This window comes from Notamacropus eugenii, chromosome 4 (assembly GCF_028372415.1).
Source record: "Notamacropus eugenii isolate mMacEug1 chromosome 4, mMacEug1.pri_v2, whole genome shotgun sequence".
NCBI classification, from domain to species: Eukaryota; Metazoa; Chordata; class Mammalia; order Diprotodontia; family Macropodidae; genus Notamacropus; species Notamacropus eugenii.
The window spans coordinates 173533900-173585734 of record NC_092875.1 but is presented as its reverse complement, the minus strand read 5'-3'; the positions used below and the strand labels follow the sequence as shown (position 1 = coordinate 173585734).

Below are 51835 nucleotides of genomic sequence, written 5' to 3'. Positions count from 1 at the left end.
TTTTGGATATCTTTTTGTCTCTTCTGTGCTTTGGCTTTGACAGACAGCTGGAGAGTTCAAGTGGTCAAAATATTTGAAAAAGGGTGAGGGAAGTTACTGCATGATGTCAGAAAAAAAAGAACTGCAGAAAGGCCAATTATAGCATAGCATCCCCTTTTCTCTCTCCCTTCAGGGCAAAAGCACTGTCCGTTTCTTTTGTTATGGACAAGAGATCTTACGTGTCACTCAAATATAACGTAAGGGACATTGTATTCCTTCAGTTTCTACTTTTAACCTGGCCATCCATCTTTGCTTTCCTCTCCTCCACCTAGCCAAACCTCACTTAGTTCATCATCCAGTCATCTTCATTTACACACTTCCTTCATCCTTGTTCTGACCACCCTATCCTACTTTTCCTTGCTAATATGCTTGACTATGTCATGCCTTTTTTCACTTTTTATCTCCCATAGCACTTAGAGTAGTTTTTGGTCTTAGGTGATGCTCAAAGCAATACTGAATTCTGTTCCTCCTCCCAAACTACAGCCTGGTTATTTCAAATGTTCCTCCCATTTATCTTGCTGCGCGTAAAACTCATCTCCCGGATCATATATGAATTTATGTTAAACCTTACCACTTAGATTTCAGCTTTTTCAATACTTGAAACTATCACATAGAACAGAGAGCAAATTTGTACTAGGTTGTTCCAACTATAAAAACTAAGACCCAAAGGGTACAAAGTATATAAGGAGACAGATTTGGGGGCAAGGCAAAATAGAATGACTTTAAAAATTACACAACCATGTCTCCAAAGGGGATGCCTTCAAAGGTATTATACTTATATATATAAAAAAAAAGTATATATGAGATTGAATGGCCATCCTTGATGCAAGAAGGATAATGTAGCAGGGCTTCTTGCCATATAAGAGGCTGGACTAGAGGCCTTCAAAGGTCTTTTCCCGTCTTAAAATGCTACGATCCAACAGAAGTGATGAGAAAAGCCCTTAACCTTGTACAAAGTGAGTTATTACCTTTTATAGTTCCTTCAGCTGGAATATCACATCAACTTCAAAAAAATTAATTTATAAAATAATTTAGCAATTGACATTCAAAATTGCCTTAAGCAACTTTAATTTGAAAAACTATGCTTTCTCTTGACTGTAAGAAGTATAGATACCATTATGCAATGCAATACAAGAGACAACTACACTGAATGAAATTTTGTAATTAAAAGAAAATCTTTCTGAAATTTTCTTGGTGAAGCAGATTTTCTAATGTAATTGTGTTATTACTTTACAGTAACTGGATAAAAACTGCACACATGGGACTTTCTATATTTCATACATGTAGAAAGGAGGGAAAGGTTTTCTAACAAAACATTTTGTAATGAAACATTTTCACCTATCATTTTCAAAAGCCAGAGGTATAAATGATTTGTACTACAGAGGCAAAGTTATTATTTTCATAATCTATTTTGCATTCTAAAACGTAACTGATATGCTGATACCTCCCTCAGTAGCACATGTTGTAGCTCCTCTATGTACCGTATTGGACCGTTAAGTTGCTCTGGCCAACGCTCTGATGATGAGACTTTAGAAACTCCAAGGCACTGTCAATTTATCTAGATCCATTCAGCCTTTCCAACGAGGCTGAGACATGTCAGAGCCTTCAAGAAACCAGGCTTACTTTTCATGCCACAATGAGATTTTAGAGGATTTTAGGTGGTCTTGACCTGTATCTTCATGGCTGCGAACTCCTCTTGTAGAATTCCCTCACCTAAAGCACATTAGCAGTTCACTTAAGTCTTAGTTGCATGGGGCAGGCTGAGGACAGTGGACTGCTCTCACACCTGGTAACAGCTGGGACAGGAACCCAGGTCTTCTGGGTTGCACTACCTCATGTTACCTTCCTTTATTTACACATGAAGATCAAGCAGGGCATGATGGTATATGCCTATAATCACTGCTACCAAGGAGTCTGAGGCTGGCAGATCTTTTGCAGTCTGAGATTCTGTGGGGCTTAATCCAATCAGTTGATTGGGTGTCCACACTTAAGGAAAGTATTAGTAATGGCAAGTCCCTAGAAGCAGGGTTCACCTAGGTTGCCTGGGGAGGGACAAATTGGCCCAGGTGAAAGGAATAGGTCCAAACTCCTATGGCAATCAATCAAAATGGGAATGGGTTCTGTTAGCAATAATATTTACATAGCCCTTTAATGTTTGCATCTGCTAAAAAAATGTAACTTTTTTAGATGGTAATAGTTTAGATTCATGTAAACAATATAAACATTAAGTAGGGCCTTCTCAGACCCTCCCCTGTGCAGTATTTGTAGTGTGGATGTAGTGTGGAAAAAATTCCAAGTATAAGCTCATCTGACAGTGGGACTGTTTTATCATTGTGTGACAAATAAGCACTTGATATTTAATTGAAATCCTCCTCACAAATAGATGCCTGTTGTCCTGTGCTTCAGGACTCTCTAAGAGATCTCATGGAAAAGAAACTTCAAATAGCTGCTTAGGTGATCAGTCTAATTATTTAAAATTCTGAAAACTATTCTACATTCAGCTCTCTTTCCTACATATTCTTCCAGCCCCACTATGCATAATTAGAAGTCAACAATGAAAAAGGGTAAAAGAGTGAAACTCAATAACAATGACTTCAGCCAAATGGATTCTATCTCAAAAAACAAACCCCAGCCTTCATCAACTCCCACCCCTTAAAAACAAACAAACCACATATTTCAAGGAGAAGCATATTTATTTAGAGTTGGATTCAGAAATTCTTACCATATTATACAGTTCAAACTGATATAAGCAGAAATCTCAAATTTGTACTGTCTGGTACCAAAGAGCTCACATTTCATGTCCTTCGAATTTTAAAATATTCAGTTATGCTTTTTTGGTGATACTCTTCCTTACAAATATAACATTTTGCTAAATGACAAAAAAACTGAAATATCCTTTCTTGAAAGCTAATTCCTTCCAATGCAAGCACAGCATATATAATGCTTTTACATTATGAGCTCCCCATAGGCCCTTCAGTTGATTAGAGCAAATAAGCACAATGACCCTAGAAAAACCAATAAGTGAATCAAAACCAAAAAATAAAGACTGAAAATCAATTTCAAAACAGTCAAGACTAAACAGAATCTTGGGTGGTTCCAATTATTGAGTCTTCATAAGTTTCCTGTCCCCACTCCTGTCTGATATTCTACACTATTTGCCTTTATATCTTACTGTATGTAAGCAGTTGCTTTTTTCCATTCATTTCAGTGGCATACAAACAAGACTAAAGATATAAAATATATCCTTCTGAAGCAGGTATCTTTGGACCTTAACTTTAAAACTTATAGGCTATAAAATATACAATATTAAATGCCTAAAAATACTTATGGCAAATGATATAGTACAGTAGTAATATGGCAAATTTGACAACCATAATGCAGTTTTACAGTAGCCCACTGCATTAAAATATTTGGAAAACAGAATAAATAATTCTAAATTAAGAGGCAATGAATTCTAACTTTGGTTGAGGATGTATATAAAAATCTCAGAAACATCTGTAAGAAATCTGTTCATTCTAGTTTTGGAGTGCAGGATAGGAAATAAACTGTGGATTAAGTTCCCTTTCCAATCCCTAAACTTTCATATAACAGGGCTTTTTGAGCAAGCATGGCAGGAGGTTGCCCATTTCTAATTTCTAAAGGAATAGGTACTACCATTTTCTCTGGCACTCCTAGTATTTAAAAGACTAGTCAGGAAAATAATAAACACATCAACCTCAAGATGTAAAAGCATGCTGAAGTCAATCTTCTTTCTCTTGCCAAATTTGAGCCCTTTAATGGAAGAAATATATTTGATTCAAATTTTGTATTTGAAATTTATACTATATTCTTCCTGTATGCTAAACCGGAATGATCCGATTTAGGTCTGTTAAAAAAAATGGTATATCTTTGCAAATTATTTTGGGACAGTAAAAGCTAAACGTAATAATTTTAATACCTAAATATTTTATTAATTACTAATTTTAATGTTACAGTATATGGTTTTGCTACTGTGGGAAATAAGTATTTTAACAGCATATCTAAAGGAATAAAACATACAACAAATACTTAAAAACAATGTCTTGCCTCACTTTGAAAATGTTGTTTTTTGAAGATGGAATAACAAACTTAAAGGAGGAAAAAAGATTATAAAGAGGCACATTTCATTAAAAAAGGGACCAATAGCTAAGCCAAGAAAATGTGTTCCTTAAATGCTTATTCCAGTTCAACATGTCATGAAATAGTTAGGATGTATCTTCAACACTGCAGAGAACAGGCTCCCATATCTTGATCATTTAAATGCAAAAGGTTCTTCTGAAGAATAGTCACTTACCCTATACACGGAGGGAAAAGAGACATTAATAAAGAGATAGCATGATGTTTTACCTACAAAGATGACTGCAGAGTACTTAGAAATCAACTTAAGAATACATTATGACACAGTAAACACAAATGAACTTGGTGACTATTCCAATAAAATAGTACATTTCATCCAGGAGTAGTTAAGTTTAAAAATCATGCCTTTGGTAAGTGGAGAGTAGGGTTAGGCACTTGGTATAATGTAGTTCTGTACATTATCTCTAATTTCATATGATATGCCTCAAAAAAGGAAGCAGTTATACCTCTTCACCAACAGTAAAAAGGACAATAGATTTCTTGTCCTAAATTTGCGTTATGCAAAGGATTGTTTTTACGACAGAAATTTCATTGTTAGCCTACACAGCCACAGTGCTTCTGATCAAGTACTCTGAAAATAAAGTACAGGTAAAGCAGAGTATGGAGAAAGCAAATGTTGGAATGAAACAGAACAAATTTTCTGTATTCTACATGACATTTCAACACGTTAATTTGTCAGTACTATAAAATGGCCCCAAGTTCAAAGACCATTTATGAAAATCATCAAGAATCTGAACTCTACTTAATTGTAAGGAACATGCTAAGTAATATGTATTATTACATCATTTTTCTAAAATCTGGGATTTTTAAAACTAGCCTGAAAAAATGGGTCATTAGGATAATGGGAAGTCAGCTTAGCCATAATCGAAGATATAAATTAAAGATAACTACAGGGATTGGCAGGAGCTTGAAATGGACAAGATCTTCATAAATGGAGGCTTCAATATTTTTTATTAATTTAAATACCTCTGCCAACACTAAGTTCGGGACCTGAGGGAAATAAAAAAAGCTTCAGATGCCCATTGTCTCCAAGCTCTTCACACCTAGGACTAATTTATACTTGTGAAGAAATAGAAATAATAACCCTTGAAAATCCTGTCTGTGTGAAAATTTCAAGACCATCAATAGAGTACTTTACTAGGAGGTAAAGTTGTCTCCTTGTCTGCTAATCTTCCTTGCACCTAGCTTAACTATTCAACAAAAGTTAAGACTGAAGAAAAGACTAGTTGAAGAAAAGAGATCCTGGTAACTGATCCTGCTTTCCCTCCTACCCTATAATTCTTAGAAAAAATTTTTTAAGTTGCTGTTTTAAAATATGCAATTTATACAAGTAATTTCATTGCTGGTTGCTTTTTAAAAGCAAAAAATGTTAAATGACTTTAAATGAAAAAATTCAAGTGACAGGATCATAGATTTAGAACTGGACCGTAGGGGTCACAATTCTGTTCCATTTCATGCTCTTCCTTCATTCCAAACAAAGAAAAAGCACAACCATCAAACAAGAACACCTTACAGATGAATGTCACAATAGTAGTACTATTCTAGGAACCATCAAGAATACAAACATGAAACCTAAATCGGAATGCTGAAAACTAAAAAATTAGACAAAACTAAATGGAGAGTATTTTTGGTATCTTTTATAGGACAGAAACCTTAGCTTATGTCTTCTGGGTGTCATCATCTTCCTTGAGCTGCACCTACAACACAAAGAACAAGTAAACAAGCAACTTTATGTTTTTAAGGAATAGCTAATATGCTTTGAAGGTATAAGGTGAAGTGTTTCTAGTGGATGTTAACACATTTCATTACTAAATAATGATGTAAAATGGTGCTATGAAATCAGCAGAAGCATCAAATTATATCTGTAGGGAATTGTTATGAAAGATTCAAACGTGCAGCATGTTATTACCTATGTAAAATAAAAGACACTGGAAAAACTACATCTAGTAGTCCATGATATAAAAGCTGCATTTCTGATTGTCTTAAAAAGACATATAAAAATTGATATTGTTTTTAAGGACTATGCTATTAAGAGACAGGCTGTAGGTTCAAATAGCTATGTTATATCACCCATCACCTGCCTGTTGTAGTTTCATGTCCTTAATGGGGCACAGCCCACCAGCAGAATGCCTGCTGTTCTGATTTTCCATCCTTGAATGCACTAAATGTGCATGTTTGTTGTAATTACGTGCCTAGGTGAACAAAAAAAAAAAAAAACCCATTTACTTTTTCTTAAACTATTTTAAACTCTAAAAAAGTTGATTTTTCCATACTTGTTAGGTAAACAAGTAATTATTTTTATTGCTCACCACATACAAGAGACTATACTTGATAGTTTTACTAAGTTCTTGTTTCTTGGTATTGAAAAGCCAAACTGGTTTAAATGATTTTCTTTTAACTTTTTGCTAATGTTTATCTACACATGCTGTCAGAAATAACCTTGTTAAGAAGGTGAAGTTGGAGTCTCAGCAAATCAGGCCCCCTGGAGAAGGCGTTGAATGGCCTGTGCCCCGCTTTCTTTTTTTCTCTTTCAGCACCATCAAAAGGAAAAGTGAGAAAACAGCAGAAACATTAGTTATATCCTGAATTAAACCCCAGCACCTACAGGAAAAAATGCACTACAATGAAAGCTCACAGTATTGGTAGGATTTTATGAAAATAATTAGGATTTTAATTATTTGCCTCACATGAACTTGGCAAGATTCACATCTTTACTAATCCCTTCAGATAAAGGATTTATAGAAAAATGGAAGGTTGCTTTCAACTTTTACAGATTATCTGACTTACCAGCAGTGAAGACAAAAACTTTTAAAAATGGCTACAAATGCCTTGTTCACAAAAGACTTTATTATCTAATGATGCATACTGAAAACATACAGAAATCTGCATGGTCCACTTTACATGCAGCAAAACAATCTTCACTTTACAATAAGTGAGTGTCAACTGTTTTATGTAATAGACAACACTTTAAAGTCACATTTCTTAAAGAAAAGCTTCATTTACAAAAGAAATAAAAGGTAAAGAAGCAATTACCGCTTTTAAAAAGCAGCTGCTTTGTTCAAGAGTGGAAGGTTTATGCCTGTATTGAAAGACAACATGATCACAAATAATGAAAACAATGAACAAATGAAACACTTTTACCATAAAGCAGTACACTTTCAAAATGACATACAAATAGTTAAAAATTTCATTATGTTGTCTATCTAACTTTTAAATGAGGACTTTCAGAATTAGACCCCAACATTTATAATTAGTAAATGAAAACTGTTAAGTATTGGTACTATGTCATTGGGAACTGTATTTAACAAAATGTATACAAAGTCTATAGCAAGTTGATTTATAAAATTAAAGTAATAAGAAACAGTACACTGAAGGCGCTGTACCCATCAAGCGCGCACTCTCCAAATTTTAAATGTGATGAACAGAACAGAAGTTGTAACTATGCCACAGTTGCGATGCCAAAAAATAAAACAAGATCAATTATTGAACATGCAGGGAATTCTGCCACAAAGCTACTGTCCCTCATTTGCCAGTTGTTCCAGTAAAATAACATCTTAAAAGACCAGTGATGTTGATGGTTTAGCTTACCTTCAGTGTACTGAAAGTTGTACACAACCTGCTTTAAAAGAGGAGACCATCCCTGCAGGCAGGCTCAAGAAGGAACAGACCCCTTTCGGCACTGACTACACCAAGGGCATGCTGCTGTGGCCTGCACACACACACCTAGGAAAACGTGAATATAAACAGCATTTATGCTGGCCTTTTTTTTTTTTTTAAAGACAAAAATGAAGCCAAGTCTGCTAAAAAACCAATCATCCACCCAGTATTACTGTTCATTTTATAACAGATTTTTTCTTTTTGATGTGAACTGCAACCATTTACATTAGCACTGTACTTGTGTGCAGTCTCAGCAATTAAAACAGTTCTACAGTGAAAATTTTCACATAAGACACAAACAGATTTACTCTAACATTTCTAAAAGAAATATCAGCCTTGGTATTAATTCAAATATATCATGCTTCCTCAATTTGCAGGGGAAATATTTATAAGTTTATATACATTAATAAACTGCTGTGAAATTTCTTCAGTCTTTGTATTTTAATTACTCAAACCCTTTGAGCTTCTTCATCTCATTTAAATTTTTTCCTGGATGAAGGCATGCTGTAGAGCCTGGTTGATGCTAATTCGTTTAGCTGGGTCCAACATTAAGATCTGGTCCAACAAGTCCTTTAGCTGATGTACTTTTTTGCGTTGGTCTTCCGGAAGTCGCTGGCACCCAATCAAATCAGCCAAGAGGTCCTTGGTAGGATTAATGGTGCTCATGACAGTAACTTTCTCCTAAAAATAGTGAAATTTATAATTACATCAAAATTACTGAAAAAATTCTGTACTGAAATTCAGAATATTTCAGTCAAAATGTTAAAAAAAAAAACTACTGTCCTTCATCTTACCCCATTCTCATTACTTACTCTTTTTAAAAGGCAGTATGAAGAATTAAAACTACTTAAATGGGAAAGTTTAAGCAAGTAGAGTTAATACTCCAAATGTACAACAGTAATAATTCTTTATCTTAAAAAAGTTTATTGTATAACCCCTAGATTTGTATATGGTGCTTGAGGGCACTTACCATGTCACTCATCTTTACATGTAACCCTAAGGCACCAGATCACTCACTCCAATTTTTCAATTATTATTTAATTATTTTCAATTATCTATTTGAAGAATTATTTCAATTTTTGAATTCAATTATTCAAATTATTATTTCAAATATTAGAACACCAAAGGAATGTTCTATAATGTCCCCTGACCAGAAAGATGCAAAAATCCAGTAAATATTATTTACTGTTGAATTATATGCTGTCAAAAGGTAGAGTTATGTTAGGACAGCCAATCTAATCATAATACTGACTATTAGCTTCAAAATGACTTAGCGTACACCTGTGACACTAGCTATACAATCATGGACAAATCGCTCACACTCTCAAAGTCAACTATTTCATCTGTAAAATGAGGACAATACGCACAATTATCACTCACATGGCTGTTTGTTGTGAAACAATGTATGTCAAGTACTCTGTAAATATTAAAACACTATATAAATGTCAGTAACTATATCAGGCCAGCTCCCTAGTGTTTTAGCACTATGGGTGTGTGTGTGTGTCTGTATTCACTTGGAATCAGGCCAACTACAAATATCACTATCCTATGTACACAAATGGAATTTTTCAGTTGCTTTTATTTATAATTCCTGGCATTCAGTTTCACATGCAACTAATAACATTTAGACATGGCTACTGCTTAGCATAGTACATACTTACCCTTTCTGTTACTTTATCTACTTCTATGTACATGAAGTTGAGATTTTGATCAAAGTGTTGATCTTTGAACACACCTTTTCTTATCATCTGAAAGAAAAATGACATTCGGACGATTATAAGATAAAGACCTACTATAACCTTTGACAAGTCGTTGACTGCCATTACTTCTGAGCTTATTCACTCATCTGTAAAAGGAGCAGAGTTGGATTATCAGTGCTTCTTAAACTGTGAAGCACTGAAAGGGTCACAAGCGGAAAAAGTTTAAGAAGCCTTGGATTAGATAATCTCTAAGGTTCTAAATTCTAATCTTTAGTTCTAAGATATATAAATATAACTTCTGAGAAACTAATTATAAACTCTATATCTAAAACAAATGGACAAATCCATTAACTTGATGCATATTTTCTTAGTTTCCCAAGATCAAGTTGGCTGCTACTTCTATTGTTATCATCTAATTGTTCAAAGAAAACATTATTTAATATCTTTATGTATTATAGCCTTGAATCTTTTAAAATTACTCTCTAAAATCTCTCAAGATATATGCTAAGTCTCACTGCACCAAACATCACTAAGGCTAGGCTACTTTCAGGATTAAAAATAGAAGGTCCATTCAGAGACTCATTTATTTCAAACAATCTCTGCTAAAACAGAAAAATAAGGATACTCTCTTAGAACAAGTTATAGCTCAGAGGATAGAAGAATGGGAAAGAACCATTTCAAAATGTTTTTGAATCAAGTTATTTTCATAATTAATGATTATTCACAGAACCTCAGAACTGGAATAAAATGCGCATCCATCTAAGTTCCACCTACACATGAATAGGAGGACTACCTGCTACAACACCATTGGCAACTAAATAGTTTTTATCCAGATGCTGCATGAAGACCTCTAGTGGTAGTGAACCATTACCTCCCAAGTCAGCCAAGTCCAGTTTTTTTTATTCTATCAAGGCAAAATCTGCCCTTCAGCATCATCTACCCATTCCTCCTTAACCAAAATTTTTTTGGTGTTACCTTTCAAAACTAAATAATTCCCATCCCCTGAATAAATTCATCATGTTCTTTCTAGATACATCCACCAATTCCTTTTTTTTAGCCACCCTCCTTACATTCTCACTGTATTATTAATACAAATCACCAAGCAACAATTTAAAGTAAATGGGAGAGACAAACAGGAAACAAATTTTGAAGTATTTTACCATTAGTAGTAGCCATACTCAGCTCCAAATACAACTATTGCTACCCTTTCTCCCCAAAGCCCACATCATTCCAAACCCTGGGTCAACATCCTTTCACTTCTTAGTACATGTGATCCCAGACTATCACATGTTTTGCCAGTTCTTTTATTTTCAGCTGAAATCCAGAAGAAGGGGACATATATATACCAGTTAAAAAGTAGACAGAAAATAAAGGTGCGGGGATAAATAAAAATAAACTGTTAACTGTACATAGCTACTCTGGCATTAACAGTCATCTCATCTAGACTAAAATTACTAATTAAAGATAATAAAGGTAAAACAGAGGAGGGGAAAGGAAGCAGCAGAAAAGAAATATGATTTAGTTTCTTAACTTATCCAACCTAAATTTTGATATAGCTACTATAGGTCTGCTCCATGAACAAGCTAAAGTTATTATTACTGAGGATTATTTAAGGAAGTAGGGGAGAAGAAAGAATACATCTGCTAACTTCTTACCTTATTTGGCATTTTTCCTTTGAGGTCCATAGCAAGTTTCAACATATGATTATTGGTTTTACCAGGAAATAATATTTTTCCAGTATAAAGTTCATATAATGTGCAGCCTACAGACCACATATCTATACCATAGTCATAGCTTTTTCCTATAACTGAAACAGAGAGAAATTTTAATAAAATTAAGTTTAAAAATTAATGAGATAGTGGTTGTAGTAATAATAATAATTATAATGAACTACAACTCAATCATTCATATTAATCAGGGGTTGAAGTTAGCCTGGGAAAATAAGACATAATTCCCAAAACTCATTTTAATAATTTGATTGAACTTCTTTCCCACCAAATCTTTTTTAACAGAGAACCTAAAAAAAAACAAAAACAAAAACAAAAAAACCCAGCAAAAATACGTTTTCACCTCCTTTTCCATTCCCACCTCTGGCAGAGGTGCTAATGAACAGTAAAGTCAGAATACAGGCCAACAGGAGGGAGGAGAAAAAGCAAAGGTCCCAGATAATCCACAAATTTGATAATCAGACCTTGAATAATCAAGAGCAGTCTTCTAAAGTCGAGGATTTTCCACAATTGTTTTGCTACTCTTGCCCGACATGATCAAGACTCCTGTCACAACTACCATCATTCCAACTGAGGAGGTTGAACTTGCTACGGTTCCCTTCCTCATGAATGAGCTCGAGCAGCTGCTGAAGTACGATGGAAAACAGTACTTAGAAATTAAATATGCTGTTTCCACAGCATGTGATGGCCCCAGAGCAAAAGGACATCTGGTGAAACTTACTAATTTCAGGAGCCCGATAAAATCTACTGACGAGATAGGGTGTAATATCATTATCTGCAACATGTGAAGCCGATCCAAAATCACAAAGTTTTAGAATAGTTTTTGATTCATTAACCTGCAAAACATTATCAAGAAATGTTGCTAGATCCATGGATAACTAAAACAAAACAAGACATATAAGCACTGAGTAGTCAGACTGACACACTCACAGAACTTCATTTTAAACTAAGTTTATATTTGCTGCTATAGAATACTCTAAAAAGAAACAAACATTTATAATGCTGATTACATTTCAGTAAGAGAAGATTTTTCAGTGATGATATGCTGGGCAAAGTTATTTAATTCCTTTTTTCTAAATACTGTAAAATACAAGAAAGAAGAAACCCATAGACTAATGTCTTTAAAATTTCCCTGAATTAGCAGTTGCTAACATATTAAATGGATAAGAAGTTAATTATTGATATAACTTCAATGAAGTAAAGGCAGAATCATTACACCATGTCAAAATGTATTCTTCATCCAAGGGTGCTGGAATATTCAAATTTATATAAATTACTTGGGAAAAGATGGAATAAATTTGAAAAACCATCCTCCCCCCATATATTAGTCAAGAAAATAGCAAACATTCAAGAATATAAATATGAATTTTATATTAGTCATTCGTTTTCTTCCCTTTTCAAATATTTCAACATACACAGTAACAGTGACATCTGCTGAGAAAGGCTGGAAGTTGCTCCCATGGCTGCTGCCACTCATGAGTCAGAAGCATGATCAGGATTAACAAGTGAAGATAATTCACATTCCAGAGTCCCTTCCCCCCTTTAAAAAAGACACACACAAATTCTGAGTTGGGACTTGAATTCAGGCTACTTTCCCCACCCCAAAGACATACAAATATAATGCCCAATTATTCACCAGCATATAATTGTTCAAGAAATGATGCCAGAGTAAACTCACTTAAAAGACTACCAATCTAATCAGTGGCAAAGTACAAATAATCCTTCTCAAACTGGAAGCCACTGAAAGCCAAAAGGTATTTTTGAGCATCATTTTATTTGATTTCTAGGAAATATTATAAGATGGCAATGTCAGTGGCTTAAAATGAATTTCTAAAGAGAATTTTCAAATCAATCTGTCATCAGCCAATTGCCTGGAATCACTAAGCCTTCTAAGGCCCAATTTCTTCCTTGGGAGCAATGAAGGGAAAATAAAGAAAGGAGATCACTCCAAATGAAGTCTCTATTTGGCATTATCCTATATAAAAGCTTGAAAGGTAGGATTCATGCTTATCTACCAAAACAGAGGAGCACAAAGAACAGGCTGCAAAACTGAAGATGTCTAAGCAGATCTCTTTAATCTAAGAAACACCTAGTACCTCAGCACTTTATTTGTATTTTAATATTTAAAGAAAAAGCCTTTCCTTTCTTAAACTGATGGTTAATAATACTTCTATCGAATTATATTTAATTATAAATGATTTTATTTTATTACTTTGACCTTTGTAAGATATAAGCAATGTCTTTTGATTTCAATTCTAAATAAAGAGTAAGGTGCCTACCAGCTTATTTTATCACAATCAAAACTGGTCACAAAACAATATGCTTTAAAATACTACTTCATAAATTTAATATAAAAAAAATTTAATATAAAATACTACTTCACTTAGGGTTCATGAAAATGGAATGTGATAGTAAGGTACATATTTAAAGACAAAGATGTAGGACGCAGAATTTGTACTGAGGACACAATGGCAAAACTTTTAAACAAAGACTAGAAATTAGGAAGCTACTACCCCAGGCCCTTGAGGAACAGGATTCTTTGATAAATCAATCTGTAGGGCAAATAGTAACATTAAGGCTACTAAATCAATACTGATACTGAAATTAAAAGAAAAAATCGGAAAGACAAATATTTACAGGCTAACAGATTTAATAGAGTTGAAAGAGGTTATGTACCCCTCACTTTACAGGTGAAAGCATAGGTAATTTAAATGATTTGCTCACAGGTCCAAAGGAACTGATCCCTTTCAAATGCAATGTTTAAAAAAAAAAAAAGTTTACTAGCAACAGTGGAGTTGCAAGGGACTACTCCTGGGAAACACTAACTTGATAACATAACAAATAAATAGTTTCTAGGTTCCCCTTGCTCAACTGAATTAAATTAAGTAACCCAGAGCAACTATGGTTTGGGAAAGAACTCATGGATAAGGATTTTGAGCTTATTTGTTCTACCTATGAGTCATGTCAGTTGAGCATTATCTATTACCTGAAAAAAAAAAAGGTCACAAAATGTAATTTGGGAAGCCTCATGTACGCAACAGCTATAATGTAGCCTAAGTACAGATGGTTAGAGGATGCAGTAGATAGAACACTGAGCCTGGAGTCAAGAAGATCTGAGTCAAACCCATCTTCAGAAAATTATTAGCTGTGACTCTGGGCAAATCACCTATGTGCTATTTGCCTCAGTTTTCTGAATTGTAAAATGGGGAGAATAATCTGCCTCCCAAGGAAGCTGTGAGAATCATATAAGAATTTTCCAAAGAACTCAGCACAGTCCCTGGCACATAGCAGTACTATTTCAATGCTTGAGGTCTGTCGCTAATTCCAGATACTTCATTACATCATCATGACTACTCCCTTCCACTCACAGCACCCCCCTTTACACATCTGCGGAGAGCCATCACAGCTACTTTTAGTGATGAGTTTCTTTGCATTTGGCTATGATGACACCTACTACAATAGCCTCTGGATCTGTAAGGAAGCTTTCCCAGTAGAATCTGCCAGGTGGATGTGTTACACAAGCACAGACTTTCTGAACTCATGATCCCTCCCATGCCAAGATGAGGCATAAGAAGTGCTACTTTAAATTCACAAACACAGGTTAAAAAGGGAAGGAACAACATCGCCATGTTCTTCTATCTCATTATTCAAATAGGATAGAGTACCTGTTCATTATAATTTAAAAGTTAATTTTGAATTTTCACTCCTCTGGAAAGTCCATTCTTACCAAGCAAGATTTTACTTTTATTCTTTCACATAATATACTTTTTGAGAATATTTGCATTGGTCAAAAAATATGATATGTATAAAACCCAAATGCAGCTTATAATCAGTATTATTCTGCAGTATTATACTTTTTTTCTTTCAAAAAGGGATAATTTTAGAGGCATAGTCTATATTTTGCTCAATACAATAAAGAATAATACGTCCAAAAGTAAGTTGTATTATGAAAATAGTAAATCCATTTTTGCTGAAATATGTTATTTTACTTACCAAGATATTGTCTGGCTTGATATCAGCATGTAGGATGTTGCACCTTTTAAGAAGTTTCAATGCCAAGAACAACTGCTGACTATAGGATCTTACAGCTTTAATATGGAGACCAACATCCTTTCCATACTTTTTCAATACCTCTCGTAAATTCATACTTTTTACAACAAAAGGGGAGAAAAAGCAGGTTATAAAATGTGTGATGTAAATATAAAATTAAAAGTAAGCATTTTCAAAATTTCAGTGGCAATAGTGGATTAAAAAGAAAATGCTTCTATTCAATGAATTTCATTCCATATCAGAAAAGAACTGAGTAATTAGCCCAACTAAAAGCTTGACTTTTGGGGATAACTGAACCATTTGTTTACAAAAATTTTGTTTCTGTCCATTCTGAAAAATATGCATTGGCTTCCTTTCACATATGTTTACCAAATCCTTTCCTAGTCAAAAGTATTACCCAACATCACAAAGGCTTTTTTTTTTTTTTAAAATCACTTCAGGTATGAAAGACTGCCTCCATAAATATACTAAGGCATAAGAGGGCAGGTTAATATGGAGAAACATTTTGCCCAGAACACAGAAACAAATGAACTCCTAAGTCTGACTGAGGAAGGTATTTGCATTTTATAAGTAATAACTGCTGAAAGGTTTTCATCAGGGGAGTGGCATGGTTAGACTTAGGCAAAAGACAGATGATGTTAGTAGCTTGTGAAAAGGATGAACTGGAGAGAGAGAAATCGAGGATATCCACTGGATTAGTTATATGACAGCAAAAGCAGTGTTAATAACCCTCCACAAGGCACGGCTAAGCAGAGAAGTCATGTACAAAAACTGTAAAGGACTAACAAATGCTTGGTAATAGACAACACAGAAAAGGGAAGGATGAGGCGAGAATTCCAAGCTAAAGCAAAAGAGAAGATCGTAGTTATCAACAAAAGTAGGAGTGACTCTGGGAGGAGGAGCAGGTTTAGAAGAAGACCTGGATTTGGTCTAAAATCTAAGTGGAAGTAAGAAAAAAATTAGTGGGTGATACAGACTGAAGCTAGAGCAGAAAGAGCAGGGATCTCCTTAAACATATCTGGCAGGCATATGCACAGACGGAAAACTAAGATTTTAACAAAAGAGACTGTCAAGGAAGGGCTTAAAGAACAAAGGTCTGGGTAAAGAACAACTTTGGGAAGGCAAGAGGATAACAAATCAGGGCAATGACAAGGTGGGAAAAAGCAGGCAAACCATTGGTGATGTAAAATGAGAGTATGAGCCATGGGACTTAGCAGTATTCAGGAGAAAGAGTGGGCAGTATGAAAAATGAAGACTGGCTGCTTTTCTGCAGCTCTGAGGCTCAACAAAGGGTTTTACTAGGAGATACAAAGACAGGGCAGGACAGAAACCCAAAATATGAGGAGTGAGCAAGTAGTAGGTGATGGTGATAGAGTCAAGAGAAAGTTATATTGTCACAGACTCTACAGTACACTGAAGCCTCTTAAATGAGTGCAATCATGGGAATTGATAGCCATTTTATTGGATTTTTTTTTTAAAGGTGACAGTGAAATGGAGATACTACTAGATCAGGAAGTAAATTACCCTGGCTCTCTTGTGTGAGTAGGGGCAAGTGACATTTGTTTTGAATTTCACCTCTCCTGAACATGACCATTTAGGGTATCCTAAAAGTCTTAAAAGTTTTAAGCTAAAACTTTTAGGACATCCTATATAAAGATCATCTCTTAACAAGTAGAGAAAATGGAAGTACCCCTACCATTTAAATCACAGATCCTTTGAAAAAGTGTATGAACTTCAGAATAACAAAAATCACATTTTAAAGATCTGATTCAGAAGAAAACATTTTCTAATCCTATTCCTAGCTCTTATTCTTTCTGGTTTAAATATTAAGATTTCAAAGGTTCACCTAACCAGATTGTGGGCTCTTATTAAGGAAAATTAAGGGCTGAACATAAATGTAAACTGCTTAGATTAAAAAGGGAAATTTCACTACTGTGTTCAGTATGCTTAAAAACAAAACAGAAGGTCCTGCTCAATAAAAGATGCTAACAAACATAAATTTCTATTTAATTTACATATTTTGACATTTTACCTTAGAGGCTCAAATACAAGGCAGAGATGTTGTTTGTGGTAAAAGTGTCGGAAGAGCCGTAAACAATGAAATTTGTCATCAGGATCAGCATCATTAAGCTTTTTCAAAAATTCCAGTTCTTTTAAACCTGTTTTTTGCCTAAAAACAAAATATAAAATAACATGTTTAGTGGAATGTATTTAGTGAACAAAAAAACTGTGCTGTTTTGACTTACAGATGTTATTTTTATGTATTTGAAGAAATTACTAAGGGTATCAGACTCGACAGGAAAGCAGAAAGCATTATTTACTTTGTAATTCTTTTAAGTTGGATTAGAAGATGAAAAGGCACAAAAAAACTTATTAGAAGAGAAAAATGTATTTCTGTCATCTTTTGAAAATCAGACTTCTTCCATAATACCAATTACAGCCACTCTTATAACTGTCCTACTCAGCTCTGATCTGTCACCGAATGTAAGCTTCAATGAGTACTCATAATTCGCCTAACACTTTGCTATTTTTATACACGTTACATTATTATACAGAGTAACAACAATATTTTGTCCTTGGAAGAAGTTCACCTAAAATGTCCACTCAAAATATTAGGGTAAGAAATTAGTTTTGCATACTTTCTATCTCAACGAAGTACAATTTTCTATTAAGTTACCTGTGCTTCCCTTTCCTCATGTGTTTCCTGCTACCAATTTTCTTTGTTTTCACTGTTGTTTGTACTATCTGTTAATAGCTCAGCTTATCATTTGCAGGTAATATATTAAAAGAGAGTAGCTAATTCAAACATTTGCAGTATTGGTGGAAAGGTTACATGTTAAAAAAAATACAATGAATTCTCCAAACTTTACCATATTAAACTTCAATGACACTGATAAAATCTTAGTTTTAATCAATGCCTTTTCTCAACACTACTGATTCTTAGGAATAGCAAAACAGGCAAAATATAGACAAAACCTACAAGTAGTAATTACGTAATCAAGGTGGATGTTTCTACCAGAATACGACTAAAGTATCAGGTCCAACCTTAGAATTTAGTAAGGTGTATATTCTCTTACATCATATTATCATTATTTGTATACTGTTTCTACTGTAGTTTACCAGACTAAGCTATGAAACCACAACTGATGTCTATACATCTCACACATCCCAAAATGCCAGGCATACAGCAGTTTCTTAATATATAAAATGAACCAATTCCTTGAGCCAGAAAAGGGTTTAACTGTGCAGCCAAATCCTATAAATTTAGCAGAATCGGAAATCAAAAGCTAAAACCGATTAAATGGAAGATAAGCAGTTTCCATCATAAGTATTTTTACTGTCACATGCCATAATGCAAATTTATAAAATAACTTACATAAGCTCATTGTTCCTGATGATTTTTACCGCGACTTCCTGGTTTGCTCTTGCCATGTCTCTGGCTCTTACTACATTACTGAAGACGCCTTGGCCAGTGTAGCCATACACATTGTAACGTTTATCAAGGACTTCACCTATATTAACACCTAAAAGGCAAATTGTTAAAATGGAATTGATCATAAGAGAGTACTCATAAATAAATAAAAATAACACTTTGTATAAAGCAGAAGGAAACACAGTTCTGTTACTTAAAAATTCTATCAGATCTCTGCTATGCACTACATTTTATGAGAAGCAAAAAGAACCAAAACTGCTACCACTGGTCGCATGCTCATAAATGACGTTAGATGTTGCCCACATCAATTCATTCCATGAAAAAGTTTTAACAACTATTGATGACTCTGAATACTGTGAGTAGTGAAGAAACGTTCTCCCTGAAGTGGTTACAAGGGTTGGCTTGCATAGCAAACACTGCATGACTGGCATCCAAGTTCCATGTACATTGTATTTCTTATTTTCAGATTAAGACAATCATTTGGATATACTCCTTCCAACTGAAGACAGATCTTATGGCTGAAAATATCTTTGGATAGTTCTTAAATTTCTCATTAAGTGTTTAGATTTATTTCGATTTGTGATACATCTCTGGGCAACTTAACTGAATACATAGTTTGGGTTCAGGAAGCTGTGGTTATACGACAGTTTTTAAGTGATGGCACTGTGGCACTGTTTTCACAGACTTGAAAATAAACACTTTTAGCATACAACAACACACATACTTTCAAAAGTTGCAACAACCTTACATACAACTCTAAAATAAAAAATATACACTTACGATAATAGCCTTCTGCATCAGTCCAATTGTCCCTGAGATTGGGATTCTCTTTGAAATCTTTTCCAATGCCAGCAGCCCGAAGACGAGCACTCTGAAAGAACAGGCAACAATGAGCTAACTCTTTTCTGAATAAGTAAAGAAAAGGAGTCATTGAAATCTTCCCAAATAAAACCATTTTAGCATTTTCATTAAGAAAGCCATGAAATAAGACAGACTTTGATTTTTTTTTTTTTTACTCTGTGACAGTTTTCAAAGTAATGCAAAATTAATTTGGCATTTGTGGGAGGTTTGGACCATGGACTAATACTGTGGATATTTACAGGAAAAACCTCCTCTAGCAAAACACTACAATTAAACTAAGGGACAATTTAAATATCTTCAAAAGCAATTAACAAATGACAACAGTAAAGGGGACTATACAGATAACTATGCTGTGTCATTAGTAGACTGCTTGATAGGCGTATGTGGCAGGTATATTAAAACTAAGTGATCTCAATTATCTTACTAGCTTTTTTACACTATTTATTAAGACTCTTCAAATAAAGGAATAGGTAAAACAATATTTATTAAATGCCTACTATGTGCCAGGCATCATGCTGGATAAAATAGTGTTGGTTAATGTAAATAAAGATTGGATATGAAGGGTATTCTCTCGACTTCAAATTTCATACTCTAAAGTATTTCTTGGGAAGCAATGTGGCAGAATGGAAAGTACACTGTATTTTGGTGTCTCAAGACTAGGGTTCAAGTGCTGGCCATGCTACTCGTGATCATGGGAAAGTATGTCATTTAACCTCAAAGTGCCCCAATTTCCTCATCTTTAAACAGAACTAATGCTTATTCTTCCTCCCTTAAAGAGAAATTGTGAAAATTAAATGAGATTAATGTATGGAAAGTACTTTGGAAATTATAGCATTATCTATTGCCCTTTGTTTCAACAATTCCCCTTCACATGTGTTATGAGCCACACTGATTCTATCTACCTTAGGGAAAAAGAAAAATGAGGATGTTGACTTTTTACTCTTTATCCACAGTCACCCAGCAACAACCATCTAAATTAATAATAGATGAGGGGCATTTGTTACCTGTATCATTTAACTTTATTCAACCTAAATTTATAGTATGTGGGTACCACTTTCAAAAAAATTTTACAGTGCCAAATTATTTCAGCTATTTACTGTTTGGGATTCCCTGAACAAATTAGGACATCTTGATTCCTTTTTGATTCCAAAACCTGATATTTTTCATATTTATCTTTTGTAAGGTATTCTTGCCTTACAGTTCCTGGTTTTATAACATATTTAAACATTTTAGTTTTTCTTTAAATTGTCATATCCTTCATCCAGGTAGTAGAAGCAAAAACTGAACACTTTTTAAAATAGAGGTCCAAGTCAAATGTTGGCCACTCTACAAACCTCTACTATAGACTTGTACTTTTTAATATTATTACTATTATACAATTAATTTTCATTCAGTGATAAGTCTTCCATAACATTTTCTTGCAGTCATATCAATCAATATTCAACAGTCTATATATCAACTATAAGCTGCATCAATCTATCTACATAAGCTGGAAAACAAATTAATTCTAAAATTACCTACATCAAAATATGCAGCAAACATATCATCTGATTCGGTGAACATGTCAGGAGCCAATAGCTTCTTCTGAGTTGAACCTTAATGGAAATTCATATCAATCATTTGGACTATCATAAACAAATAATCAAAAGAAAACATAGAACAATTCAATAGTAATTGGCCTAAAGACAATATAAAATGGATTCTATCTAGTAGAGGACTTCCACTATAAGCAATTCTGAGATTCTTTTAAATATTTATGAGTATATATAATCTTTACTTAAGTGTTTTATAAATGTACCTCACAAAAACCTAATGCATAGAAGGCCATTATATTCATAATCCAGGTTTCCTCTACCAAGTTCCCTCGAAAGTTCTCTACTTTCATCATTTTCTTGTTTAAAATAGCAAATATGCTAGATACTAAATATGCAACATTTTTAACTCAACTAAAGTTTCTTTTCTTAAAATTACATTGAATAAAAAGTGACTAAAATGTTCATACCCTTTGACCCAGAGATTCCACTGCTAGATACATGCCCTAAGGAGGTCAAAGACAAAAAGACAGTCCCATATATACCAAAATATCCATAGCAGTACTTTTTATGGAAACAAAGAAGATAGCCATTGACTGGGGAAAGGAATAAAAAAATGTGGCACATGATTATTATGCTTAAGATGAATACAACACAACATGAAGTAGTAGAACCAGGAAAATTATATGTTATATATAACAATAATGTAAATGGAAAGGACAAATGAAATTGAATACCATGTGATTATAATGATCAAGTTTGGCCCCTAAGAAGGAATGAGAAAATGCACCTCGCTCTCTGCAGAGATGAGGGATCTATGTGTGTGGAACACATTGTGACAGATTTGGTTGATGTGTTGATGAGCTGTGGTTAACTTCTTTTTTCCTTTTTAAAAATCTATGTTATAAGTGATGGCTCACAATAGATAACAGAGGGTGAAATGAAGGTGAATATAAATAAAATAAAAAGCTATCAATAACATTCTTTTTAAAAAAATATCCATAGTAATACAATGTAACATTTTATTGAGCAAGTAATGTCAACTTTTTTTTGCACACCCATAAGTCTTACAATGAATCTTTTTTAATGACTAAATTCTGGTATTTATAATCCAACTATATGATAAAAAATACCACTTTATTTACTTACCATTATTTTGTTCAACTGTCATAAGATTGTGTTTGGCTTTTACAGAAGCCTCAAATGTATCAACATTTTCCCTTTCATATTCTTTAACATCAGCAGCAACTCGTTCTAAAATGTCATCAGGGGAGGGCGAACGTGTTCGAGTGCTACTCTGAGGGCTGCTTGGCTCAGATGGCATAGACATATTGCTATCCTCAGTAAGATATTTATATTTCTGCAATAGGAATTCAATGTGTTATTTTCAGTTAAATGCATGCTTGCTATTGAACACACTGAGCTTGCTTTCTTACAACTCCATACCTAAAAAATTAGTTAAGCCAGTAAGTCTTACATTCTGTCTTTGCTGTTGTTTGTAGAGCTATAACTAAGGCTAATGCAGACAAAAAAAGATACCAGTTATCACAAATACTGTACCAGGTATTATGCTAGCAAACCAAGTTTCTCCCATGATTGTTGTTCCTGCCCTATGCAGACACATACCAGACTCCTGATTGTATGCGCTGTGTTATCAATCTTTCTTCCTTTGCCAATGTGTCCCTCTACCACAAATTCCCAGCAATACCTCCACCCCACCTCAATTTTAAATCAACAGCCCGATTCCAGCCTGGGTCAGGTGTGGGTGCCACTGCTACTCTGATCTTTCGTCTTTCAATTCTATTTTTTACTTCAGTGTAAGTCTTTTTAAAAAAGCTCACCCTTCTTCATCCACATGCCCTCTGTCATATCTGCTAGATACTACACACCAGCAGGCCTCAAGAAAAGGCATTTCCACACTCCAGAAGTCAGGATCAACAGGGAGATTCTCTAGAAGCCATGGCATTCTTTTGGGGATTACTATTCCATACTACCTATGATTAGGAATTTATTTCAATATAGTGCTTGGCAAAGTGTGAGTAATGAAGGCATCAAACCCTTCCTGGTCATAGCATAATTGTGAAATACAGAGACACACACAATTTTCTCAATAATATAAGGAATTAAAATGCTTTACTAGTCTGGTTATAGTCTATATTCTAAAAGATTGGCTCTCTCAGAAAGGAAGAACAACTGCATATTAATAATTACATTTAAATGTGGCTTTTAAAACATGCTCAGTTTTCTTTTTCATTACAAATAAGTAAATTTTATTAATTATCATGAAAACCTCTACCAATTTCGTTGTTATTTTCTTATCTTCCTCTGGCTATACTCAGCCTTTGTACATGCTAGATTAAGTGTGGTCTACAGTTGGACCAAAGTCCTAAAAGGTCTTGAGATATTCCACTTTGAAACAGCAAGGGTTGTAAGACTACTTAAACATTTCTAAATTTTTTTTAATGTAACTAAACTGCAAACCTTTCATAAACTTTTTCATTGTAGTAGGCAGACATTTTGTTTGTTAAATCACCAGTTCTGAGTAACTAGCATATTGTATTCCGTGAGACTTTTGAGGGGCAATTTAAAATACAATTTGAATACCTCCAGCTTATATGATTTACTAGGGGGAATCAGCTGTTTAAGTAACCCTTTGGGGGAAACATAGCCTAGATTAGAACTGTATAAATCTGAAGAAAAAAATTCCAACATTACATTTTAACTCTAACATATTTTAAAATGTCAGTTTCTCCACTCAAAGCCCTGTGCCCATACACTACTACTAGATTAGTGCTTTGTCAAAGTAAATATTTTCAGTTTCATAAAGTAGTGATGATTTCAAATATGTAGAGGCTTACATTTAAAAGATGGTAGGTACTTTAAAAAAGTTATTTACTTGAATTTCTGAAACTACCTGGGCTTCTTTATATTTTATCCATAAGCACATACCTGAACAATTGCCTGCCTTTGGATTCTTCTCTGCTCTATTAGGGCTTCTTCATCTTCCTCTTCAACATCAAAATCTTCTAGGCTGAAAGAATAAATTTTATAATTTTGTGTCTTATTAACTATTTTTAAAGTGTGGTCTTCACAAATCTTGGAAAAACTAATAAAGAGTTATATTTCTTTGGGGGTGAAGGAGGCAGATATAGAAAGAAGAGATATGTAACACAGACGTAAATAAGTAAATATACCATATTGGAGAAATTTTCCTAAGTTGGCATCCTAGCTGAGCTTTGAAAGAAACCAAATATTCTAAGAGATGGAGGTCAGGAAGGGAGAATGTGGGAAAGAATCAGGGCAAAGGCCCTGGCTTTGCACAGATGGGAGAGGAAAATATGTGCAAATGTGACAGTCTAGTTTTGGTAAGTGAAAAGTAAGTCTAGAAAGCTGGAGACAGATTGTGGAAGGCTTTAAATGCCAATGATTGAGTTTGTAGGCAAGAGGAAGCCACAGAATATTTCTTAGCAGAGAAGTGACATGGTCAGACCTATATCTTAAAATGTGTAAATGACAGACTATAATTGGAGACAGACTAGAACAAGAAGGTCATTCAGGAAGTTACTTCAATAGTCCAAGAGAGAGAGGCAGTGAGGGCCTGGACTAGGTTAAAGGATATGAGGAGAAAGAGTGGAAGATCTTAGGAGGTATTATGGAAATAGAAGGCCAACTCTTCTTCAAAGGAAACAAAGGATGAATGACTGGGGAATGACATGGGGATGAGATATAGAGTACAGAAGAGGAAGTTCATGACAAATAGCTTGCATTTTCTTATCACCAAAATGAGGTAATTACAAAACTAACTGAAAAAAGTTCCTATTCTTAGGACTTTTGTAGCTAGTAGGCTTCTTTGGCCTTTTGGTTTGGGATGGCTACAGAACCCAGGATGAGGCCCAATGGAAAAGGGGTACAGATGTCTTTTTAAATTTGCTTTACACTTAAGGGAGAAGTAAGGAGGAACCTTGAGATTTCCATCTTTAAATCCCTATCTTCTTTCCTACTCCAGTGACCTGGAATGAAGCGCCAGAGGTTTCTTACTCTCCTATTCCCTACACAGAAACTATTATTGCTTATTGTTGGTCTCATATACATGCTCAATTGTGTACACAGATAAGAAAAACAATGGAGTTAAAGTAACAAGACCTAGATTCAAATTCTTGTTCTGCAAATTACTACTGGGAAACCTAAGGGCAAGTCCTTTAACTTCTCTGAGCCTTCATTCACCTGTGAAAGTCAGGACTAGGTGACCTTCTAGATCTAAAGTCTACAATCCCATAAACATTTTAGGAAATGATTCTTAGGCATAACATTTTAATCTACAGCTTACATTATTTTGCTCATTTGAAAAGTTTCATTACATGTTGGTTTAAATCATTTTAACATAATTGGCAGTCAGTATTAACTTCACTTGGTTATAATTGGTTTTAATGTTAGCTAGTTTTCTAGTTAGGATTTAGCAAGTTCTATCAAAGAAAATGGTTTTTCTACAGGTTCATCTGATCACACACATTTTATTTAAAAACAAGAGAAAAAGACCTCATGTATTTCCCACCTTTGCTGTATGATCATTTAAATCTTTACCTATAGATTAAATAGAAGATGAAAGAAGAAAAGTGTCCAAAAATAGAAGTTTATCATCTTTATATAGTAAGAATAACTTTAGGAACTATCTAAATAGCACATTATTACTTTGCTATTCATATAAGGGACAGAATGTGTGGCCCTTCATCCAGCATGTCAAATTTAAATGAATTGTTTTCATAAACAGCAATCATAGTAGAAAGAATGCTAAAGAAAAGTGTCCCTAATAATATTTAGAACAGAAGGAACATACTAACCTGCTTAACCTCAGTTTACAGGCTAATTTCTTGCTCTAAGCACTTAAAATTAATGAACGTGCCCCACAAGTCACACAATTTACAGACTGTCTTGACTCTGAGGCCCTATCTCTAGTAATTATACCAGCATGCCTCTATGAAAAAAATGCAGTAGTACTAATAACTACAGAAATTCAAATTAAAGGAAACAAGTGTCACCTTACACCCACCACATTGACAAATTGGGGCGAAAGGAGAAGGGAAAATAAGAAATGTTAGAGCACCTACGGGAAAACGGGCACATTAATGTAATGTTGCTGGAGATGTGAACTGATCTAGCCATTCTATAAAGCAATTTGGAACTATGCCTCCCAAAGATACTAAACTGTGCATACCTTTTGGTCCAATAATACCACTAAGAAGAACACACAGATGCATATGTATATTTGCAGCAATAGCAAAGAACAAGCTAAGTGGGTGACCATCATTTGGGAACTAGCTGAATAAATTATGGTATATAAATGTAAACTGAATAGAACTGTGCCACAAAAAAATGATCAGATTTTTTCACATAAATCAGGGAAGATCTGTATGAACTGAGAAGTTATACAATAACAATGTTTTAAAAAGACATGGAATGACATAAGAATTCTAATCAATGTAATGACCAACCTCTAGACTGATGACGAAAAATGCTACCCACCACCTGACAGAGGACTCAAGCTGAAGAATGAGATGTACATTTTTGGGACATGATCAACACAGGAATTTTGCTCTACAATGTATGTTACAAGGGGGTGGGAGTGGAAGGGGGGGGGGTAGGCGAAGAAAAACTTTTTTGTTAACTAAGAAAAAACACAATCAAAATTTAATTAAAGGCAAACACCGCCCCCCCCCCCACTGTCACACTGACATTAACAGAGAAATAAAAAAGGCTATGCAATAAAAAATAAAAATGTTTAAAAGGCTAATCTTGAAGTTGAGCCAAAACAAAGCACCAAAAACAAAAACCTCATAGAATACGGTCAACAGATGTTCAGCTAGAAAAAATGATTGCTAATAAATTTGTGTACCAAGTAGTATTTCCTTTAAACTCTGATAAAAAGATAATTCCAGTAAAGTTCCATCCTTACTTATCATCAGATGATGACTCCTGTTCAACTTTCATTCCTTCAGAAAGGCTTCCTTTAAATTTATCTTCCTTTACTTTGCTTCTGCTTCTGCGCCTACGACCACCCCGAGATCGAGACCTCCGTCGAAGTCGAGATCTACTCCGCCTACCCCTATCTCTGTTAAGGAAAAAAAATAATTAAAGAAAATACAGGCAATTTATTCATTTGAAAATAAGTACAATGTGACACTTTATGATTCTGTTCTCTAGTTGTTTCAAGTGTGTCTCAACTTGACAGTAAACTCTTTGTGCTGAATAGTCTATCACACCTAAATTGTATAACAACATAGCTACTTAACAAATGCTGGTTAATTCATCAATGACTCTTTAATGACTGAAGATCTTGCAAAATCATAAGGTTTTCATTCTAAACATTGTTACTACAGTATTATAAATGTCAGTGATATTAAGTACTAACACTTAAATACTGCTTTAAAAGTTCATAAGGTTCTTTATAAATATCATCTCATCTGAACCTCAGCATTGCAAGCAAGACTATTAGTTCCCTCTGAGAGACGAGGAAACTAAGACTTAAAGAGCTAAAATGATTTGATAAGGGTGAGACAGGCATACTGCCTCAAGGCAGAATGAGTATGCAGAATGACTGACAATAATATATTCTACAAGTTTTCATTTCTGAATAAAGCCCTAAACCCCTAAAATAGAGTGAAGGGGAAAAAACTGCCTGTTTAAAGTTTTTAGTCAATCAAGCTTTGCTGCACAATTGAGTGAAGGATTAATTTAATTTTTTTCAAGACTAGGTCTCCCTATCGTGCCGTTGAGATTCTACTAGTGCATCTGATTCCATTAATGATGGGTCCCAGAGCTTTGACCTATTCTGCTTCAACTCTCTTTAGATATCCTGGAGGATCCCTGCTCCAGAGAACTCACCATATTAATAGTCAACATTGACAAAGTACTTTACAAATGTCCTTTTAATTCTAACAACAACCCTGGGAGGTAGTTGCTATTATTATCCCTATTTTGCATAAGAAACAACTGGTGGGGGGGGGGGGGGGGGAGGTTAAGTAATTTGCCCAAGGTCACACAGTTATAAGTGTATGAAGCCAAATTTGGACTGAGCTTTTCCTGGCTCTAGAGGTAGCATTCTATCCATAGGGCAACCAAGCTGCCTACAATAATACCAAACTTAGTGTACACCCAATCTACATAGCCACTGCAGCTCAGTACTCCCAAGCTCGAGACCCATCATCCTCAGTCTACCTAGCAGCTGGGATGTACTGTCATACCTAAGCACTCTGACAGAATTTTTAAAATTAACACAAAACAAGGAATACTCATGAAAAGAATGATTACAATATTTCGATACTCTACAAAGATTATATTTAAGTAAAACTTTATCCAGTTAGCATGCTACCATTTCCAGAGAAAGAAAATTATTCTGAACTGAATTTTTACCTTCTTCTTGGAGACCTGCTTCTCCTCCTTGGAGTTCTGCTTCGCCTGAGTGGTGAACGAGATCTCCTACGGATAGGAGACCTACTTGATCTTCTTCTAGTTGGAGACCATCTGCTAATAGGACTGACATCTTTTGATCTCTCTCGTCGGCTAAGGATATCATCTCTAGTACGCGTTCTTGAAAGGACAAAAGAAATTAAACTCATGTTATCTAACATACTGGGAAAAGAAAACGAAAAAATACTTAAGCATTAAAAAAGGTCATAATCCCTGCCCCCTCACCTACACACACATTTGCCCAATAACATATAATGACATAAAGGGAATACTGAAAAGCCATATACGTATTTACACACACACACACACACACACACACACACACACACACACACACACACACACACACACACACACACACACACACACACACACACATTCTCTCTCTCTCTCTCTCTCTTTAATGTTATGGTCCACTTGCAGAAGCCCAGACACCCCTGTACCCTGGCTTCACAGCTAAACAAACATTTTTAAAGTTTATTTTTAAAAAGGTACTTTATATTTGACTTGTTGGCTCTGACTTGATAAGCAGGATTGAAAAAAAAAAAAGCAATTCCCAAGTAAAAACCAGATTCTCTCCTCCTTTTTTGTTTATAAGTATCTGCATCTTTGGCATCCCCAGAGCCTAACATAGTGGCCTGGTACATAGTAAGTGCTTAATAAATAAGTGCTTGTGAATCAATTTATTATTTAAAGCCAAGATCTAATCATTTCTGGTGTTGATTTTTGTACCACTAATACCATTAATAAAACTTTAAAGAATGTATTTAAATCAACTAGAATTTTACATAAAATTCTCACAAGATTACAACCATAATTCAGAAAATAAAAATAAAACAGAAAATAATTCACCATAATCAAGATGGATTCATACCAGGGATTCACAGATAATTCCACATTAGGAAAATAATTACTATTCACTGATATTTAAAGTACTAAAATACACAGGCAGGAAGAGCCCTTATTTAATATGATAAACACAATATATTTAAAACCTAATAGCTAATAGCATTGCTTGCAATAGAGAAATACTGGAGACTTTCCCAGTACAAACAGTGATAAAGCAAGGAAGCACCCTCTTCCCACTATTATTTGACATAGTTCCTAGAATGCCAGCTATAGCAACAAGATAACAATATTAAAAGTATAAGCAACAACAAAAAGATATAAATATCCTTTATTTGCAAATGGCATGATGGTATACTTAGAAAATCAGCAAATAAACTAATTAAAATAATTTAAAGAATATATCATAATACAAATATAATAAAATTATTAAAAAAATAAAGTAACCGAATGAAAAACAAATCTGCAAAAAATCACCAGCATTTCTGCACAGTACTAATAAAACCAAGAAATAAGAGAAATTCCACTTAAAAAAAAACAGCTATAAAACATGAAATATCTAAGAAATAACCTTCCAAGAAAGATGCAAAAATTTACATAAACTGCAGCCAAAAAAACCCCCTACTTTATAGAAATTCAGGAAGACTTAAGTAATTTAAGAAAGACTGACTGATCAGAGTTGAACCACACTAGCATAATAAAATTAAATCAATCATCTAAATTGTTTTATAACTTTAGTGTATTCATATACCAAAGGGATAGATACTTCTGAGAACTTGACAATGAACAAAAGATCTAGAATCTCAAAGGAAATAATGAGAAAATTATAAAGCAGTAAAAAAGCAACAATAACCTAAAATTTCATTTACCCCAAAACATGAATTATTGAGGGAACTATTCCCATTCTGACAATAACTGGCAGAAAAAATTAGATAGCAGTTTGGTAGAAATTAGGTGTAGCCCAATATCTTATACTGACTGTTAACACAGCATGATCAATATGGATATTCAATATGAACACAAAAGGTCACACACAACCTAAAATTTCAAAGAGAGCAAGATTAGGTACACCTTGCACAACTACAGCAAAGTAGAGAACTCCTAAGAAAGGACGGGAAAGATCACAAGAGAAAAGATAACTGTAAAATTTTTTGCATAAATAAGATCAAGGAAAGTAAAATTAAAAGAGAAACTGTAGAATGAAAAACTCTTTGCACCAAACATCAACATTCAAATCTCCAAAACAAAAAGCACCAAGAACTATTCCCTAATACATAATCGGTCAAAGGATATGATCAGTTCTCAAAAGAATTGTAAACTGTAGCCCACACCAAAGAGGTCAAAGATAGAAAGAAAGGTCCCTTATATACCAACATTCATTCATAAGAACACTTTTTGTGGTAGTAAAGAAATGTTAACAAAGTAAATAAATACCTAGTTACTGGGAAGAATGCCTAAACACAATGTGGTACAGTGAAGGAACAGAATATTATTATGCTATAATAAACAACAAATACTAAGAATTCAGAGAAGCATTAGAAAATTGGTATGAACTAATGGACAGCAAAATAGAACTAAGAGAATTATATACACAATGATTACAATATAAATGAAGTTTTTTTAAAAAAGTATACCAAAATCATAGGACAAAATGGGTGTTCACTGATTAAGGAATGTTTAGAAAAACTATGGTGTATATATAAATGAAATGGACTATTATTCTTCAGAAATAAATGGTGAACATGAAAAATTCAGAAAAAGTTTTGTATAAAATGATGCAGAATGAAACATAGAAAGGAGAATGCAATATACATAATGACTACAAGTAAATGAAAAGTTCATAAAAAAAGCCATTCCCATAGAGCAGGTAATGAAACTTATCCTTGCCCATGGGATTATGAGGGCAAATATTAGATACACTGTCAAATGTGGTTACTGTTTTAAGATGTTTTTGTTTAAAACTGTTTTTCTTTGACACAACAGGAGTTATCAATCTGGAGGAGCAAGAATGGAAATGATTGACATAAAGGCAAATGACATCAGTTACACATATTTTCTTTTTAAAAGGAGGAATAAAAGGGAGGAGAAAATTTCAAAAAAATTTCCAGTCATTTTAGCAGATCTGCTTATACAATGAGATGAGTAACAGCCCCCAATATAAATTTTTAATAACAAACGATTTAGAATACAGCCTACCTTACAGTACTTTAAATGGAACTGATCCTTACTTAGGTAGGAGTCCCTATCTCAGGTCAAAGCTTAGGCAGGTAGGTGCTAGATCCACTCCCGTGCTGCCCTGATACCCTAGCTCTGCTGAAGATACTTCAAAACCTGGGTCTTCAGGAAATAGGAAGACAGTACTTAAAAATCAGTCAATAATTAAGTGCTTACTATATGTTGGGCACTGTGCTAATAGCAGAGGATATAAAAAAAAAAAGGTAAAAGAAAGTCCCTACTCTCAAGGAGCTGTCTAATGAGAGCATGCAAAAACAAAACAAAAACCCAACCCTATGTAAAACAAAAATTGGAGATGATAGAGGACTATACATTAACAGGGATCAAGAAAGGTTCCCAGAGAAGATGGGATTTTGTTGTTGTTGATTGTCCTTGATTTTTGCTCTCGTAGACATGGGATTTTAGCTGACACTTGAAGGCATGGCACCCAGGAAGCACAGTATTCCAGACATGGGATGTAGCCAGTGAAACCCCCAGACTCTGGAGATGGAACTGTCTTGTGCTAGAAGCAAGAGCAAGGAGGCTAGTGTCACTGGATCACAGAGTATACCTGAAGGAGAAAAAAAGTGCAAGAAGATTGAAGAGGTAGAAAAAAAAGTGCAAGAAGATTGAAGAGGTAGGAGGGTGCCAGCCTAGAGAACTGAATGTTGAAAAGGATTTTATTTTTGATCCTGAAGGTGAAAGTGTTGATCCATAGGAGTGTACTGAACAGGGGTCATAAAGGAATGGGGCAGTAGGAGAAGGTGGAAGGTTCTCAATGAAATTAATATTTGAAAACCCTGTTGAATATAGATTACAAATGTTTTATTCTTGCATTTTACAAACAGGCTATGGTGAGCTAGCTGACTAGTTAAAGCTATAAATGACAGCAAAGGAGGAGCTAAGATATAATTTGTTTAAAACTACAAAGTTAAGCTTCAGAAGACAAAGTTATAAAAGAGGAAAATGTTTTACTCATAATTTCATAGGAGAAAGGAACAGTGTTTCAGGTGATCAAATAAACTTTTGTAATTTTAAAAACTTTAAAGAGAATTGTCTTGAATTCTTAATCTTTTCAGTGACCTCTAGAATCTCTCTGAGTCTTGGTTTCTCCCAGTACACCACCCCTGCTCTGGTCTCCCTTCCCTGACTTAACAGTCTTGACTCTATTGTTGGCCAGTTCAACTGTACATCATCAGTTATCCCCCGAATGCCTTGTCTCCTTGTTCTACTAACAACCACAGCTTTTCAAATTCCAACCCTGGATAACCCCTACCACCTAACTTCTTTGTTCCCATTCAAGTGCTACTGAACATGGCTAAGGAAAGTATTATAACCAGGATCAATATACTCACTGAAAATTTAAGCATCTAACCTCAATTTATGCTATCTAATCTCATGGGCCCTCCATGCTGCACAGAAATCCTTTTATTCTTCTCTGCACCTTATTATCAAGGGCAGCTAGGCAGTTCAGTGGATCAAGTGCCAGGCCTGAAGTCAAGACTCATCTTCCTAAGGTCAAATCTGGCCTCAAGACATTTACTAGCTGTGTGACCCTGACCAAGTCACTTAACCCTGTTTGCCTCAGTTTCCTCAACTGTAAAATGATCTGGAGATGGAAATGGCAAACCACTCCAGTATCTGTGCCAAGAAAACCCCAAATGGGATCACAAAGAGTCAGACGCAACTGAAAAACAAACAGCACTTTAACATCCTCTTCATAATAGCTCTTTCAAGCATTCTTTCTATACATCCTACATGTCTTCAGATTTAACAGAGACCCTCACTCCTACTTTTGGTTAGAAGAGGCCCTTTTCTCTTTTCCCATTCAATACTTCAAAACCCTTCATTATCTCCCATTCCCTACTCCTTAGTCTCTGATTAAGGGCTGGGCCTCTTGATAAGGATGAAAGAAGAGAGTATAAAAGGTGATTTGAAGCTTAATATTAAAAAACTAAGATCTTGGCAACTGGTCCCATCACTTCCTGGCAAATAGAAGAAGAAATGGAAGCAGTATCAGATTTTATGTTCTTGGGCTCAAAGATCACTGCAGACAGTGACTGCAGCCATAAAATTCAAAGACTACACATAGGAGGAGCTAAGGGAAGGAAAGCAAATCTGGACAGTATACTAAAAAGCAGAGACAGCATTTGCTGACAAAGGTTCATATTGTCAAAGCTATGGTTTTTGCAGTAGCAATGTATGGCTGTAAGAGGTGAACTATAAGGAAAGCTGAGTACCACAGAACCAATGCTTTCAAATTATAGTGCAACAGAAGACTTGTGAGATTCCTTGGACAGCAAGGAGGTTAAATCAATCAATACATAAAGACATTAATTCAGGTTATTTACTGGAAGGTCAAATACTGAAGCTGAACCTTAAATATTTTGGTCACATAATGAGAAAACAGGACTCACTGAAAAAGACCCTAATGTTGGGGAAAATTGAAAGCAAAAGGAAAAGGGAATGACAGAAGATGAGATGGATAGATATGGAAACAAATATGAACTTGGACAGACTGCAAAAGATAGTGGAGGATAGCTACAAGGGCCTGGCATGTATGGTCTATTAGGTCATGAAGAATGGTATACTATAACTGGCTGAACAACTCCTCCCCAAGGCTGACCCCACACCTCATTCTCCTAAATCCATCCCCTTAGTTTCCTATGGTGACTTGCTTCCCTAATCATTCTATTTCTCCTGTTCCACTAAGTTTTCCACTACAGGTCTAGTTCTCCCCACCCCATTCTTTAAAAAAGCATAAAACCCAAAAAATAAAACAGCCTCATAACTCTAACCATTCCCTTATGTTATCATTTTAAAAACTATCTTCCCATTTTATAGCAAAATTCCTACCAAACAACAAAAATTTATCAAGGGCCTATGTACCAGACACTGTTTCAGGAGCTGGACACACAAAGACAAAAGCAAAACAGTTTATGTTCTCAACAAGTTTAAATTCTAATAAGGGAGAGGATATGGATGGACACACACACACAGAAAGTTTAAAAAAAAAAACCACAAAAAAACAAAAGGTGTACATATATCAAAATAATCACAACAAGACTTTTTGATAGTAAAGAACTAGAACAAAATGTGTCCACTGATTAGGGAATGAATGAAAAAAACATCTACGGTATATAAATGCAATGGAATTTATTATATTTCCACATTCCACACTAATACTCCAAACTTTAATTATCAAGATTTGTTACCTAATCCTTGAATCTTTCTCAACCTGCATTATCTAATCAGTTACCAAGTAACAAGCCTGGCATCCAACCTCTATTATAAAATCACAAGTCCTCATCATGTCAGCTGTATTATTACAATAGTCTCATAATTCTTCCCCTTGCCGCCAATCTCTCCTATTTTCAATCCATCTTCCACGTGGCTGCCAAAATGATGTTTCTAAAGAACATGTCCAATTATGTTGCTCCCCTGTTCAAACTCCCTACTGTCAACAAGAAAATGCAAACTCAAAATGGCATTTAAAGCCTTCCCTCAATTTGGCTCCTATCTTTCTGATTTTTATTTCACATTTTTCTCCTTTTTAAACTCTATATTACATTCAAATTAACCTGCTATCCTATTTCTTATACACAAGATTCCACCTCCCATATCTGTGGCATTGCATAAATGGTCTCCTGTGTCTGGAAGAGGCTCCTTTTTCATCTCATCTCAGCTGAATCCCAAGTACAGTTTTGATGTCACTTTCTACCTGAAGCCTTTCTTCAAATTCCCCCCCTGCCCCGAGGTTATCAGTACTCTCTGCTTCTTGAAATTACTTTGTACATACTTTGTATTACTTACTTTTGAACATGTTATAACCTGCTTTATAAAATATATACACCTTGAAGGAAACTACTGTTTCATTTCTGTCTTTGTATCTTCTATGCATAGGAGACATTAGCTTAATAAACTAAACTGTTTTACCATCTAAGGTCATCTATTAAGAGCCAACATGATATATATACTATACATACACTGGAAAATTGACAATTGCAATGTTCCTAATTTAGAATTATACCAAGGCAAACAGGCAACTTCATAAAAAGAATATGCAACCTGATATAAACTATCTCCAGGAAAATGCTTACCAACTCCAAAAGCTTTTTATTAAGCACCCACTAACTGCAATAATCTTCTTTTTACTCTCCTGGGAATATGTAACATGCAAAAAACTAAAAATATACATGATTATTTAAGAGGAGTACACTATCAACTAGAGCAGAGTTTCTCAAACTTTTTCTACTCCTGACCCCTCAGTGCTTCTTAAACTGTGGGTCAGACCCCATATTGGGTCTGACCCACAGTTTAAGAAATGCTGAACTAGAGGAATCTAGAAACACTTTCCATAGAAGATGGTATGAACCTGAAGAAAGTTGGGCATTTTAAGGGGTGGAGATGAGGATGAAAAGCATTTCAGATAGGGGTGCCAGTCTGTTCAAAGGCCAATACAAAGGAGAGAGATGGGATGTTGAATTCTGGGACCAGACAGTAAGTCAGTTTGGTAGAAACGTAGGATGCGTGGGAAATAAGTCAAAGAAGGTATGTTAAAAAGCTAGAAGGCAGAAGACTTTAAATGACCAACTGAGAAATTTGTGTTTTACCCTAGGGGCAACAGGGAGATGTGGAAAGTTCTTAAGAAAAGCAATGACAACATAGTTAGATTTAACCTTTAGAAATATTTCATAGGGAGGGAGGCTAAATTGGAAAGGGGAAAAATTAGAGGCAAGAAAACCATTAGAAGACTATTTCAATAGTCTAGGTAAGAGAGTTGTTGAAAGTCTGAAGTAGGTGATGGCTATGGAGATAGAATCTATGTGTTTGACTAGATGGGGAGAGATGTTAATGAGAAGAGTCATGAGTAATAGCAAAGTTAAAAGAACAGGTTGCTTTCAGGGACTTTTGAAGCACATTAATGCATACAATCTGTGTGTTCATCCTTCATTGCCGAAGAAGACCATGCCATCAGAGAAATGGTGACATGACTTGTACTTGACTTTGTTTTGAGTGAGTGAGGGCTGTGCAGGTCACCAGCCTCACTTCTCCTCCAGAGCCATCTGAATCCAGTGACCAGATATCCATCAGAATGACTGGAGATGACCCAGGATGAGGCAATTGGGGTTAAGTGATTTGCCCAAGGTCACACAGCTAGTGAGTGACAAGTGTCTGAGGTGAGATCTGAACTCAGGTCCTCCTGACTCCTGCACTGGTGCTCTATCCACTGCACCATCTAGCTGCCCTGCATACAATCTAATTACAATGTAAAGACCAGTAGTATTTATGGCACTGTTTTTGATACTTATTATTTTTTACTCATTAAAATAGGATATATCCCATAGTGTTCAATTAGCAGTTCAATTAATTTGATTAAAAATAAAAATTGTTAAATATTTTAATTCAGAGGTAACCCAAAGCAAAATCATTTATCATGTATGCTATTTACATTAAAGTGACACAATATGTAAAAGCTTTAAGAAGTCACGCAAATGGTAGTATTTTTTTTTACCTGTAATATGTGTTAAAAATCAGGATTTTTAAAAAATGTTTGAAATAAAATTCAATTACTTAATTAGGATAGAGAACTAGCCACAGAGTCAGGAAGATCTGGGGTTTGAGTTCAGCCTCTGACACTTACTGGATAGAAGATTCTGGGCAAGTCACTTAATGTGTCAGTGCTTCTAGGCAACTCACTAATAAGATACCTAAGTTGAAGAAAAAATGCTGTTCTGGACTGGTAGAAAAAGTTTCTCACAGGAGCTCCCAATGTTTGGATAAATCACTGTAAAACATTATAAACCCATTGAGTACCAGACTTGCAGTCAGTAAGACCTGGATCCAAACCCTGCCTTAGACGCTTAGTATGATCCTGGGCAAGTCACTTATCTGTATGGTGACTCAGTTTCATCACATATAAAATGAGGAGGTTGGACTCAATGGCCTCTAAGGTCTCTTCTAGCTCTAAATCTATGATCCTTTTACCTATGCAGCAGCAGCACCTAGCTGCCATGGTAATTAGATATGTAAATAAAATAGAAATCAAAGATAGCTTCTAATTAGTAGGCTGGCCTAAACTATAGCACAAAAAAATAACTTCCAAGAAAAACATTTTTCATATTAACTACCTCAAACTTTCAAACATCATTTGCAATTTTCAATCAAGTAAATAACTAAAAAGATGAGATTGACACTCTAGTTCACAAAGGTGGGTTGGTAGCAAGGAAGGGGTGAATTTCTTCTTCTGAGAGTACGTGATTGTTTATTACAAGGAAGAAAATATTCAGATCTCTCTAGAGGGGAGACAAGAGGAGTTTCTATCCTTAATTCTACACTTTTGGGTGCTTCCATTCCCTTGTGAGAAGATGATGGGAGAAAGGGGCAGAATTCTCAGTTCAGTCCTACTAGCTCCTCCCTTCACTTTCTGCACTATAGAAATAGTCTCTTTTACCATTCTTCTTTATGGTGGCAATAGGAAAGAGTTAAGGCTTATAGTCATTTTTAATATTAATTGTCATGTAGGTGAAAAGGGATATACACATGGGTAAATTCAACCTAAGTTTTATAAGAAGAAATAGAAAAAACTTTCTAACTTTCTGCCTTTAGCATTAAGAAAAGGCACACAAAATCATTCAATAAATAAAAGAGGCAATAAAAATGAATATTCTTTTCTATTACATACTGTCAAAAGAATGAGAATACACAAAAAAGAGAAAATACTCTTATGAAATAAAATTCCACTTCTGCAATTGAAATGGTGCCTTTAAATACACTTAAAGCCCTGTTAAATTTTCACAATCCAAAGCACAAATACAGTTTTGTATTTATTCCATGACCTTGATAAAATTAAGTCAAAGACTGGATCTTTGCTACCTTTATCTAAATTAGAGCAGCAGAAGCTGTCTGCATAAAACTGCTTTTTCCACAACACAAGTTATACCTGACATGTGCACATCAGAGGATTTTTTAAAATGTAATTTTAAAACCTGAAACATCTGAAAACTCAAAAGAAAGGCCTATGTAGTTTTTCAAAAGAAGTCTATGTAGTTTAAATTTGGGCTACATTAAAACTCTGATGTCTATAAAAATTCATTTTTCAAGTACATAGTATTAAGGAATAAATAACTTCTGATGAATTTTCTAAGTCTATATGAACTCACTTTTATAGAGATTTAAAAAGAGCAAGCACAGAAATGTAGACCACCCTAAGTAAATGTTTAGCCAGTTAAGAAGATCCCAAATATCTAATTATCTTCTTCAGATGGAAATGATCAAGTATCTGCTTTTAGTTTTGATGAACAAATAATTGTATTTTCTAACATAAATGCAAAATCAAATCTATCACTGAAAGTATATATATTCTAATACTTGTAATCTAAAACTCATAATTTATCAACTTTCATATAAAAATTAGGATCACAGATTAGGTACTGTAAGGGCCCTTTAAAGAGCCTAGTCTGATAAAGTGATTTACCCAAGGTCACTCAGGGAAAACGTGGCAAAGACAGCAGGTAAACAAAGGTCCAGATTCAGTATTCCTTCCACTGAACCACTGACTCTTCTCAAGAAGCAGCATGGCATAGCAGAATGCTGAACTTGTAATCAAGAAGACCTGGGTTTAGAATTTGGTTCTGCCATTTACTAGCTGTCTTGGCATGAGCAAGTCACAATCTTCCTGATCCTCAGTCATAAGACAATAGATTTAGAGCTACAAGGGACTTTAGAAGCCACCTATTACAAACACCTCATTTGACAGAGGAGGAACTGAAGAGAGGTTAAATGCCTTGCCTGTGAAATATAAACACAGATTTTCCTAATTCCAGGATTCTACCCTCTAGAGTATACTGACTCTCCATATTAATCTACAGAAGTTTTATTGTCATAAGTGGGCTGCATGGACAGATCCTTTGATGTACTGACCTTCTAAAACTCCTTCTTTTAAAAGAATACTAAGCAGAACACTTTTAGAAATAGTATAAAAATATTCTTCCACTAAAGTCCTAGCATAATAATCTTAACCTTTAGAAATATTCTAAATTTATTTTTCCATTGAAGTTCTACTCTATGCATTTCATGTCAAAGAGGTTACAACTGGAAATATTTCAAATATAGAATAGGGATTGTAAATATATTAAGGTTACAGCAAGAAGACTGCATTTACTCTAGCAATAATGTATTAGATCAAGCTTAGTATTATGGGATCATTGATTAAAAGCTAGAAGGGGTTCTCAAAGGTCAAGTTAGACCAATCCTCTTTTTATAGCTGTGAAAATGCCCCTAGGCAAATCACAATCTCCCCTGTACAACAAGGGGGTAGGATTAGATGACCTCTAAGGTGCTTTCCAGCTACAAATCTATGATCTTATGATCCCAACTAAACCAATCATTTACACATTTCCCCACTTTGCAAATAGGAAGGCATATTTTCAAGTTAGAATGTTAACTCATCTTGAACATCTTTCTGTATGGTAGAATAAAGAAAAGTTTCTCCAGACTACAAAGCTTTTCTCCATAATTCATTAATCTTTTTATAAATGGGCTTATATTGGCTTCTGAAACCAAACTAATTTTCTATATACAAAGTGACTTACTAAATTGAAGACAGGCCTAAGTCAAGAGTTTTTCAAAGTGTAAAGCTAGTCAACAGCAGTCTCAAGGTGAAGTTTCATTACTTAACCCATTTCCATTCCTATTAAAAAAATGAATATTCATTTACTATGTAAATTTGATAGTTTGCCCATAATCCTTTCACATATAGTTCAAAGCATTAACTAAAATTATTTAGTAATTTTTAAAAAGATAGGGTAAATTCTAGATACTGGTAAATTTATTTAAAGTACTGAGTTTAAAAATTTTAATGAAATTACCTTGGAGAAGAAAGCCTTCTCCTTTCTGGTTCTCTTCGTTTTCTTTCCACTGAACGACTCTTTGCTCTTCTACCAGGAGAAAGAGTCCGAGATGGTGATTTACTTTGCTTGGACCTCCTATCATTAAGTAGTGGGGACCTACTTCGTCTTGATTTATCACGCTGTTTGGGAGATAAACTTTTTCCTTTAGGACTACGACCTGGTCTTCTACTTGGGGACCTATTTTCTTTACCAGAGGAAGCATCTTTAGAGGGTGATTTAATTGGCTTCTTTTCTTTATCTGTCTCAGATCGTTTGGATTTTCTATCTTTGGATCTCGACCTTCTGTCTTTGGATTTGCTTCTTAGTTCTATTGGAGATTTGGATTTTTTTCCACGATCACGACTTTTGCTTTCATTTATGATTGGGGATTTCTTTCGATCTTTTGATTTACTTTTATCTTCTAATTTAATCTTATCCTCAATAGGGGATTTGGCCTTTCCAATTTTCTCCTGAGATCTCCTTTTAAGTGCTGGCGATTTTGATTTTCTTGCTTGATCTTGAGATTTGCTTCTTTTAGATGGACTTTTGGACTTTTTTCTTTCTTTAGACTTACTTCTGGTTGTTTTTTCTTTAACTCCTTCAACACTTCCCTTGCTTTTCTTTTTATCAGATCTATGTCTAGTCCGTTCTTTTGACCTGCTTTTGCTTCGTTTCTTTGAACTATTTTTATTCTCTACAAGTTCAAGTTTCCCCTTAGTGTTTGATGATCGAGCAGTTGATCTATTCCCATTTCTTGCTTTCTCATGTATTTCTCCCTCTTCTTCAGAGCCTGACTCATACCCCTGTAATATTAGCCCCATCCCAGATTGAACTTTTCCTTCCATTAACTCATTATCAAGTTCAGCTTTAATCAAAGCTCTTTGTTTCTCCAAGTCTTCCAACAAAGCTAAGTCATCAATTTTAGTTCTTTTTGCTGGAGATGCACCTTCTTTGTCAGAGGCATCAATAACCTCTTTTCGTTTATGTTTCTTATGTTTATGTTTATGTTTATGTTTTTTGTCCTTGTCATCTTCTGAAGAATGTTTATGTTTCTTGTGTTTGTTTCTATGTTTGTGCTTCTTTTTTTTGTGTCGACTGTGCTTATTTTGAGATTGGTCCTCCTCTGATACTTCTCCATTTTCTTCATTTATGCTCTTTTCAGAATTATCTGCATCTTCCATCCTATAATACATAAAATAAAGTTTAAAAATCACATCATGTAATTATACAAAATGCCTCATTTTAAAAATAATTTCTAGATATTACATAGTTGCAAAGCACTTCGAGATACTATCAAATGATTTAACATTCCTCTCAGAACATTATAATAGCTGGCATTTACGTAGCACTTTAAAGTATGTTAAGTGCTTTACAAATAGTAACTCATTTGATCCCCACAACAAACCTGGGAGGTAGACTGTTTTATTACCTCCATTTTACAGCTGAGGAAACTGGAGGCAGAGAGAGGTTAAATGATTTTCCCAGGGATTACATAGCTAGAAGCACCTGCAGTAGAATCAGGTATTCCTAACTCCAGGCCCCAGTGCTCTATCCACTGCACCATGCAGCTGCCACATATAAAGTTCTAAGCACAAATAATATATTTGAGAGTAAGGAGGATCACAAATGTGATCACAAATCAGTCCCTTAAAAAAAAAAAATCACTACAAACTATCAGCTGTCCCCTTCCACCTTCCCAGAGACAGTGAAGATGTGCTTGTGTGAAAGGAGGGGTTCTTGATACCACCCCACTCACTCCCACCCCAGCCTCTGAAGGCTGCTTCGTAGACTTGAGACTTGATAAGGAACTCTTTAAAGAAAACAGCGTTCAGAGCGGAGATAATTATCGAGAATTCCTGTAAAAGCACATGGCTGGTTCATAGCAAAGGCTGATATCTGTTTGCCTCTTTGTTCCGGGTAATGGGAGTTCCTAAAAGTTGCCAGATAGAAAGGAAACAACTGCTAACAAAGAATTGCTTTCTTGTTACAATTTTCCCATCCTGTTATCCTAAGGAATTATTCAGATGATCTAGGTTTCAGGGAAGGTGGATTTTGGCTCCCAGTTGTTTCCTTTCTAGCAGTAATCTGTAGCTGCCATTTGTCTTTCAATCTCGAAGAAGATCAAGACTTCAGGGTGGCCATGACATGCAAATGAATTGGATTTAAGTGAGAGATGGCAGTAATCTAAACAATAGGGGGAGGGGATGAGGTTGGGTGGAATGGAGCACTCTAGGAAGACCTTCAAATTAGAAAGCACCAGAGTGAGGTTATAATCCCTGGTCTTTCACTTACGTATGTTTTTGACTTTTTTTTTGTCATAAGCAACAACATTCCTAGTTAATGCCCTGATTTTAAGAACCCTTTCCTGTAAGCAAGTCTCTCTCCAACCTTATTGGTTTATGGTACTATCAGATCTTACTAGGAATACGAGAGTACCCTTATTTTTTTCTTCAATTGTCACTCTGCCTTCTGTGCTGCCACAGAAAATATAGGCTCTTTATGGGACAAGTCTTCATGCTCCAAGGGAGAGAGATTTGTAGTCCCTGATAAAGGTAAGGAGGATAGCTGGGAAAACATCATGCTGCTACTGAAATTGGCCGGGAAAGGGGGAGGAGAAGAAAAACTTAAAGAACAAAGGAGATGCCAGGAAACAAGAAACAAACAAATGCAATCCTCATTTTCAAAATGAGTAAAACTACAAACCAATAAGTCTGTTAATTTTTAACAGTTTATTAAAGTCATGAACATTAATCCAGGGTAAGAACAGATTCACCAAGCCCATACATAACATTGCAAACAAACCATTAATTTTTTGGATATGATTATTAAGTCAAAAAAAAATACTATGCAGAGGGTGTATCTTGCTTTCAATAAGGCATTCAGAAAATCTCAAGACATCCTTATAAACAAAATAAAGTTCTACGAACTGGATTATAATAGATATAGTAATTAGATTTGTAGCAGGCTGACCAACCATAACCAGAGTATATTATAGCTCAATGGATTCATGTCAATCTAGAAGGATGTCTCCAGGGGCATGACAAGGCCTCTGGTTTTATGGTTCAACACTATCAGTGTGGGTATGATTTTCAAATCTACCATGAACACAAAGGTAGATGGAGTAGCTAAACATTTAATAAATTGAAATTCAAGAGCTCATAGTGCTATAACTAAGGAATCTGAAAGGGATAAAAGTATATGGAAAGATATATAATTAGGTAATATCATGCAAAGACATAGATGGTTATCTGTTTTCTGTCTCTGAGCCCTTATACCAATAAGGGCAAGGACTATTTTATTTACTTCAGCACTGTCTGCTGAGTTGAATATTCTTCTGATCAAAAAGTCCTAAACGGGTTAAAAAAAATTCATCCAAAAAAGAGCTAGAAGCATTTTAATACAATTTTAGGCCATATTAAATGAAATACATTCCACATATGAATGATAATAATTCGCTGTATCCTGCACTGGTGAAACAAGTGTTGTGTTCAGTTCTGGGTGCCCCATTTCAATAGGGACACTGACAAAAATATTTCAAGAGCTGTCATGTGGAAGAGAGAACAAACTTTTGTACCGACCAAATGGGCAGAACTAACACAAATGAGCAGAAGTGAAGCAGATTTCATTTTAATCTAAGAAAGAACTTTCTAGTCAGCTTAATTAGCTGTTAAAAAAATGAAAAATGCTACCTCCCACATTGCCATCAAGGTAGGTATTCAAGCTGAGGGTGGATAAACATTGTTTTTAAGAATGTCATCAAGATTCCTCACTAAGAAACTGGGTTAGATGACTTCTTTAAGTTGCTTTCCAAGGCTAACATTCTATAAGGCTGATGTATTTAAAATAGTCATACAATTAATCTGTTTGTAGTAGATAACTATAGCTGATAGTTATTTCAATATTTCAAGGATCTGTTATCCATGCAGATGCTCCATCCAGAGAAACAAAAAACAGGTAACCACTCCACTGAAATAAATAATAGGTAACAACCCTACGGAGATGGTATAAGGTGAAAAATCAGGAGGTGGTGATAGCAACCAGGGGCTCAGGGGTGGGGAACCTGCAGCCTAGAGACCACATGTGGCCCTCTGATTCCTCAAGTGCAGCCCTCTGACTGAATTCAAATCCCTGGGCTAGACTGTTCCTATGATAACAAACAATCTGTTGCTAGGACTATACTTGAAATATCTTCAGCTTAGTAGAACCAGCCAAAGCTTGTGCTCTGTTAGCAGTAACAGACCTCAAGGAGTGTGGGGAAGAGTGGGAATGAGGAAATCTGTCACCTGAGTATCATGACATTGCAGAGCAGGACTTCAGTGGAAGGTTTCTTTCTAAATAAACATATTAAACCATCTGCGTTCTCTATTGTAGTCTAAATCTAACTCTACACAGATTTTACTTCCCTCTCAGAAAACACTATTTAAATTTGTATTTTCATTGTAAAACCATCTGTTTAGTCTAGTCATGGAAGCCCAAACTTGTGGACATTTGCACAATAAAAACAAATGTGAAAAACCTTGAAAATACTGTTAAAAGTAGCCATGTTCCTAGAACATTCAGATTTAATTAAATGACTTTTTTTCTGTAAAGTCATTTTAAGAGCTAGTAAAGCTGACAATTCACTTTACTTCTGTCCTCTTATGCTGCTTAAAAATCCTATTCTGCTCTTAGGACACCTGTTTTCATTTCCTTTGGAGTCTTCTCAAGCTTCCAATGTTCCCAAGTCCCAGTTTTAGCAGATGACTTAGTTTCCTCTATAACTGAAAGACTGAGGTCTTTGGAAGAAAGTTTCTTCAATTTCCCTCTTTCTACTCAAAAGTTGTGAGCATCATCATTTATTCTTTTCTCCTTTCCTGTTTCAGAAAAGGGCATATAATCTAGCTCAAACTAATTCTCTATACCTGTGGCTTCACTCCATCCCCCATCATCAACTGTAGGATATTGCTCTGGTTATCAGAAAAAGCAAGGTTTTAAAAGATGCTTACTTTTGTATATTTTGAGCTTTAGGTACCAGTGAGGAATCGGGAGTTTTTCCAGTAAATAAACATCATCAAGGGGCAATAATTATCCCTTTCTCCTTGAGAAAAAGGACCTAAAGCAAAATTACCCTGGCTGTCTAGTTTTGTTAACAGGCAAAAATTTAATTTTGCACAGTATTGCTGATGCCTCTTAAACCTTGTGCTAGTAAGAGGCAAGGAACAGAAATTGAAATTTATTTGTTATTTACTGTTTATAATTCTACTCCAACTAAGAACAAACCATGCTGCACATAACAACCATCAATTATACCACAGCAACAAAAGGGTTTCCTTTTCTGACATGAGAATGCTTTGCCTGTACTTAGAACCTTCAGGTGGTCCTACTTTTTCTTCAAGTGGTAGGAATGCAAAAGTCTGTATAAACTACAAAGGGCCTGTACTGGCTAAAAAACTAGTTCTAGGTTGCCACTGATAAATCAAAGGATATTTCTTTCTTTGGTGCTAGTAAACCAGGCCATATCCCTTTTTTTTAACCTTCTGAGTTTGTATGGCCATGTTGAAAAGTTTTGACACTGGATTGGGATGGCTAGATTTTGGCTCTGTCACTAATTAAGTCACTACAAAATCAGGGGGCTGGACTAAATGGTTGGTAAGGTTCAATCCAGCTATAAAAAATACATTATTTCTATAGTTACCAAATTGCTTTAGTGTCTGATATTTAAGAAAATAGGTACTTTATCTCAGACAGTGAGTTCTGCATTTGTTGCCTCCTGATCTGATTTTTGCTGTTGGTGAGATATCCAGGTGATATCATATAAGACAAATATAAATATAAGTAATTGACTCAAAATGCAGAACGAACGATGCATCTCTGTACATGGCTGATAAGTTGTTTTGTTCTGCTGAATTATGTACATGTCACAATTAAGGACTTCTAATTGAGGAGGGGTGCTAGATTAGATAAATATACTCCCCCAAAGTGTAATTAATAAAAAACAATATTAAAAGCAGAGAAAACAAAAAAGTTTCTACGAGGAAAGAAACAAGTAGAGCAGGTTTATTACTACCCTATTAAACTGAACACGCAGAATGTTTACATACATGTAAAACATCTTTAAAAAAACATATAATCAAGATTTAATGTTTTAATTTTAATTTAATGGTAAGCTACTTCTTTTCTGTATATTGAATTATATGTATTTATAATGATTATTAAATAACAGTGAAAAATTAAATGAAACTATAGAGAAGTTGGGAGGGACAAATGAGTTACATTTTGGCTATGTCAAGTTAGAGATGAAAAGAGGACACAAAGATGGAGATGTTCATCAAGAAGTCAGTGATTAAAGATTGATACTTGGGAGGGCAGAATGTTGCTAAGTTTGTCTGATGTGGTTACTCTAACCAGTGGTTTTTCTAAACCTTTTTTTTCATTGTTACAAAGGACTGTTCAATTCCAGGAAAGGTAATCATCCCATGGCATACAAACAAATAACAATGTGTAAAAAACCAAAGGACCAATAAAACTTTTTTTTTAAAAAAAAAAACACCATTATAGAGAAGAGACAAGGGGTAAAGCTCAGATAGAGATACAGGTAGCTCTTTTCTAGCTTCACTATTCTTCTCTATCTGTCTATAAATATGCTTGAATCTCCCAAATTCTGAAGACCTCCCTTCATGGTCAAAATTCTTGGTTATGAATACTTTTCATCGCCAAACCCAGTCTTTATTCTCTTGGGATTCTAGTATTTGATACTGTGGACCATCTTTCCTATTCCCTTGGCAAAGACAATGCTCACCTATTTCTCAAACAGATCTTTTAATTTCCTTCATTTTCTAATTCCTAGTTCTCTTCCAGACACCTTTTAAATATTCTTCCATGGTATGTTCTTCATTTTCTTTCTCCATGTAATTAATCATATTAGGGCAGCTAGGTGGTGCAGAGCACCAGCACAGAAGTGAGGAGAACCTGAGTTCAAATCTCACTTCAGACACTTGACACTCATTAGCTGTATGACCTTAGGCAAGTCACTTAACCCCAACTGCCTCATCCTAAGTCAAATCCAGTCATCCTGATGAATATCTGGTCACTGGATTCAGATGGCTCTGGAGAAGTGAGGCTGGTGACCTGCACAGCCCTCCCTCACTCAAAACAAAGTCAAGTGCAAGTCATGTCATTATATCTCTGATGGCATGGTCTTCTTCCGCAACAAAGGATGAACACACAATTAATCACGTGGATGCTTCAGATAAAAGTTATTTTGGACTCCCTTGAAAACTTTACTCCCAGCACTTCAACTATTGCTTTTAAGCAGAAAATTTTCAAATCTGTATCTCTCCACCTGAACTCTCTTCTGAGCATGATAAGTACATCTTATACCTCTCCACTAGTATATCCAGGTTACAACATCTTAAAACTAAGCTTAATTTTTCTCTCAAATCCAGTTTCTCCTCATGACCTCATACTTCCCATCAAAGGTAAAAACATTCACTCAGTCTTCCAGGATTTAAACCATGGTGCTATCTTTGGACATGAGAGGTAAGGGAGGAGTTAATTCTACACTTATTATCTTTCTCACATTCATCCCCTTCCCTACATTTCCAAAACAACTATGTTGGCAGATGTTCTCATTGTGAATGACTATGAAAGTAGCCTCTAATAGGCATTCCTCTATGTAATCTTTCAACTTTCCATCATTCAAAACATCCTTCATACTGCTGTCATACATTATGCAGAGAAGGTCAAGTAAGCTCTCTGGCCCAGATCCTTCTTTGATTCCCACTGATTAATGACTAAGGTTTAACTTCCTTAGCTTGTCATTCAACACAGAATCTGGGGCCACCTAGTTTTTTAGAATTATCTCACATTAATCAACCCTTCATATTCTATGATTCACATAAACTGGACTACTTAACTATTCCTGTATATGTTCAATATTTTCTAGTTTCAATGCCTTACTGTGTTTCCTATATTTAGAATACTCTTTTCTTCCTCTCTATCTGCACTTCTACTCACTCATCTAAAGCAAGGCTTTTTAACCATGTTTATGTCACCTTTCACTTCTCTGAATGTTTTTAAATGTATAAAATACATTAAGATTCTTAAGGTAATCAATTAAATTGAAATACAATTATCAAAATTTTTTTAAACAAACAAAAACAAGATCATGGGTCCCCAGACTAAAAACTCCTGTTTTAAAGCCTAACCCAGATGTTATCTCCTTCAGGAGGTCTTCCTTAAATTCCCTTCCCCATCAATGATTACTTTTCTACTCAGACCTTTTACACAACCTTTGCTACCATTCTCTTCTGGCATGTTTGCAATATTATTTTGATTTTTTATGATCTAATTAAATATCCTACTTATTTTTGTGTGCCCTATCATCTTATTTTTCTTTAAGTTCCAGGAGGGCAGGGGGGCTTTGATCTTTTTATCTCCCTCTATGTTTAATAAAGTAATCTCTGTACACAGATGTTTAATAAACATTTTACTAAATTTAAATGAGCTAACATGTTGAAATTTAAAATTGTAGCTGGGTAGACAGTTTTCAAACTACTCAATAATAAATATTCATTATTACTGTTTCAAACCCAAGGATCTTAAAATGCAGGAATACTTAGGGCATTATTTTCAAACTGGAAGCAGAGAAGAAGAAAATAATCAGGCAGTGGGAAAATTAGTAAATTGCTAAGATGTCAGATCTCAAGACACTAGAATGTATGAAATGTCTGTAGGAAAGTTGAAGGACCATCAAAATAGAGAGTGGGAAAAGTGGTATTAAATACTGGTAATTTATCCATAGCTTCTTGTAAACTTAAGAATAACTTCCTCTCCTATGTTTATGTTTTGGATTATATTTTGAGGAAAGTAATTCTCTATAAGAATTCAGTGTATAGAGAGTCTGAGTACATGTGTAATCCTCAAATTTATTACTTGCTATAATACTACTACTTAATACTAAGACTAAATTAGATAACTTTAAATATTTGATGGTTCAACAGGTAAAAATTTTCCCCTGAAATGTTTAAGGGACTCAAAAGTAGGGCATAGGCTTTTGCCCTACTTTTATTTTATATTAAGGTCCTTGACAGCAAGAACAAAAAAAACTTACCTATCTTTGTCTTGCCCCTATTACTCTCAACAGTATTCCCCACAGTACCTTGGTTCCTTTGGACTAGTTCCCTCCACATGGAATACACTCCCTTTTCACTTCTGCCTCTAGGGTTCCCTAGATTCCTTCAGGATAAAAATCCACCATATTCCAAGTGACCTTCCCCAGTCCTGATCATCTTCTCTTCTCTACATAACTTGTATGTACCTAATATTACATATTGTAAATACCTAACACTCTTTAGAATGAGAGCTCCTTGAAGACAAGAACTGCATTGAACTTTCTTTGTACTCCTCAAAGTTAAGCACTTAATAAATGCTTATTATTTGGTATTCAAGTAATTGCTGAATGATTCAAACAGAAATCTAAACCCCTCAAAAACAACCCAGATATCTCACTTTTTCAGTATCCATTTCCTTAATTAGTCACTGCAAGCTTCTGCACTGGTTAATAGAACAATAAACTTCTCCCAGCCCAAAGCATTCTTCTAGTTCCAGTTGTGCCACCAGTTAAATAGGTTTGGCATCAATTTGAAATCCGATTTCCTGTGTAAGAGACAGTTCTAAAAGACTGCTAACGATAACTTTTTAATTTTATAGCAGGGAAAGACAAAAAGTTTACTTTTAGGGACTCAGAACTCAGGCACTAATGTATAGAGTCAACTTTTCAGTTTCAGTGCTTCCAGCTGGAAAAACTTTTGTCTCCAATTTACAAATGTGAATTACATCATCCCTCCCCCCCACCCCCCAATGGCAGTTACACACCTTTCTTATTTGCAGTTTTTGAGGGGTGAACCACAAACTTTTTAGTCGATGCACAAAAACCAAAAAACATATTTGCACAGCATAGCGATACTGTTTTTGGTACCTTTATCTCTTGTATTTAAGTGCACTGGGTTTTTTTTTTTTAACTTTTTCAGAAAACCTCATTTTCACTAGATTAACTTCTTCATCGTTTCATTCTTATAAAAGGTACAATCTGGAGCCAAACTTCGAGGCCTTGAAACGGTAGGGTACCACTACCCTGCTACCTTAAGTTTAACTGTCGGTGATCAGAATGCCAATAAATGCTGGGAAACCGACTGGGTGGCACAAGGAATTGGATGGTCTTCTTCTCCGCCGCCATCTGCCAAAAAATAGTCTGTAATTTAAGTTTTAAACTGAGCAGTCTGAAGGGCCCGTGCTGCCCTCCGCTCCCGATGCTAAATCTCATTACACGGGGACAGGGTGACAAAAGCAGGGCAGGCTACACGTGGAAACAGCCCCACGCCCGCTCCGAGAACCCACTCCCCGCGCGAGGCCACGGCGGCCAGCTCCCCAGCCCGCTTCCGGAGGGGCTCCGGGGAGGGGCGACGCAGGCGCCGGCCACGCGCCCCGGACCTGTCGAGGCCGCTCGCGCCTGCGCCTCCCGGGCCAACGACGCGCGTCAGGCCGCAGCCGCCTCGGGCTCCAACAGCCACGGCACCAGCAAGAGGGCTGCAGCGCGCGGCTCGCGAGCGGCCCGCCACCTCGCCGCCGTCCTCCGGCCGCTGACACTGCGTCCTCCCCTCCCCACAGCAGAACAGGAAAAGAGAGGCAAACTTTGGTTCTGCCGCTTAGGCCTCAACTTCCCTTCCCCCCCTTGCAGTTCATCCATATCTGCCCTCCGGCTCTCCTCCCCGGCCTCGGCCTTCCCGCCGTTACACTACCAAGAATTATCACTCACTCCGGCGCTTCCCGCGGCGGCTGAGACTCCACGGCGGCCATTTTGAACTTCCCCACTCCTCGGCGGCAGCGGCGGCGGCTGCCGGGACAGGGGAAGGTGGTAGTTGGAAGGGAATCGTCGCGCATGCGCTCCGGCCGCAGAAGAACGAAAGGAGGAATGAGTCCTCAATACCAATCCGGATATGATACCCTTCATCCGGAGGGTGGAGCGTAAGGACCCTCCCACGCACTTCCGGCAGGCTCTGGGGCGCTGCAGCGTGCTGCTTTCTCTCCCCAGCAGTTTAATCTCCCTGGTACTTATTTGGGGCAGTATTACTGAGTTTTCAGAACTAACTTTATAAGATTCTCGATGGCCCTTACTTTTACAAATAAGTGCACAAAGGGGGCGTACTGCTTGCACCCTTTCTCTGTCCTGTCTCCAAAGCAAGAATCCAGCTGCCAGGTTTTGGCTTCGATTTGAACCAGGCATTCC

At 35.5% G+C, this 51835-nt stretch overlaps 1 protein-coding gene across 17 annotated transcripts; it reads right to left on the bottom strand.

Moving 5' to 3' along the window:
• Positions 1-2713: 2713 nt before the first annotated feature.
• Positions 2714-51620, bottom strand: PRP4K (pre-mRNA processing factor kinase PRP4K). 17 transcript variants are annotated; one of them, XR_011965881.1, is made up of 19 exons: positions 51365-51620; positions 40549-41751; positions 28562-28738; positions 27105-27260; positions 24104-24185; positions 22304-22514; positions 21144-21217; positions 19542-19632; positions 18705-18852; positions 17361-17498; positions 15272-15425; positions 12000-12114; positions 11207-11358; positions 9513-9599; positions 7228-8532; positions 6634-6721; positions 6272-6386; positions 5847-5891; positions 2714-4352 (listed from the first exon to the last, which is right to left on the bottom strand). XR_011965881.1 is itself a non-coding variant. In XM_072603696.1 (15 exons), exons 1-15 carry the CDS (start codon positions 51487-51489, stop codon positions 8329-8331), a joined length of 3117 nt encoding a protein of 1038 aa, XP_072459797.1. In that variant the 5' UTR covers positions 51490-51620; the 3' UTR covers positions 7022-8328. The 17 variants fall into 17 exon arrangements, 1 of the variants encoding a protein (XP_072459797.1); XR_011965880.1 differs by having other exon boundaries at positions 6276-6386; XR_011965884.1 differs by lacking the exon at positions 6272-6386 and having other exon boundaries at positions 7228-7273; positions 7783-8532.
• Positions 51621-51835: the final 215 nt, after the last annotated feature.

Coding starts and splice junctions, on each gene's coding strand:
- PRP4K (XM_072603696.1), bottom strand. CDS start 51,489: ATGCGCGACGATTCCCTTCCAACTACCACCTTCCCCTGTCCCGGCAGC. Junction 15,426..17,360: donor CTTGTATTTGAGCCTCTAAG/GTAAAATGTCAA, acceptor TGTTGTAAAAAG/TATGAATTTACGAGAGGTAT. Junction 8,533..9,512: donor TAGATAAAGTAACAGAAAGG/GTAAGTATGTAC, acceptor CACTATTTTTAG/GAGAAAGTTACTGTCATGAG.